General features: G+C 32.0%; 1 protein-coding gene and 1 pseudogene across 4 annotated transcripts; both read left to right on the top strand.

The window, feature by feature from the left end:
* The first annotated feature begins 13,556 nt into the window (after positions 1–13,556).
* On the top strand, positions 13,557–17,441 carry LOC128169671 (uncharacterized; annotated as a pseudogene).
* A 3,002-nt stretch (positions 17,442–20,443) lies between these two features.
* LOC128169675 (basement membrane-specific heparan sulfate proteoglycan core protein-like) lies at positions 20,444–44,160 on the top strand. Of its 4 annotated transcripts, none has more exons than XM_052835778.1 (15): positions 20,445–20,567; positions 23,133–23,474; positions 24,937–25,206; positions 25,557–25,826; positions 28,340–28,600; positions 30,109–30,396; positions 30,676–30,966; positions 31,979–32,101; positions 34,551–34,569; positions 35,483–35,535; positions 35,879–35,900; positions 36,240–36,304; positions 36,584–36,602; positions 36,747–36,826; positions 43,837–44,160. In XM_052835778.1, exons 1-15 carry the CDS (start codon positions 20,489–20,491, stop codon positions 43,902–43,904), a joined length of 2,250 nt encoding a protein of 749 aa, XP_052691738.1. In that variant the 5' UTR covers positions 20,445–20,488; the 3' UTR covers positions 43,905–44,160. The 4 variants fall into 4 exon arrangements, 3 of the variants coding, with proteins under 3 accessions (XP_052691739.1, XP_052691738.1, XP_052691737.1); XM_052835777.1 differs by having other exon boundaries at positions 36,747–36,832; XR_008241573.1 differs by lacking the exon at positions 43,837–44,160 and having other exon boundaries at positions 20,444–20,567; positions 35,879–35,913; positions 36,747–36,811.
* Positions 44,161–63,824: the final 19,664 nt, after the last annotated feature.

The raw sequence follows: 63,824 nt of genomic DNA, 5'->3' as shown, positions 1-63,824 counted from the left end.
TATTTAACATTTCTTGAAGCTCATGTGCAGTTTCGGAGAAACTTACCATGTCTTCATACATTAAAACAAAAAGATTTAACTCTTGAATTTGTATTGGTATGTTACCTTTGCACAAAAATTCCATTTCAAAATCATTCACATATAATGAAAACAATATTGGAGATAGCACTTCTCCCTGCAAAAGTCCTGTGTTAATTTTAAAAAACTCAGATAACTTTCCTGCTGAATTAACACATGATTTCATATTATTATACATACTACGAATAAAATTCAACAATTTTCCTCTAATACCAACGTTAGACAATTTTCCCCATAATTTCAATCTTTCAACAGTGTCAAATGCATTCTTAAAGTCAACAAAACAACAATACAATCTTTTTTTCTTTCTTATTGACATATTAACAATAATATTGAAAAGCTAAATATAGCCTCAGCTGTACCTCGTTTGGGTTGAAATCCAAACTGTGCATCAGTGATTACATCATTTGATTCAAAATAGATGTGAATAATTTACAAAAGCAACTGAAAAGACTAATGCCTCTATAATTATTGGGGTCTAATGCATCACCCTTTTAAAAACTGGTATTATAATACACTGTGCCCACATATTAGGGAAAAAACCAGAAGACAATATTCTATTGAATAATCTTAGTATAAATGGAACAAGATAATCTTTAAACTCAATGAAATATTCGTTAATTAACAAATCAGTTCCATGTGATTTTTCTTTTTTTAAACGTTTGATACCATCAACAATTTCTTTTTCTGTGATTGGACAGTCTAGTTCCTCAAAAACAGGATCAGCGTCTATACAATCTGTACTTTTTTCGGACGCGTTCATGGCGTGCGCGATATTTATAAAATGTTCATAAAATACATTTGGATTGATATTTGTCTGCTGCCTTTTTTCCCTCGGAAATTTCTGTAGAAGGCTTTCGGGTTACTTTTACGTAGGTAGTCCAGCATGTTTCCCTCCGCTTGTTGATACTGACGTTTGAGCTTTGCTGTCAGGACTTTGTATTCTAGATCTTTTTTCGATCGTCATAGACATTCAGGGGTTGCTTCTGTTTTGTTGCGATTGAAAAGAAACAGATCACGCCTGTATGTATTGTACTTTCTCTGAGCTTCGGTGGTCCACCAAGGCTTGTCAATGGAAGTCACGGTTGAGTAAGTAGTTTTACGATGCTTGTTTACAGGTTTGATTTTTATTTCGAAATATGGTTCAAAAGCTTTGGAGAGCTGTGAGGTAAATTGGTCGACGGCTGTATCGATAGTATTCTGACATTCCACGTCCACACTTTCCGAAGTAATATTCAAATTTTCCAAGCAAGAAAGAAGTACGCCTTTGGCTTTGTCATAATAATCCGGATTCTATCTAAATTTACGGGATGTATGTAGTTCATACTCTACTGTTGGTTGCTCGAATTCCACCATAGAGCACTGGAGCTCAACATGTAATGGTGCGTGATCTGAGAAAGTAGTAAAGCTAGACACAATAAATTTTTCTGTTATATCAAATATATCAGGCGTAGATATAAAATAATCAACAACACTTAGTCCTCTATCTCCACAGAAGGTATAATCTCTGTCTAGTGCATGTTTGTGTCTCCCATTCAAGATTCTTAAGCTGCTTGATTTGCACAAAGATAGGAGTTTGGATCCATAATCATTTACAACTTTATCCGGGTTAATACGGACAGGTAGTGGTTTATCAATTTCATACGTTAATAATTCAAAAACTTCACTCAGTATATCGCAGTTGATGAAGTCATTAAATATGAAATCGTCTCTGTTCAATGTCCTTGCGTTTATGTCCCCTAAAAGCATGACTTTACCTTTGGCCAGATATGTGGTTATCTGAGACTCCAGTTCATTGAATACATCACATTTATAAACACGGTGAAAAGATGAATTGTTAGGAGGGATATAAACACATCCTAGATATAAATCACTATTTAGACTGCATAAGGGACCCTGGATTTTCAGCCATATGATTGTGTCATATTGGTTATTCACAAAAGTAACAAATTTATGGAACTTCCTACGGACTAGGACTACGGTTCCTCCTCCTTGAATACTTTTACTTCTCTGCCTAGGAAAATAATAGCTGTCAAAGTCTTCTATATATTCATTGTACTTTTTTTCTAACCAACATTCGGTAAGTAGTATAATGTCGTAAGTTAAGATAAAATTTCGAAAACACTTATCTGTAATCTCGGATGAGAAACCACCATTAATGTTCCATGATATAAGTATCAAAGAATCAATCTGGGGATTCTCCGGTTTGTCCTATATTATGTACATTCTTGTGTCCTCTGTTTCTGCTGTGCCTGGGATATATTCAACTCCATCAATGTATAGTTTGTCTTTCACGAGTGTGGCCATTTTCCTATTTCGTCGGGCCTCTTTCATAATAGGAATTAATTGTTTCCTCTTTTCCTGTACTTTTTTGGGGAACTGTTCTTGTATTTTAAAGTGTGTTCCTGCTAAACGCCTTGTCTGTTCACGCACTTTTTCTCTCATTCTGTATGTACTGAACTTCACCACAATTGGACTGGGTTTTCACTTTGAATATTTCTTTTACCGAATCTATGGGCCCGTTCAATATGTTGTCCTACTTCTTTTATTCCCAGTTCTGCCTCGCAGAAATTATCTATTAAGTTAGAGCAGTTCTCCCTGTTTTCGCCTCTATATTCCGCTAAACCAAAGAAAAGTAGGTTATCCCTCATGCTTCTACATTGTAGGTCAGTTAGTTTGTCGTCCATATAGGATTGGACTCTTTGTATGTCATGGATTTGCCCTTTGACCTCTTCGGTTGTTTTTTTTAAGACCCTGATACTGTTACCAATGTTCCCCGAAGTTTTCTTCAGATTGTCTAGGTCCCCCTCTACAGAATTCACCCTGTGTTAGTGCTGCTACTGAAGCGCTAATTTGATTAAATTTTTCAATTTTTTGCTTAATATGTAGAAGTCTTGTGAATATTTCGTTGACCCAGTCTGGCCGATTAAGGGTGTTCGAATGGGCCGGAGGTGGCCTTAAAAAGATTCTGTTTCTATCACCTCATCGTTTAATGTTAATAGATGTCGAGACTCACCATCATTGATCACGCTTCGCTCACTACCCTATCTATTAACTTCGTTCACTAGTTCTCCGCCTCCGGTAGCCATCTTGGGTGGGTCTTTGTTTGGACTTTCGTATGCTTTGTATCTGGCGTTTTTTGTCGGGTTGCTGTTTTTCCTCTTTCGTTTAGTCCTATTACCATGGGACGAATGAGGCATAGTCTACCCATCAAACATACCCATACACGACACCAATCACTAGCTTTTACCCTAAACTTGATTCTCCGGTAGAATTGTGCGGCTGCCATGCACCCATACCACGTGACATCTCTGACATATTATGGTGTCACTGGAGCTGCATTTCGTCTTTGTAATTTCTTTCTGATAAACATAAATGATTTAAGCAAATCGTTAATACAAATGAAACCAATTAAACAAGAAATAAAGGAGAAAAAGAAAAGTAAATTAATAAAATGGTTTTTATTTTCATATTTTTAAAAATTCACTCTAGAAAGTTATATTATTCAACGTGTAAAAGAAAGGAATAAGGAATATTTTGTAGTTACGCCTGAATGCAGATGCGTAGCAAAGTGCCCAAATAAAATATTAAGAAGGTGTTGAACTTATGACTTCTTCGTAAAATTGAAAAAAGTCAAAGATCTTATTTTTAAAAAAATGAATTTAATAATTAAAAAAAAATCTGAAGCACGAACGAGTTTTACCTAAAGATAAGTTGAATACACGTAAATGCGATTACTTAGCTACATTTGTTATGAAATATCAGTGACAAAACATGTTGAATTATGAATCAAATTGATTTCAATTTTATCTAAGCATGTGATAGTATACTAAAATCTCTTGAATATTATTTCCTTAATGACATAAATAAATTGGATGTTTGCAAACTCAGGTACATCTCATAGTAGAAGTAAAAAAAAACTTTATTTATATAAAATAAGAGGTCCAATCATATAGTGACCGTCATTCCAAATACATATTTTAAACAATCTTGTTTAGTTGATTGTTTTAGAAAAACGTGTTAAAATCATTTTATTACCATAACGAAGTGAAAAGCTTGTTCAAGAATTTCTATGACCACATCTGTTTAGCTAATAACTAATCTACCAGGTGAAATTAAAGAGATCCTCCTTATAATTTTATATAACATCCGCGGGTAAGAATGTTTGATGTAACCCCCCCCCCCCCCTCCATAAGTGTTCTCGTTCGTGTACAATCGAACAGTGCCCAAACTTGAATATTGCACATTTTCTATTTCAAGTTAAAAGTCTTTATATTTCCGGAGGGACGAAGAAACAGTTCCGGTGTTGTATAGCAGTTTTTCCCCCATAGTAGCTTTTTCCCCCGGAAAACCTACTATATAGTAGCCTTTCCCCCCGGGGGGAAAAGCTACTATATAGTAGGTTTTCCCACATAGTAGGGTTTCTCCCTCACGTTTTTAGTTCAGATTTAATAAAAAATATTTATGGAAATCCAGTAGGGATTAAAATCAATGTTTCTACACTCCCAGGTTGCATACATGTATATCTGCATTCATCTATACAGGTTAAGTTTTGTTTTGCCGATTTATCATTTTTATAGACAATGCTGAAAGTTGAACATGTGTGTAATGGAATTACACATAGAACTTAATTAAGGTAATTTATTGAAAAAGGTTTTACAAGTTATACACTTATATGCATAATTATGTGTTCTAAATTGTATTAAACGAGAATGTTTTAAAAATTTCTTGATAAATTTATCAGACTGTTTGTCTGTTTGTGAAAATTTCATCAAGGCTAAACCTCTGTTTTAGAGAAATTTTGTTTCCGATGTTTCAGAGCCCGATTTTTAAAATCCTATTATAATAATTATTGTGCATATTCTGTTGGGTCCAATGTCTCATAAACTAGAGATGACCATATCACCATATATTTATATTTGGTTTACCACTTGAAGATGACTCTGAAAATTTCAGCCCTCAGGGTAGGGGCCCTTGATGTTTCAGGGCCCGATGTTTAAAGCCCCATTATAGTGATTGAATAGTGTTCTATAAGTGGGGACCCGAATCTCTAATTCTAGAGATGACCAATTAACCATATTTTCACAGTGATAGTGGTATACCACTAGTAGATGACACCGAAAATTTAAGCCCCCATGCAGGGTAGGAGCCTTTGTTGTTTTCGAGCCCCATGTTTGAAATCCAATTATAAAGAATATGTATTTTAGGGCCCCATAACTCAAAAACTATAGATGACCACATGAACATATTTTTACGGTCATTTAAAAGTAAAAACATCATTTAAAAATACACAATCACTCATATATTTCTTTATCAAAGTGATTGAAAATTACGTTTATTTCTGCTGATTTTTTTTTTTTTTTTTTTTTTTCTTTTTTTTTTTTTTTATAAATTTACGAACAGAATTTTTAAAAAAGATACGCGGGTAAAATTCATTATTCTTCAAAACATTTAATCAATTCATAAGATGACTAATGATATAATAAATAATTAGATTATTAAATCAATGAACTTTTATTCATAAAAGGAGAAAATGAAAATCAAAATTAAATAACCAACTTAAGTGCAAATACGACTTTTTTACTTGTTAGTTGATTAGAAGAACAAGCTTATATTTTTAAAAAAAGTCAGCTCATCACAATATATGTGTTGGTGGGTTTTTTTTATTACTCTCGTTTAATTGTTCGAAGAAATAATATGGTACAAAAGTAAATCTTTATTGCAAAAATATGAAACAAATAATATAATTTTTTTAGGTAATTGAATCGTATATCTTGATTTATATAGCATCGTTTTCAAAATTGTATATTTATAAATCACGTTGCAAACTTAAAAGTGAAAAAAAATTAGCAAATAGTGAGTGACAATATAAACATAAAGTTAGTTTGGGCTCCATTTCACATTTTCCAAAGTAACCAGCAAAGATACCGACTTGGTTCGGGTTGTGAAGACATTTCATTGTTTTTTTTAAATGTTTACATCATAATATCTCGCGTTTCGTAGAAATGTGCTTAAAAATATGAATATGCGTAACTTTAAAACGAAATGGTAAACACTAACTTTAGACATGATTTTAAAACATAATTAAAATACCCCTTAATTAACCATGATTTAGAACCCCGTCAATCAAAGTAAAACTAAAACATTTCAGTTTCTCATCATATCATTGCATCCTGTCTCCCGTTTGATATTTAGAAGAAGAAATATATAATTGTTTTTAAGATCGTCAATTCTAACGGTATTAATTTAAAATTGATAGCCTTTTGGACGAAAGGAGTAATACATTTCCACTTTTTATTCCCTTCCTCTACAAGATCTACAAGATTGGTCAGTTAGTTCCCTGGGAGAAGCTTATAAATTGATGGTAATACATTGGAAAATTAAATTTCCAAACCGGCGTATTTTCATTCAAATGTGTTCCCACGTGTTCATAGCGTCGAAGTCAAAACTGTAGATAAGCATCGATTAGATGAAAAAGATTCGAGGTATTCCGAAATCAATGTAAAAGGTGTTCAAAAAAGGGGTGAGAACAGGCAAAATAAACGATGATGACACATGCATGTTATGAAGGCGCATGCCTTAGTTCATATTTGGGGTTGAAAAACCTTGTATTTTATTCTATGCATTAATAAATGCCATAATTATCCTTTTTGTGAGAAATTAATATCAGATCAGTTATTGCAAATTATTGTCACGAATGGTCCGCAATAAACATGGCCGGAAAGTAAAAATGGGGGAAAATCCACTATATAGTCAGCTTTCCGTGGGGGTAATCTGGCTATAAAAAGGGGGAAAACCCACTATATAGTCAGCTTTCCGTGGGGGAAAAACTGCTATATAGCCATTTTTCCGGGGGGAAGAACTGCCATATAGCCATTTTTCCGGGGGAAAAGATAGCTAGGGGAAAAATGCACTATATAACACCGGTACTATGTTGCCATTTAAGAAAGATGCGTTCCATATTGCAATTGATGCATAGTGATTATGACAATGATCCGAACATGAGATTGTACATATTTTATATATAGAATAAAATAATTGTTTTTTGTTTTCAAACATAAAGGTTTCCATAGTTCCGGTGGTTTTTTCTTCGCTTAAACCAATATATGACCAAAAAAAAAAAAAAAAAAAAAAAAACCCGACGTTTTGAGTCAGGTAACACTGATAGCTTTGAATACATTAAATATTTTTATGTTTTATCAAATCCAAACTTAAATAGCAAATAAATAAAAAGAACATTGAGAATACAATCTCAGTACATCACTATGTCTCTGTTTCTACACGTCAACAATCTTTGTCCGATTGACTTTAGTCTTAATGTGTTTATTTTTGTATTTGCTATGATTTTGTTCGTTTATATATCTCAATGACTATTTCTCTTCCTCAGGGCTTATCACATTAACCTGTTTACCCCCAGTTTCCACCTATGGTCTGTCCAAAAATGACATCCCTGAGCTGACGGAATTCGTCAGAAGCTCTATGATAGAAACTCTGTGGAAAGAAACACTTTTAATCATGATCAATAGGAATCAGATTTTGTGTACAAATGGCGATTAAATGTCAACTTAAGGACCAATTTCAAATCTGTCAAAAGCTAATTTTGACTGAGGTCTGTTGTGAGAGTAAAAATTCTTACAAGATCCCGCCATAACCCGATGTGTTATGTTAAAATTGCTTTTTATTATTATCATCAACTCCACAGTATCAGAGAAATGAGAAATACAGTGATTTCTGTAAAACTGTAAACATTATAATCGAGTTTTTAATTTTAGATTAAAATTACATGTATCAATTCATTATATTTTTATTAATGCATGTAAGTCACGTTTTCATATCACCAGGAACAAATGAAAAATTGAAATCCAATGTCATTGCCTATATAACATTTTGGATTGAGTGTCTATCTAATTGTAAATTACATTTTTGTCATAAGATGTAAAATATAGATATTAAGTCCAAAGTTTAAGTGAGAGAAATCATGTGAATTAACTACTTTGTTGAATAAGTGTAGCAATTCTTAATCTGTTATTCAGGAAGAAGAATTTAAGGAGTTTTGCAAAACCTTGATAATTTTGAAGAGATGCTTTAGTAAACTTATTGTGACAGCTCCCCATCAGTGTATAGACAGACTATTTACAAAAATTATTTCAACAAGAAGAGGACTGTTAACAGGAGACTGATTCAAACTTTACTACAATATTTAAAACTTTAATAATAATAGTTTAATAATTGTTGCAATACTTCTGATCTATTGATCGACTATTCACAATAAACACTTAAAGCGGCTTTTCATGTTGACATATGATGAAACAACTGATTTAAATATAAGACAACTGAATCGAATTATGAATTTTTAAATCACTCTTCAAAGCTTTTTTTCGGAACAAAAAATGAAATCTATCAAACGAAGAATTTTTTCCCAACAGGATCTTATCTTTAAATAAACGTTTACTAGTAAAATTTAGAATTGATTTGTATAAGTGTATTGCCATTGCAATGTAAAACGATATTCTGTTCAAAGTTTATATGCAAAAGTTGCAATTGGATTATCAATAAGTGCAAACTTCCAATTTAATTATGTCATTAAGGAAATAATATTCAAGAGGTTTTAGTATACTGTCATATGCTTAGACAAAATTGAAATCAATTTGATTCATAATTCAACACTGTTTCTCACTATACCTAATACTTAATAGAAAAATATTGTACATATACGGTATGATTCCAAAATAACACTTTTCAACTTAGTCTGTTATATTGCATTTAAAAATGATTAAACGCTATCGTATTAATAAACATATTTTGGTTATAATATAATCAAGAAGTAATGCACCACAATGCACAAATTAAGAATTAAAACTTGATTATACGTCCATGGTAGTCAACTCCAGGAAAATGCAAGAATTACAAAACAATTTTTAAAACCAGTATATCATAATTGTTCACAAAGAACTGAGTTTGTATATTCAAAAGCTGTAAAGCAAATTTTTGTATGCTATTTGAGACTTGTTAATCGCGACTCCACACATTTTAAAACATTGATATAGCTCTTTAATATTACGTTTGGTATAATATGGCAATATACTTCAAATCTTAATTTATTTTTATTATATATATATATATATATATATATATATATATATATATATATATATATATATATATATATATATATATATATATATATATATATATATTATATATTCGCCCCTTGTCCCTTTTTAGCTCACCTGAGCTAAAAGCTCAAGTGGGCTTTTCTGATCACTTTTTGTCCAGCGTCCGTCCGTCCATCTGTCTGTATGTCCGTCCGTCTGTAAACGTTTTAAATTTTTTACCTCTTCTCCAAAACCACCTGGTCGATTTCAACCAAACTTGACACAAAGCATCTTTAATTAGGTAAAGGGAATTCAAGATTGTTAAAATGAAGGGACATGCCTTTTTTCAAAGAGAGATAATTAAGAATTATTAATAATTTGTTTGTGTCTCCTCTTCTTAAAAACCAATTGGCCGGAAAACATGTAATTTGTATGGAAGCATCTTCAAGTAATGTAGATTAAAGTTTGTTTAAGCTATGATTTCAGGGGGTCGAATTTTTACAAAGGAATATATAAATAACTAGATACGACCTCGTTACGAGTAACGAGTAGGTCTTCCGTCCGATTTGGTTTTTTATTTTAAATGATACCATGAAATATCGATACAATTTCAAAATTAACACCCCCCCCCCCAAAAAAAAAAATTTTTTTTTGAAGGCAATGAATACAAATCCCTAATTACGTCAAACATGGGCCTGACGATGACTTTTCAAACCGATAATGTAGTGTTCAACAACTTTGCTTCTATAGTGCATAACAAAATATTTATCGTTTTCAAGTTATTCGTAATAGATTTTACGAGTCTCTTGGTCCCTAATTAAAGGGGCCAGCCCCTTTTTCTTGATTTTATTGGAAGGAACTTTTGATTCTCTACCACTTTTGTTATATATTGTTTAACAAAATATCAACTGATAAAAAGATACAGATCAAAACGTATGGAAATTTTGAATGAAAATTTGTACTCATTTTTCGTGCCTAGGCGAGCCCACAGAAATGGCGCCACTGGTGTTAAACAATATAATAATGCACAACTTCAAACTATAGACTACCTATCTTGAAAATTTCGTATTCATATCTCTAATAGTTTCTGAGATCAGCTCTGCACAAAATAGGTCGTAAAAAATAGAAAATCCGTCGTAACTCGGTACCGGAAGTGACGATTTCAAAATTTCAAAAAACGTCTAGAATTATGACCTCTGGCAATCATCTGTGGAAAAAATGGTCAAAATTGGCCGAACAGTTTCTGAGAAATCGCGTGCACAAAATTTGTGGAAAAAAATAATAATTTCAGAATTACCCCCCCCCCCCCACACACACACATTTTCAGAAAATGTATACAAATCCCTAATTACGTAATAAATGGGTGTTGCAATGAGTTTTCCAGATAGATATTGCTACAATCAACAACTTTGCTTCTATAATGCATTACGAAATCTTAATCGTTTTTATGTAATTTGTAATAGACTTTACGAGTCTCTTGCCCCCCCCCCCCTCCCCCCAAAAAGGGGCCAGCCTTGTTTTTCTTTATTTCTTTGAAAAGGTCTTAAGAATACTAACATTTTTTGTTCTTACACCCATCTAAAATTGTTGATCATTTTTGAGATACAAATGTTTGAATATTTTAGGGGTCAGCGCTCTAGATCCTTAATGGGGACAGAAATTCGTGTTTTGATAAGTGGAATCGATTTAAATCATAAATTCAAACATTTTCTCTTCTATGATGTCTAACAAAATATGTCTCCTTCTCTAGTTATATTGCGTCAAAGTTTAAGTACTTTGGCCCCTAAAAATCCCTAATTACGTAAAAAATGGGGGTGGCAATGATTTTCTCTAATAGATATTGGTACGATCAACAACTTTGCTTTTATAATGCATTACAAAATCTTTATCGTTTTCAAGTTATTTGTAATAGAGTTTAAGAGTGCCCTTGCCCCTATATAAAGGGGCCAGCCCCTTTTTCTTGATTTTATTGGAAAGAACTTTTGATTCTCTACCACTTTTGTTATATATATTTTAACAAAATATCACCTGATAAAAAGATATAAATCAAAACGTGTGAAAATTTTGAATGAACATTCGGACCCACTTTTTGTGCATAGGCGAGCTCACAGAAATGGCGCCACTGGTGTTAAACAATATAATAGTGCACAACTTCAAACTATTGACTACCTATCCTGAAAATTTCGTATTCATATCTCTAATAGTTTCTGAGATCAGCTCTGCACAAAATAGGTCGTAAAAAAATAGAAAATCCGTCGTAACTCGGTACCGGAAGTGACGATTTCAAAATTTTAAAAAATGTCTAAAATTATGACCTCTGGCAATCATCTGTGAAAAAATGGTCAAAATCGGCCGAATAGTTTCTGAGAAATCGCGTGCACAAAATTTGTGGAAAAAAATAATAATAAGAAACAGTACGAAAACAATAAGGTCTTCCGTTGGAAACGGAAGACCTTAAAAATCTTAAAAATCTCCTTCTCAAAAACCAATCAGCCAGAAAATCTGTAACTTGTGTGGAAGCATCCTCAGGTAGTGTAGATTCAAGTTGTTTATTCAAATCATGATCATTGGGGGGGGGGGGGGGGGGGTACGGTGGGCGTCAATTGGGAATTGAATTTTTACATAGGAATGTAAAGAGAAATATCTTCTTCTTTTTTTTCGAAATTAACACATTAAGTAAAAATATTTCTTGATGGGAAGCATTCTAAGAAAATGTAATATTTCTAGGAAAAAATATTTGAATTTCAAATAAAAAATATAGTATTATGGAGGGGTGATCGAAGTTTAAAATATGAAATAAATTTGATTATTCTAAAAAGTATAAGTACATAGTATTACTTATAAGGAAGCATATTGACATTTGTTGATTTTCAGTTGTTTAGACTGCTGTGGCCCTGGATAAATTTCGGGCCATACAAATGGTTCAAAAGCTGATGTAGGTATACATTTATATGAAAAGGTATTTGGGGTCTTTTTGTAGAAAAATTGAAAATCTTTTATGGTGGTATGGGGCACTTCCATATTGTGACATATTGTTTATCGAAATAAACAATAAAACCAAGTGTAATTATATGAGTGGCTTCTTTCTCATTTTGTCACCTATCGGCGTAACGCATTGGTTTAGAGGGTTTACTACAAATCTGTAAGTCATGAGGTCGGATTCCGCTTGAAGGTTTAAATTTTTTTCTTTCCAAATATTTTTAAAAAATATTTTTGGTTGAATAGTTTAAAATTTGAAAATTCTAAACCGGTGAAAGTATTTCAATTATAATGTACTTTAATACACATTTATATCGACAGATGTCCCATGCCACTTTAAAACAGGATTTGTTTTACTTGTTCATTGTTCCGATATTTTGGAAATGACTTCATAAAGCTGATTTTATTATGTCTAATGTTGCTCAGGGGAGCAATGTGGCCCATGGACCTCTTTTTTACCTTTTAAAAATGATAAACTTAGCAGCGTATTTATACAAAACTTTAATGTGTTCACCCTGATAAATTTAATATTTGGAAAAGTTTAGGACAAAGTAATAAGAAATGTTCAACATGTCGTAAACAATATATCTTCTTATATATGTATATATATGTAAGGCATATAAAATAAAACAATGCTGATTGAAATCAATAACCCGTGACGAAATCTCAAAACAAAAACTAGATATTTGTGTTTTTCAGCACGTGCTTCATATTAATGGCAACTTTCGCGATTGGTATTCGTAATTAGTAATAGTCTTAAATGTAAAACACTAAAAATGTGCAGAATTACCATTGTGTAAAATACCATAGCTGTTGGAATGTTGGTGTTTGAATAGTGTTTACGCCAGGTTTTACTTGTAAAAATACTATTCATTTTGTCCTTGGTATTGTTTTTAGATATTTGTCAATCTGTATAAACGTTCTAAACATCTTGAATATTAGACGGAAATAAGCCACCCAAACGGAAAGACAAACTATTTCAAAATCTTATCAATACATCACACTGGATGAACACTTGGAACTTTGGTTCAGTGTATTAACACACTCAATATTCTTATTTTTGTGCGATGAACCTTATTCTTTTAAAAAACTTTACTAGTATTTTATATGTGTAACTGTTCTCGTTTTCCTCTACAGATTTTTCTTCTTATTTAAGTTGTACAGCATGTAGGAAAAACACTTTTTTCTTTAAAAAATCGTTAACGGCGTTAGAAATGTATTCCTCCATATTTAATGTTACGATGGAAATTTAACGAGAACTGAACGTCCTTATTGTTCTTATCTCTGAAATATTTCAATTAAACTTCGTCCAGATTGGAAAGTGGATACAAAGTATAAACTTTGATACAAAGCTTAACCTTATTATATCAACTGTCGATGCTTTAATGAAATTTCAATTCAGCCATGAACACCTTTGTTAGACTGTCTATTTTCATCAATTTAGGTATGTATTTGTAAACACAATGGTATCATAACTTACAGAAAATATTTTAGACATGTAATAAAGTTAAAAAAATCTCAGCATCATGTATGTGGATATAATTGCTTTTTTATGTCTTCTTCAGTGTCGTTGGTGAAGAATGTATCAACAGAATGCAACAATACCACTGGTAATTTACAAGTTTTATTATGTAATTCATAAAACATTTCTTAGATATCAGAATATTTCTATGTAACCATGCAATTTGTTATTCATTTTGAAACAACTGTGTAAGGAACCATTAAAAGCATAAAGCGCATACAGTGAACTGTTTTTGAGTGTTTCTATAAATTATATAGTAGGTACAAGTTTTTTTAAAAAAATAAGAATACATTAAATTTCTTAACATATCAAAATATATTTTTGTTTTTAAAGTTATGATAGAACAAAAGACGGTCGGCGATAGTCTATCAATGTCGTGTCCATCACAGAACAACAATATAAGATGGGAACACCACAGCAGAAATGATTTGTTGATAAAAATGTCCTTTTCATTTTCAAGACATATTAAAAAATGTTACAGGACCTCCCGTTGTTTTAAGAACAAAGAAGTACATCGGCATTGGCGAAACAAATATGATTTTAATTGCATCTGAATTAATAAGTTTTCCACCTCCAGACGAGAAAGTTACAATCAAAGTATGTGGAGCAGAAAACCAGAGAAAAATGAATGCTTTAGAATACCAGTCAGTATTGGTGAACGCAAGTCGAAATAATTCAGATTTTGAAATCACTGGATATCGTACCAATTAAACCATCGATCCTTCAACTTTAACTGGAGAAACCTTTATCTGTATCGAAGTATATATGTCAAACCGGATTGGAGAAACGATGTTTAGGTTGAACTTAACCATCGAATTTGATGATTCCGACGACAGAGGGTCATTTTGTGAGCATAATTATTGCTATTTTGTAGAAATATAATCAATTTTAATATGTATTTGTTACCTATCATATCGCGGGTTCTATGGTATCGCGGTTTTTCTGTTTATGTATAGTAGCAAGCGCTGAAATTGACATTTGACGTCGGGATATTTTTAGACATAGTAAACAGAGGCACGCTGAACATCACTGAGGTATATAATAGAGGAAAATCACAATAATATTAGTTTCTGGAAATATTTCCGTATTGATAGATTTTTCGACAAAATGATTTAACTACCGCGATATCATAGGACCGGCTTAGATATAGATATACATCTTTTTTTTTTTACAGTTAAATTTCTTCTGGAGAATACCTTTTTAGTGTCACTAAGTGGACTAGGACTGCTACTACTGATTATTCTGATTGTACTCATTACTTTGAAGTAAGTTTTTATATATTTTTTCTTTAACGTTTAATTTTAATTAGGTAAATTTTATAAAAGGATACTATTTCAATATAGCATGATAATATACAGCTTTCTTTAATCCTGGGATATCAACGCCAGATCTTTTGTACTGATTTTTGCAGAGTGTCCGAGTCGTATGATTCTATGAGAACTCACTCAGTCCGTTCATACAAGACAACAAATCATAATAACAGTGACACTTTGTGGAGCGACACAGTGCCAGGTCAAACAAGATTTGACCCTGACCAAACCTTGCAGTTAAGAGGTAAATGTATTCATTCGACAAGTTATTTAAACGTTTCATAAAAGTATATGTACTCTTAAGGATGACGTTTACTCAAAATGAAAAAAAAAATTCCACTGATGATAATGAAAAGACATCTATTGTATGTTATAGATCTTGTGTTATTTTTCTCTTTCAAAAAAGTAGGTCAATGACCTACTTTTTGAGTAAATGGCCATTGAATGTATTTTGAAAAATCAAGAAATATCCCATAAAATTTTACACTACGATTGAGGTTTTCTTAATTGTGTAAATATTACAAATATTTAAACACTTTAAAATATGAAATACAGTTTATAAATGGTTTTGGCACTAAACAGATACAAATCATTAAAATTTCAGCGACAATTTTTAAAAATATTCCAGTCCGAATTTTCTCTATCAGTTGTCAAATCCCTACCCATATTTGATCCAATTTTACACAAAATTGAATGATGATAAAGTACCCGCAACTTTATTTTTTACAAGATAAACGATAAGATAGGATTCACGCACGATAGGATAGCATTAACGCACGATAGAACAGTATACACGCACGATAGAATAGGATTAACGCACGATAGAACAGTATACACCACGGTAGGATATGATTGATACACGATAGGAAAGGATAAAGGATGTTCATGATAATCGCTTTAAACGATCTGCACAAATAAACTGATTATGACAGAATTTGAGCAAGAACACGTACGAATAAAGATTGACGCGGAATTTCTTTTTAGTAACAATTGTCGAAGCATTGTTTATAGAATGTATAAAAATGACCAGTTAATTTTTTTTTTACAAAAAGTATGAACTTAGATAATCAATAAATTTTCTGTATTGTTTACATTGTTTTCACTACCAAACATCCTAGCCGATCGCCGCAATATTTCAGCCCGAGATCAAATAACACGGGAAATAGCGGGTTCTATTATAAAAATCCAACTCTTGTTTACATAAATCTATCATAATTACATTTCTATTCTGTGTAAGAAAATTATGCATTAAAAACGAATTATATTACATACAAGTTATTTACGCAGATTCACATTTTGCGTACGATTGGTTAACATTGTTTTTATTACCAAACACTCTAGCCGATCGCCGAGAACATATCAGCCCAATTATAACTATCACACAAAAAAAATAACGGGTTTAATTTATAAACAACTCTGGTTTTAATTAAATATAAATTATATCATAAATACATTTGTTTCTGTAAAACATGTTGCATAAAACACAAATTATATTGCATAAAAGTTAATGTTTACGCAAGTATACACTCCGCGTACGATTTAATATATTCGATATACAGATACAAATGTTACCTTGTTCATAAGAACTTCGATAGTTTACATAAATTTTTAATTTTCAATGCTTTCGGATGTGATACATGTAATACAAAAACATTTATAGTATCAAACTACTAATCTTGACCTTATTCTGTTGGCATAAAATATTTATGAGGTCAATGATCAAAATTTTGAGATATGGTGTCTTTTATCGTTTTTCAGCATTTTTCAATATTTTTGTAATTCGTGTTATACGATTATTTTAATGAATAAGTGAAGTAAAACCAACAGAAAATATGCAAAACTATAAAGACTTAAATATAAAATTTAACTTATTATACTAGAGTACCGCCAAAAATGATTTAGCGGAAAACAAAATCTGCAAAAGTTAGTCCGAATTTCCTCTGTTTGGCTAAAAGTCTATTTTTGTTTGAGCCTAATTCAAAAATACAGTAGAAATATCGAATGTTATGTCAATAATAATTCAATTCAAAAATACTTTTTGTGTTTAGAACAAATTTTACTCATGACATTGAACTTTATAAGAATCTGAATTTGAGAACTTAAACCCTGAGTAAACACCACCTTAATTGCTTTAGTCTTGAAAATATTTCAAGTACAATAGATTTAAAACAAGGTTCAAAATAAAAAATCATAAATAAAATGATCAATTTGGCAAAGATTTTTTTGTTAATGCATTTTGTTTTATTTTTTGGGTTGCAAAGTTGCATTATATGAACAGAATGCTGGAAAATCGTTTGCTAGAACACAGAACCCAGGGTATGTTATCCTTTAATAAAAATGAGGGTGTTGTTCTATAAAGTTATTATTTACCTACAAAATTTAATTCTATTTTTCAGAGTGTATAGTTTTCAACAAAGCGAAAGACTTAGTGACGAAGAATATGATGATTTCCCATGAATGGGCTATGCCCTATGTGTTCATTTGCTTTTGCTGTGCTAATGTTAAATATATTTTTATTGTTGTAAATATAAAGGTGATTGTTGAAATATAAATAAAGCAACAAATAAACGACTTTTCTAGATTTCATTTCTACATACTGAGGGATCGTTTCTTAATTGAATATTTAGATTAAATGATAGAAAAAGACTTGTTTTTTTTGTTTTGTAACATTTCAAAATACATTTCACAAAAATAAAAATATGATTAGAATGTCCATTTAAAAAAACAACAACAAACTTTATCATAAATAAATAAATTTGCCCAAACAATGCATTGATGTGTGTGAAATTTGATGAAATGTGTAAATGCTTTTTGGTCCGCCAAATATGTATTTTATTCCATGTAGAAAGGAGACTCTTAATTTTATAAGTCCGAAAGTCGGAGAACAAAGGACTGTTATTGTAAATGGTTGACATTATTGTCACATGGTTTCACTCTACTGACAATTGATTTCAACGTAAGTGCCCTTGGTTTAGCGATCAAACACAGATGCCTGCCCGACTCCTTTTAAATAGAGAGCATAAATTGAATGTTCATATGACCGATGATTGCTAGTAACTGCACATTTATTTACTAATATTTACAGTTCCTATCTGTCCTACTCTGACAAATCTGATCATTAAAAAAAGAAACGACGAGGCAACACAATGTTTGTAAAACGGCTCTTTATGCACAGATCGCACCCTCGTCAAGCCATATAACAACTTTTACTTGGTTTTAAATTGATATTTAATTTCAAACTCACATGAGCTTAAAACAGAGCTTTTCTGATCAAATGTATCTAGGCCCCTCTGTCCATCATTAAGAAAACTTAAATTTTCATTTTTGACTTTTCTCAAGATCAATTTCTCAAGTTTTTACACAAAGCAGTTGTTAAAGCTCTTTTTAGTTTATACAAGTTAGTTAGATTTCAATAGAGGTGTTTTTGAAAGAGTAAAAATGTTGTTGCAAGTGTTAAAATGTTTTACTGAACAAACTTGTGGCAAGATATATAAACATGTTTTAGACAAGCTTTCTTTCAAATGTTGGATTCAAGAACGTGAATGACCCCTTGAATCAGAATGGGGTCATAGTTCAATCAAACATTTCTGTAGAAATACATAAACAATTTAAAGACCTCTATAACAGCTGCTTGTGCCGATTTTTTTAAGCTATTACAGTATCAAATGATTCTCCACAAAAACCATTTATCGTAAAAAGTTTAGACTTACACATATTTATACTACACCTGCGGAATCGGTTTCCTTTCAAAGATAGAAATTTTGGTTGTAAATAAAAATAATCTCATTACACAAAAATACTTGAAACAAACATTTTTCAAAAAATCAGACCCTCTCTATATAAAATACAAGAAGGTTGCATACTTCGACTTCAAGTAGAGAGGCACTGCCGATGAATAAAAAAATGACATTAACAAACTGTCAACCATCTCAAAAATTCATAAAACGAAATACAAATTCAAAGCAGAGCAACACGGACCTCTAAAAAGATAGAGGTAGGATCATGTGCCTAGGAGGAGTGAGCATCCTCTGCTGACCAGTCGCACCCGCCGAGTGCTCCTTTGATACGTACAATTGCCAGTAAACGCAAACTGTGATCATATCGTAGCCCGATAATTTTTTTTCATTGAATATTTGCAAGCCGTGCCCATTATTGAACCGTGCAAGCTATTACAGAAAACGCCTACTATATAATAAAGACATGTGACAACCCTACGTTAAGTGTTTTGTCTCTATTTAGTTTGGCAAATACGGTTAATGTAAATTTGAATGAGTGATGTGAAATACTTACCCCCCCCCCCCCTTTAATATTACCAAAAATACATTTGAAATGTATGTTTAATTTTGCATGTACTTAGCAATAATTATGTATGTAGTCTCAAAGAATCCCTTTTTATCCCAGATTAAACAACCACATGGAAGATATGCATCATTATTTATGGTAGTGGTAAACTGTTTACATTCAATTGCTGTAAAGTCCCGCCGCTGACATATGTTTAGGGATATCATCCTTTATTTTTTTCAATGCCCAAGAAGGTCCGTTGAATTGTGTTCTATCTATAATGAACATGTTTAAACCTTGTTTAATACTATAAATCCACATAATTTCATAATTGATAATCGCATTTGATTAGTTATATTTTGTAACTTGATATGTATCAGTATTGTGGATTTACTGAACAATATTTTGAACAATATTTTGATATTTCTATCGATATATTTGGGCACATTTAGCTTATATTTCATAGAAGTCAAGAAAAAATTAACTCCAATTTTTGCCTAAAGTTAACTTAATTCATGTCATATCTCAATTTTTTGAGATGTGACCCCTACGTTTTTACTTTTACATGAGACATTACATGTATGTTTATATGTATGCAAAGTTTTAGAAGGTTGGCATTACTAATATTTTTTTTATTTGCGTTATAATTTGATTTCTCCAAAATTTTGTTACAATCTTTACATTTGATGTTGTATTCACCATGTACTGGCATTTGAAGCCATCAGTAAAGCAAGGTTTTTGAAACTTTGAATTGGATATTATTTTTATAATCACTACATGTGTTCAACTCCATACTATATTTAATTCACAACTAAATAATAGTTCAAACTGTATATATCTGTTTGATTTCTTGCCAAAAAGCAATAATTTCAGGAAAATTATCATTTCTGTTTAAAACCCCATATTTCCAAAAAAATGGCATGTGACATAGGCCACAAATGAAATAAATGACTGTCTTAGGTCCCCATCTTTATATTCAAGATATTTTTGGATGATTGCATTACTGGTATTTCAGGTGCAAACCCCCTTAAGTTTTTTTTTTATCTAAATAAGGAGGCCAATACATATTCATATGTCATTTAAAAAAATAAAATTCTGTCGTGAAGTTAAGATTTGATTTTATAAAGCACAAAGAAAAACTTCCTTGTTGATTCAAGTGGTAAACAGATAAACCCAGTCAGAGAAGAAACTTGATAATTTAATGGTCTTTTACAACTTAAATCATGGTTTACCTTAGCATAGGCAGGAACACATATTTTAATTCTTTGTTGTGGCTTTTTTTCATTGTTTTGACTACAGAGGGTAAGTAAAACATTTCATATTTATCGTAACTAAAAAGTTTCTTCCTTCTTCATTTGAGACTTACGTACAAAACTAGGTCAAACGACATTAAAATACACAAATTGTGAATCAAACGCATTGAACTTTTGTTTCTATATAAGGAATAAGGAATCATTCTTTGAGTATTTTGAGGTGATAATTTCGGTCGGGGCTTGATCAAATCCAATAAAGCCCGAAGGGCTTTATGATAGATTTGATCACGCCCCGACCGAAATTATCACCTCATAATATTCAAAGAATGATTCCTTATTACAAATATTTATATAATTTAAAACCATCGTACGATTAAATATTTAAATATAAATAAGCAAACCCCGCTGGCGCCTCAATTTGGCTTTATGAGTTATATAGTACAAAATCGATACGTAGTGTTATCACAGGCAAAGACACTGGAAAATGTAATTATTTATATTTAGATTTTTGAAAGCAGTATAAGCAATGTTGGTTATGAAATTATGTTCAAGCTAGGTTTTAAATATATTATTCTTATGCATATTCATTTTTACAGGATGTTTAGGTTATACAGTATACTGTGAGGTAGGAGCTGGAGTCTGCCTTGACTTTTTCAAAAACAACTCTTTTGGCACGTACGCAATCAGAGTTCGAAATTTGCCTCTTTGTGCATCGTTTGATGGACAATCTACTCATATCTTTTCAAATAACTTTGGAAATGAATCAACATTTAACTGTAGCATCTCTAAAACAATAATGTCAGTGTGCATTGGAAATTTTCAATCAAAAGATGCTGGGATATATTCTTTACATGACAGTCTGACACTTAGCAGTAATATACTAAAAAGCATTACAGTGGTTAAAGCAAGTAAGACATCTTTAATACTTGATACAGTCTTATTGTAACCAATGAACAAGCATAATTTCGAATTTAAATGATAAATATTTAGGTGAGAAATTGATATCTGGTGATAATGAACTGATTTTTTTTATTTTTTATCTAAATAAATGCCATAAGAATGCCAAAATTACCAAAAAAACTCATATTGAATCCAATCATTAGCATGTGAATGTCAAAGACAGCATATAAATTATCTACTGAGGTCAATATAATTCCCAATCAATCTAAAAATCAACATGATATGTACCGGGATATAAGTCTAAAATTGTTTTTAATCTTCTTTAAAAATATTTGAACAATAACTATAAACCGCATATTTTGCCGATCACCATTAGTGAGGGTGAGGGTAAGTGAAGTCACATTTATTATTACAAGTATTTATGAACTGAAATCCATACAAATCAAACTTAAATTTAAACTTTAAACACAGCTACAATCTTAATTAATTTAAATCTTATTAATCTTAATCTTATTAATTTTGTCATCGTCTGAGGAAATATTTAATTGTTGGACATCCTCAACTATAGTATTGTAATATGATCTGTCTTTTGTAACAATTGAAAGCTTAATTTAAGTGTTTCCTAATCAAAATGATGCAATGAGAAATCAGATGTTGTATTTTCTTCTTTCACTGTTTATCTGTATAAATTCGTTTTCATTTCCATATAAATACTATGTTTTAGAAATATGGAATCTGATATATAATGTTGTAATAAATCATTGATTGTATTTCGTCGGTGCCATATAAAGGCAAAATTAAGAATTAATAATATCCGAACACATGTGATAGTTGCAAAAATTAACAACTTTCTCTAAATGAGATTTTAATATAACTTAATCTGAGAGACGATGGCTTTCTTTTTTTTCTACAAATTCCAAATTCCTTTAAATTCCAAATGAACTACAATTTTTGATAGTTAAATGTAAGACCTGATGTATCATCTATGATACCTGGTAAACTAAAATGAATACCTTAATGTATTATTATTTATAATTCATTCTGCGTAACAGACTGCGGTGAATCAAAGGTAGGGGCTGCCCCTCTATCAACGATTAATACAAAATATGACGACTCACGTTGAGCGAACCATGCACTGTCTGCCAAAAGTATACGAACATCATAAATTAAATGTATCAATATCGACAAAAATCATTAACAATAAAGAAAAATACAAATGCAACATATGTCTATACGACATTATGACTTTCAATAATTAGTGAAACAGTGTCAAAATATAAAAGCAAAGAAGTGACCGAATAAAGTGTTCCATTTCTCTAGTATCGTTAAAGTGCGAAGAAATATGCTAAATGCAGTATACAAAAAACAAAACAAAACAAAACACGAAAGCAAATCGCAGTAAAGTTTTTAGATAAGGGGATGGCGGGTGGGACGATATTATATTTTGCCGCATATAAAACTGAAATTTTGAACACCTTACAGCTAAAGGATTGTCCGAGAAAGGAAATTGTCGACTGCTTATTTATAAAATCAAACTATTTGGAGTTTAAAGTTGTGGAATGTCAACAGGCACAAATATTTACTTTCATATCCGTGACAAGCTCACAAATGCGATGATTTTTAATAAAAAATCCCTTACATTTTTATTAAAAATCATTAATAGGGGATTTAAAATTTCGATATATTTTGAGCAAACCATATTTTTCAAACTTAGGTCAACAATTCAACATGACGGGATCTTCAGAGTTTGCTTCCCTGAGAAAGGCTTATACTTGGACTTGTAGCATGTTTGTACCCCCTGAACAAACTACCAAAGGTGTAATATTTTACAGAAACAATGCTATATGTGCTGTTATCGGATATCTCAATAATGACTGTGTTAATCAGAGTGCAAACCCTAGATACACATACGCATGTCTGTCAGATTATGTGTACACTCTGACTATACCAGCAGAAAACATGACAGAATATGAACAGGGATCGTTGTGGAGATGTGAATATGTGTTTCATTCTGTAAATGGTTACAGAAGTTCTGACGTCATCATTAAAATAGCAAGTAAGATTTACTTATATATATATATATATATATATATATATATATATATATATATATATATATATATATATATATATATATATATATATATATATACTTTCATGCGATTTGGTTTAATAGTGATTTAATCAATACGTACATATCTCTATGTACAAACGAGCTTATAATTATTAACTTAATTTTTTTCAAGTGATCCAACTGGAGAATAATGATTCACAAAGCCTTGTAAAGTTTAATAAGGTTATCTTGGAGGGGTGTGTTTGGTCTACATAACTTTCCTACTCGTGACTTTGAGACTTATTGTATGTTACGATGATTTATTCCTGTGAAATAATACATAACACAAATTCCTCAAATGACAGACATCTTATAAATAATGAATGGATTGTAATATAAACATATACATAACCAGTGTAAATATGTTTTGATTTTTAACTTCTTGTTCTGATGATATATAGTAATTAATGAATTAGTTGAACGAGTCAATATGACATCATTAACTTATGTTTAAAGATAATCATAAGTCGATGTTTTTGTAGGAATCAAATTAAATTGATCATCGTACGCAGATTTAAATATATCAATTGCGTCTAAAGACTAAAATAAGTAATCAATTTATGTACTACATTTGTATTTCAATATCATATTAAAAATTGGTTTATTTTTTTCTGCGCAAGTAAGGGTACTTCGGAACTATTAGTCATTTTTCATTCATAAACAGATCAGTTTAGTTTTACGAGCTCTTTTTTAGGGTTTCGTCTACTGTAATGTTGTTTTAAAAGTAATTTTTAAGCGGTATGTAATATAAGGTATAAGATAAGGACACAAATATGCAAAATGCGCGTATTCTTGGCCATGATTGTTTATACTTGTTATAATTTTATTTTCTTGAAGAAACACGAAAATATTGAAAATAACTATTCATGGTGAATAACAAATACAATATGATATATTTTTTTTTACAGTAATGCAAAAATGTGCATGCCTACGAAGGTCTATTTAGAAAGAAACGTTTGTTTCTAACTATACTAGCTAAGGTTATTATTTTCTGATGACTTGTTTTCTATTGCACGAGACTTATAATTTCGTGCCCACGCAATATCCCGTGCATAGGTAAAACACTTGACCTATATTTTTTTTTCGATTGGAAAACATAAAACAATATAAGCCCTATTTATCAAATTTTATTTTATTTCATAAATCATCTATCCTGATATTTCTGCCTGAAACTTCAACAAATATGAATTATAAAATTAAAATCAATCATTAAATTATCATTTTAGAAAATACAAGTACTGTTAATGAACAACGAACATTCATTTCAACTAAAATGTCCAATTTTCATAGGAAAAATAGATACCATTGTGTCAAAAGAAAGACAATCAATTTAATATTCACGTTAAAAGGAAAATGTTTCATAATAACGTACTCTCCATTGATATCAGTACTGTTTTAATAACAGGCCCACCCACAGTGCATATGTTATCTCAGCAAGACATATTAGAAGGAAGAAACTTGTCTGTCACCTGTACAGCCACCCCTGGAAATCCTAGCTCGACAACATTTTACTGGACCAAGGTAGACAACCCAGGATTTAGACATAATGGTTCAACTCTACATCTACCTAACATACAGCGAACCAGTTCTGGTACATACAGATGTACAGCAGAGAACAACTACAATAATGAAGAGAAGGGAACAGACAGTCAGCCAATGGACGTCAATGTTCTTTGTAGGTCACTGATTATGATGTTCAGAACAAATTTATAAAATAATTTGTGTTTGTATTTCATAGGTTTAATGAGTTTATCTAGGTGCATCAGGTTGGTTTGTGTTCTTCTGTGATAAGCTTTCTATAATATTACGTAAGTTTTGTTTAGTGTATAGAAATAGCTAATTAGATTGAATTCTGGATAGTATACTTGCCAATTCATTGAACAAAACAAATATGTCTTAAATACCATTCACTAGAAAGGGCATTGTTTTACTATTAACTAACATGCACGAAATTGAAAAGTCTTGATATTGTAATTAATATATTTTTGAAATATCCATTGATCACGTTACATGTTTTGTATACAGACCCACCAACAATAAAGACGCTATCTCAACAAGACATAGTAGAAGGAAGAGCCTTATTAGTCACCTGTCAGGCCGTCTCTGGTTATCCTAATTCCACCACATTCTATTGGACCAAGGAAAACAACCCAGGATTTAGACAGAACGGGTCCATTCTACATATACCTAACATACAGCGAACCAGTTCTGGAACCTACAGATGTACAGCAGAGAACAACTACAGTATTGGAGAGAAGGGGACACACAGTCAGTCCATGGACGTCAATGTTCTTTGTGAGATTTTTTTTATCATTTTGGAACGCCGAGGCTGCTTAAAGATAGGGAACATCATAACACTTTATTTTCAAGTAATGTGGAAGCGTGGTCGCGAGCTCGTCAATTTTATACGGAGTCGCGTGACCCCGTCTATTGGTTTACTGTCAGCCGAAGTCTCAAATCGGAAGGGACGCGTAGAACACTTGAAATGAGTTTACGCATAAGAAAATAGTGCAGAAAGTTTTCTAGCATTTCAGTAAATATGTATTATAAAAACACGCATTAAATCTTTTTAAGTCCTCTGTGTATAAACAAAATTCTATTTAGAAAAAAACAAACTTTTATTGATCAAAATATTCTTGTTCGTGTTTTCCGGCTTAGTTTGAATCAGGCTTGGGTTGAATTACATTGTAAAATAATGCATTACATTATCAATGCTTCATGAATTAGGGCATTAAATTACCATAACCATTACTTAATTTTCTTGAAGTTACATTACACGAGTAAAGAAATGCATTACCATTACTTTGTGAAATGTCAATAAGTTTTAAAAAAGTAATTTAAAAACAAAATAAAGAGTTTTTGTCAATATTTCATAAATAAAACATGCTTAAAATATTTACAGGTCCATGTTCATGTTCACTATCAGGTTCAAATTTAATGACTTATACAAGATTGATGTTGCACTTGTAGTTCTCAAAGTAAGGTTGGTCCCGTAACATTTACACGCGGAGTTGACAATCTGTTATTTATGTCTCTGATTTTCCGAGTATGATTTTTAATGAAAGGAACGGCTGTATCGTAATACGTGTATGTGATGCACGAGTTTACACAAAAAAGTAGTAAGTGGCGAACGGGTTTATTTTTACCTATTTATTTTGCATGAATCGCAAATGAAGAAAATCGTGTCAGATAAGTCGGTCTTAAAATCAAAATGGCGACCGTGACAAATCTTTTTATTGTCAAAGTTCTTTGAATCTTATTGTAAAGAATATTTCTAACGTCAGGTGCCTGTGTTTGTTATCGGTTGCAAATGTTCACTTTGTTTGTTAATTCAGCAGTTTTAGAGTTTTCGGGGTTTTCATAATACTTTTATTATGGATACCGTCCGACTTGTGGATTTTCCCTTGGATCACAAAATTAAATAAATCTAATGATTAAAATTGTCTACTTTGATATAGTTGTTTGATTTTCCCGGTTAGTAGTAATTTGTAAAATTTTTCCTTGGGGTCTAAATCACATAATATACCGTTGTGTCAATTTTCTACAATTATGAAGGCCGGGATTGAGTAAAATTTAGAAAAGTATCAGACAATTGCAAAAAAGCCGAATTAACATAGATAGTAACAACTTATTCAAACTCATAAATTTTGGAAGCATATTCGAGGAAATCCATGACAATTACAAATTCAAACTTTAAAGACCCCGTCTTTCAGTACTCTCAGTACCTTGATTTATTTCATTTCAGACTTCAAAATGATGATGTGTTTGAGCTAACTAGTATCTTCATAGACTTATGAAGAAAACTTATTGTTTAATAATCTAGTTTGGTCACCGTTTTATCAAAATGGCGGTTTGTATATCAAATATTTCGATTAGTTTATTAAATGAACATCTCTTATTTTAGGCTGATAGTTAAAGGCTGATAATAAATAGCCGTTAACACATTCTTAAACATGAGTCGACCATATGATTTAATACTTTAGGGAATGTGTGAAAGAGATTCCAAATCTTAGATAAAAGTTTTACAATATATCGTTAGTTTTTTGTACTTTTTGGTATAAAAAAAATCAATCAACATTATATGAAAACGGTTATCCAAAACAGACTTAACCTTTCATCTTATTATAAGGGAAAGTGAGCTTTTTACAGAGTGAAACAACTTTTTTTTTCCTGTGTTAACCACACCTTGTATTGTGGACTACCTTATCTTACTGCAGCTGGGGCGTTTATATAACACATTACAGTAATTGAAAATAAGACTGTATCTGGTTTTGCATATGCACATTGAATTAAGGAGACATTTTTGTCGCTCTTTCGCAAAATTAAAGATTAAATACTACTTTACCATCTACTGTAGAATCATTAATATTCGTGGTAGCTCAATTTTCGTGGTATTCGTGGGTAGTCCTCTCCCACAATTTTAAATCCTCAATGAAAACAATTTTAGGAAGAGCTATCTTTGTTACTGACACAGTAACCGACGCATCCACGAAATTACATCCCCGTGAATGAACAAAAAAGTCACAATCCACGAAAATTGGCCCCCACGAATTTAAATGATTCCACAGAAATTATACAAATATCCAATACAAATTATTTCTTGAAATTGTAACAAATAAAAAAATTAACCATTTCATGGGGAAAAAAAATGACAATCCTTAATTCTCTAAATTAAATCCTTACGCTCGTGTAGATATATACATATCAAAGACAATCCTTTCACATTTTACACTGTAGGCATGCTGGTCAAAGAATATAATCTTATCAAGCTTAAAAGTTGCTATTGTAATTGGTTATTCTATTTCTAGACCAACCCACAATAGAGAGGAGATCACTACAAGTAGTAAATGAGAGTGAGAAATTCACAATAACTCGATATATAGTAAGCAATCCTTTGTCAGATGCGTCTTGGTATAATGGAACACAACTTTTGAAAACCCAGACCTCAGTGAAAACTGCTTCATACACCATCGAAAACACCACGTGTACAGATACCAAGAACTATACCCTTGTGACCAGTAATGGAATCGGGAATACAGTGACAGCAAGGGTGGAATTAATTGTAAACTGTAAGATTCTTATTAGCTTAAAACAGTTCGTGATGCATTACAGTATCAACAATAATGTATTCATATTCAACCTAAACTTAAGTAAATATCTATTGTAAAATTTTATATCATGGATATGTAGACATAAATAAGGGTTTTACGTGCAACATAGTAGATAAATAATTGAAAGTAATGAAATAGATCGTGTAAAAAATAAGCAATTAACACAAATAAAACTCGCGTTTGAAAATGTCATGAAATTTTATCATAATTAAGTACTCTCTTGAAGATTTTACTTTCTAATAAGCTAAAGCCGTCCATGTTTTTTATTCAAACTCGGATTTTATTCCCATTCACTGCCCAGCAACTTTCTTTTTTTTACCTTTGCGAGTAAGCTATATCGGTTATTGTGTTTTAAAAAGTTGTTTGTTTCCCTAGTGTTATTATGAACAAGTTGAATAAAGACATTATAGTGTGGCATGCGTTACATACACTCTAACAAAGAATGTGTATTCAAGGATATGTATAAAAACAAATTGAAGAAAATAAAAATAACGATAAGTACTTAATCTTTTTTTGTTAACTGTAATGTGCAATATTAATATATGGCTGGGTGTAAACGTGTTTACTGGATATGTCCGAGATATGTCTTTTACTACTTTGCCAATATCTAATTCTTTGCTCGTTTTATTTGAACAATGAATATATGATATTATATGACTTTTATACAACGAGTTTTGAGAATTTCATTTTTTTATTCTATTTTGTATCATGTGTTTGAAATTTCAAGATTGAAGTTATCCCTATTACCGTTTATGATTATCGTACTTTATTGTTACCAAAAAAATGAACTTGGCAATGAATTTGACAATTTTACACAAGAAAACACAATCCTGTTTAATATTTCATTTTCAAAAAAGTAATTGTCTATGTTCATGCTACACTGAATAGACACAAACATGTGTAGATTTTTTCTTACGTACAAACCCTAACATTTGAACTTTATTGATTGCATGAGTCGGAATAAAGCAATCGAATTTATGATTACATAATTCTGAAGACTGTGCTTTCCCACATATATTTAAACTATATGGTAAAATTTATTTAAATTTCACTGACCGATATAAGAGCTCACAATGATACCAAGTATATAAATTATTACAATATCAATCAATTTACTCGCAATTTAGTAATCGAATAACAAGCTCGCATACATGTAAACATGCATAATACATGTAATTGTGAACGGTATTTGAGGAAAACACTCGAAAAGAAACATATCTGATACATACTAAAAAATGATACATATTGATAATTTATGTATAACGGAAATGTAGTGAATAATAAAGTTGTGAGTTGCCTTCGCTATACAGGTTATTTATCAATCAGTAATGAATTGTACATTTTTATCGGGAAAAAAATCCTTCCATATTTGTATAAATAAATATTTTGTATGTAGAAAATTTTTGACCAAAGTGGAAACACAATGAAGAGTTGAAGGTATGATCATATATTTTGCTTTTTCATAGGTAAACCAACGCCAGATATCACAAATATAACACTTGCAGTTAGTTGCACCACCGGCATTAAGTTCTCAACCATAATAATTGCATATCCAGAGCCTCAATACGAGTTACAGTATGAAAACGGAACAAGGAACGATCAGATGATAACCACCATCACAGAGAATAAAGTGAATAACTTCACAGTTCGAATAAGACAACATGCTGTTGAGAAAAGTAGTTTTGGGGTTTATTATTTAAGAGCGAGCAACATGTTTGGAGAAAAAACCGTAACTGTTAATGTAATTAAGCAAAGTAAGTATAGAGACATGTAACTTACTTTTATTCAATTTTTAAAAAGGGAACAAATCTTGTTTTGGACATAATATTTTAGTTTAACTAAATTTGCTAAACGGATATTGATTAAAATTGTTTTGTATGTGGAACAAGTTCTAAAAGTAATTGACATTTTTAAAAGTCTTTTGAGAATTTCAAACAGTGTCTTATTCATGTGCAAGAAGCATCTTTAAAGCATACATATATGTATTTCATACCATATTACCATGGCATTACTGGTTTCTTGTGTATATAAAGGAAAACCAGACCTTCCCAGAAATATAAAAGTAACATGTAAAGTAACAGAAGCCATAGTTCAATGGATATCGTCATTCAATGGCGGAGACACTCAGAATTTTACTGTGATTACTCTGAGTGGCCATGATGGAACTAATCTCTACAATGGTCTAAACGACAAGGGTGAAAATGAAATTCATGTTACTTACGTTAGCAGTCTTCAACCGTCAGTGACGTACTGGTTTTCTGTGTCGGCAAAGAACAGTCATGGATCTAGTTTCTCAAAAGCCATCAGCTGCACCACCGCAAAAGGTTATATTGAATTATTTGTCAACTGATCCTGTGTAATTTGAATTCTTATACATCAGAATTTTCAGTTTTCAAATAGCTAGAATGAATCATGCAACAAATTACTTTCTAAGTAATATTCATTTATTTCTCATAATGTTTATCTATTTATCCAACCGACACTAAAACGTTGAAAGATAACCAGAAAAAGAATAAGTATTAAAGGGAAATTTACATTAATCAAGTATAATTCTAAAAATATCACAAACGTTAATCATACTTTGCATTAAAAATCTTAATACAAACCCGTACTCAGCACGCAATGCCAATTTACATGTATATCATTTTTCCTTTTTTTAAAAATACCATTTGTTTTTGAAAATGTGTTTTGAATGCATAAGACCCATCAATTAGATGTACTGTATTCATATATTCAACGTTTTAATTGTTTTTTAAATTACATGTTCAAAATTAAACTTCATGAGCTTTCTGTAAGAGCACAGCCTTGAATTGATAGAGAAGCCTGGTAAACGAGTTGGTTAGCTCTACAGACATGCATAGCTACTTCAAATTTTGATATCATACGATCGTTCGCCCTTTTAAAACCGGTAGTATTAATGATTGAAAATTATGAGAATTCATAAAGATTATGTATTCATATTTTCTTTACTTTTTCAGATAGAACATTCAAATATCAATATTAAATTCAGTTAATGTCGTGTTTTCAACATTGTAACAACATTGATACAACAGTTTAAATGATAAAAAAAATAAATTAAACAAAACACCACCTCCAAAAAAACCCCACTAAAACAAAAAAGAAAAAGAAGATAAATAATGGTTATTGGTATTGCCACACGATATTTCTGTTGAATTGCCGTAAAAACAAAGTTGCGTTCATGTTTGTTATATATTTGTGTGATCAGGTATTTCAACTTTCATAATTGAATGAGTTGCGTTGATTTTATGGAAAAAATAACCCCGCTCCATTTTACTATGAGAAGTAATTAATGGAATCATGAATGCTTTTTTACAGAAACAGCAAGCTCTCTGACAGCGGTAGTTGCTGGAAGTGTTGGAGGGTCGCTGGTGTTGGTTACGATTATACTGATTGTTGTGTTTTTTGTTCACAGACGATACACATGTATCTTTAAAATAGGTAATATATTTATATTCTTTACCACAAATCAAGTTGTCCACGGACGGTTATACCGGACTTATGCTGACTTGACAAAATTTATTTTTTTTCACATCCACAATTAAGGCTAATTTGATACAATTCTCCAACAGCATATTTATGAAAAATCATATCAATTATATTTTGAAATACATTACACTAAAATCACTTAGAAATTCACTGTCCAAAGACTATTAAACCGCTGCTTGATTTGTAAAACGATCAGTAGTAAAGCTCAGTTCGATCGGATACCTAGAAGTGAGTTATCAAAGCTCGTAAAAAATATTAAACGTCAAAATAAGATTTCACAACATTGTTTTTATTAGGTAACCTGAGAAAACTCAGGTGACCTATTGCTATCTGTTTTCGTCCGTCGTCGTGCGTCGTCCGTCGTGCGTCAACAATTTTACATTTTTAACTCCTTCTAAAAAACTACAAGGCTGATTGTTACCATTTTTTGTGTGAGGCATCTCTATGGCAAGAGAAATATTAATTGTAAAATTCATGCCTCTACCATCCCGGCGCGCTACAGGTAAGGCCGAATATGAAAAAAAGCCAAATTTTAAAAAATCTTCTTCTCTACTTCCACACGTTTGGAAAAACTGATTGCTAGTTGTGATGTTCATGAAGCCTTCTACCAAAAATGTGAAATTCATGGCCCCCGGGTCAGGGGTTTTGGTTCTAGGGTGGGCCAATATGGCCATATAGTTAAAATGTTTTAAATCTTAGAAAATCTTCTTCTCTACTCCCATTTATATTGTTAAAAACTAAACGCATGATTATGATGTTCATGAGGCCCTCTACAAAAATTGTGAAATTCATGACCCCTGTGTCAGGGTTTCAGGCTATAGGGTGGGGCCAATATGGCCTTATAGTTAAAATGTACTAAATCTTAGAAAATCCTCTTGTCTACTCCACACATGTTGGCAAAAAACTGTTTACCTGGTTGTAATGTCCACTAACTCCTCTACCAAAAATTGTGAAATTCATGGCCCCTGGGTCAGGGGCTCAGGATATGGGGGGGGGGGCAATATTGCAATATAGTGTTGACGTAATATTTTTTAAAATCTTCTTCTCTACACGTCTGTATGAAAAACTGACTTAAAATTATTTTTACCACGAAGTCCTCTACTAAAACTTTAAATTTCATGTTCCCTGGAGTATGGGTTTTGACTCTAGGGTAGAGCCAAAATGAAAGCATTGGTGTTAATGCATATAATGTTTAAAAATTATCTTCTTAATTCTCATACACCTGAAAGAAAAATTGAATTCATGCTTTTGTAGACCAGATCTCTAAGTTTTTCGCCAAATTTATAGGTTTTACATTTCTTTTTGAAAGATTTCAGGCAGAGAGGTGGTCGTCATTACAAATTTATAATTTTCCACTCCACAATGAAACCTAATTATATACAAACATGAGACTCCTCGACAAGTTTGTGAATGGGTTATATGCTACTCAGGTGACCGTTAAGGCCTACTGGCCTCTTGTTTGTTTTTTAATATATTGTTTGCAACTATAATATATTTAAATACTTAAATCCGGAAACTCGTCAAAAATTTATTAACGTTTAATTCAGTTTTATAGATTTATTGCATTGTTTTCAAAATTAAGATCATTACAATTTCATTTGTTATGCGCGTTTAGACGAAAGAGTCAGCACATAGCATCTGAAAACTTACAATTAAAAGTGCGTCTGAATATAGCTAAAACAATAAGCCGCTATTTTGGCAAAATTTCAGTTTTAAAATGATTTTGATCGGTGTCAGTTTTTTCAATCAGAACTGGTTCAATATTTTAAAGGTTTTGCATTTTCGTTTAAAAAATTTTTGGTTGCAGTCAATACATTTTTTTTCCAAATCTAACTAAAAATATACAAAAAAAAAAAATAAAAATAACTAAAAGCCAATATCGGTCTCTATTTTGTGAAATCATATTTGAAAAAAGATTCTTTATTGAAACATCAAATAAAATATTGATGTTTTGTGAAACCCTAATTACAATTGGGTTCGCTTCAAATTTAGATTGACATATTTTTCTTGAATTTCACAATTTCGTTTCAGTTTTTTTTCTTAAAATATGATTTTATGGCAATAGTGTAATGCGATTGACAGTTCCTTTGTAGACTTTATCCATTGGTTTAATAAATAGCCTCAATTAATCTTTTTCATTTTCATCAATATTTGATTTATCAAAAATGTAATAGAGTTTATTTTATAGATGATTGTATAATGCACCGAGAGCAAATCATTAGTTCTAAAATATATTGTATGAAGTAAAAACGAGTTTTCCGGTTTCTATTAAAAAATACAAAAATTATAAAATAATTATTGTGAGTGAAATCTCATTTAATAAAAAATAAAATAATATATTGGTGTGTCTAGCAACCTTAACCTTAAAAAGAAAATGATTATTAATATTGATTCATTGTAGCGTTGGAAAAAAGAAATACGTAAGGTTTTTTTATACAATCTCTACCTAAATCTTAACTGCAGAACTGTAGCTCTATGAAAAATTTGGGTTGACGGACTGTAAAGTTCCACCTATACAAACAAACTGTATAGATATATTGCTCACGGTTTAGCCTTATTAAAACTAAATTAGGAATGTTTTATGTAATATTTCTAACCATAAATTGATGAGCCATTTTGCTACTGATTCACAACTTAAATTGCCAAAAACGTTTTCTCTAAACTACCCAAACGACTTCGAAAAGTGAAGCATGTTAAATTTAAGTCGGGATCAAGAGTCGCCGTTTTTCCATGTCAACAAACCCGACAATTTTTACGGAACTGGTGAGGAGGGTTAAAATTATTTAGAGGCAAGTATAGTAATGCCAATTATTGTAAAATGTCTCAGGTGTTTAGTATGAAAATGTTTACAGAATATATTCCAATTTAAATTAGTTTATAATAAGTCTAAAACCGTGCGCAACGTTTTGTGTGCAATAAATATACAGTTTTGTATGAGTGGACCTGTAGCTCTACGGTTTGTCGACCCGAAAATTTCGTATAACTACATTTAAACAGCTAACCAAATTTTTGTATATGCTTTTGTGCAAAAAAAAAGAAATAATTTATGTAAATGATTCTATTTGACGTTTAAGTTTTCCTTGATTTTTAATCTAAGTTGCAGCTCATTTTATAAAGTTCTTCTGTTTTGGACAAAAAAATCTTACATGATATATGAGCTTGAAACTTTACACTGCTAGGATGAAATATAATTTCTTTGAAGTTCTAGGTATGAGATATTAATAACAAATTGTTCAGTTACGTAACTCAGAGTATTTTGAAACAATTATATATTGTATTGGTACACATTTGTAATTATATAATATCTAATTAAGTGATATCTATTTAAATTAGAGATATAAAAGTTGACCCAAACAAAGAAACATCGAACTATACAACCATAAAAGGTAAAGACTTAATTTGAAAATACAATTTTAATTAATCTCTCTCTTTTTTTTAAATTATCTGAATCTATTCCACTGCAGTCATTCGATAACTTTATAAAATATGAATAGGGATTGAAACTATCTTATAAAAAAATCTAATTGGTTGTCTAAAACTCAAAACAAAAACCAAAGTATGTAAATTTGTCAAATTCCTTCGAAGAACAACCATTATTTGATACAAAATACTTACTAAGCCTAATTTTTCTATATATATAGTTTTGTATAAATGCATATATGTTTAAAAAATACAAATTTAAATGATATTTTCAACAAATTGTTAAAAAATCTAATTGTTCCATTTCAGAACAACAGGAACATACTGAAAGGTGTGTGAGTTTGGTATGAATGCTGAATTTGTTATTGTATGGCTAAATTGTTTACAATTATTCTTTTGAATATATTTATTCAATACAAATATAAACACATTTATGTCACATTGTTATATGTAAATTCATATGATTCATCATTTTATTACATTTGATATGTACAACAATCGTATGCAGTAAGTATTCTGTTGAAAAATAAGTAATTATGTAAATATTTCATTTTTTAAGAACCACACTGCGAGTTCAATTATTCAAAGAAAAAAATTATAGGTTTAGTCCAATTTTATTAATTATGATTTTATTTTTTTCAATTTAAGATTTTTGATGCGTTTTTTGCAGGAACATGTATGACGAATTAGCACCAAACGAAAACGCCAGTCAATACGAGGATATTTTGAAGAAAGGTATAAAAAATCGTTCTTATTTAGATTAAATTATACATTTTTTTCTTGTTTATGAATCAAAAGGATGTTTTTAAAAAGTATAATTTTTTATGATCCTTTTTCATAATAATTCATTTGATCCTAGATGAAAAAATATTTCATGACTTCTCATAGAGGGTTCAACCATATTCATTTAGGGAAAAATTGTAAAGAAAATTCGTATTTCAATCGTTCTGTTTAAAATAATGTCTTTGTAAAAATTTGCATCAACACTATTTAAAAATTATTTTTATATTACAGATAATCATGGAAAAAACGAGTATCTATCTATCTATCTATCTATCTATCTATCTATCTATCTATCTATCTATCTATCTATCTATCTATCTATCTATCTATCTATCTATCTGCTTAATTCATATATGTCAGAAAGAGTCTTAAACATTTGTTATTTTGATTGTAGAAAATTATATGAAAAACTGCAAAAAAGTGTTGATAATGATGGAGAAGGAAAGGCCATCGAGAAAATGATTCCACTGAAAAGTAAAGGTGCAATTTAATATTTGACAACAATTGTTTTATTAATTTCAGCTGTTGCAAAACAAATGTATGTTGTCATAAAACATTAACTTATCTGCCATTCTAATTAAAAACAGTTAAGATGTAGTTCCAATTTTATTCCGATGTAAAGAAGTCTAAAGACCGACGTAGAATAGAACGGCAGTTCTTCTCATTGATCAATAAATAAATTTTCAAATTTATACAGAGTAGCATTCAAATAATAAATAATGATTAAAAGCAAGAGAAGAAATAGAATTAATTTTTTTTCACGCTATTGCATCTTTTTGGTAAACGCTGCTATTTTTTTTTTGACATATGCACCTAAAGTATTCAATTAATCATATGCTGCGCTAGCACCAATGGTCGCACCGGAAATCATTATAACGGTATCATAACAGTATCAAACTATGATTCTATTGATTATTATTTGAAGATATCAGAATAGATTGTGCAGTAGCATATTAGTTTATCAATTAATTTATTGATTTTATATCACCTGCATGAAATACAACTATAAAATATTAGCAGGATCTTTGTCTACAAAAAAAAACTAGATGCTGTCATTAGACAGTAATACCCGCACCATGTGTTTGCCCCTAAATAACACTGTTTTGTACCAGTTTAATTAAAAATGAAGGCTATATGCAAGCTCCGGTAATACAATTAAAATTTATAATTTTCATAACTGAAGGATGAGATCCCTTCCCATATGATAATACACATCGTGACATGAGCAGTACTTTATGTGCAATTTGGGGTAGAACTTTTTGCATTGAATTTTCAGTTAATCAATAATCTTAACATTTTATGTCATAGAAAGTATAATGGTCTATATAATTATTACAAACAAAATTAAAAATTAAATTATGCCCCCTCCCCGTGGCGGTTGCCAGTTTTAGATTTGCTTCTGTGTGCCTACATGAACATCATCGTGTGCACAGATTTAGAGAAGGGGTGGGAGTGAGGGGTCCAGACACCCCCCCTCCCCATGAAAATTCATTTATATCAATTGTAAAAGTACCAAAAATACACCTTGGACCCCAATGCTCTTACAGACATGTAAACGCTCAAACCCATTGCGCTTCAATGTTAGGTAACATTATTTGGGGGGTAAATATTTAATCAATATTTGCTATACTTTATTGTTTATCTAAATAGAAAGTATACATGTACATCACAATATGCAGGTGTCCTGCACCACCTTAAAGCTGTTATTTACCTAATAAAATAGTGCAAGTGGATTTGAAGAATAGGTCATAAAAATACATGCATGTTACAAATGAATGATCTTTGTCTGAAGTTACGTACACAACACAGGTCTGCATGTCTCATTAGCGGGTACTAGTTTTACCCAGCTCTTCGATTAGATGGGTTCACGTGTATACATACATGGGTGTTGCTAAAACGCGGAACGGAAAACGGAACGGAAGGGAAAACGGAAAATCTTATCTAATGTTATTTACCTTATAGATTTGTTAATCATGCTAAAACGATATACTTTATCTACCTTTTTATTTTTTTTTTGAAAGATTAGCAATATTAGATTATTTATTCAAGACTATTTATTTCCTCAAAATTAACAGCACATGCATTGACCACTATATTCTGTCCCAAAATATCCACGATTAACTTTTTGCTGTATATTTATATGTACCTCAGGGTTCAAGCGATTCTCTTTTAGAAGCATTACACATTCTCATTATTCTTTCTTTAAAACGTCCTCTCTAGCTTATCAGCTGGTATAAATACACGGCTAAAAAACAAAGAAGTCTACGGGGTTTTGCATTTCAACAGACCCGGATTATAGTGTTGAAAAATTGTGCAAGGTCTTCTGAGTGACTTCCAAATGGAGAAAAGATGTCAACATTTTCCATTATAAATCGTCCAAATGTGCTGCATGAATATTTTGGGATCGACGTACTATAGTCCCAATATATAATCGTAAAATCAAATTAGGCAACGTCTAGAGCTCTCTATTCGGATCATATGTATATAGCTGCTGGAATAAACAACTGCTTAGTAATGCAAACGTAAACAAAATTGCATTGCTAAAAATACTAGTTTCACAAATTACTAGTTTCACAAATTACCGGGTATATTTTAATGTTTTCTGTATTTTTATTTTCAATGTCGTCAGTCCTACGGTTTTTTTTCTTCCATCTCAATGATACTGTATCGTTTGTATGATAAAAGATCGTCTAGAACACCGACAATTCAATTTTGATGTAAGTATATACATGTACATCATCATATTTGAAATATAAAAATACTCAAAACACGCATAAAACGCTTTCACTAACTGCGTACGTTACGCTGATATGCCAGCAATACCATATAAGTAAAATAAGTAAAAAGTTATAGCTAATTTACTCGTTTAATCATGTAAATGTTTCATAATTCGTATACATTTGATTTTTCCGTTTCGTACTCAACTAAAGCCGAATGAATACAATGCTATAATTGATAGACATTCATATGAATATTAATAAGATAACAACATGTTGATAATCATTCATTAGATATAAATAAAAGATACAAAGTAAATCGTTTCTGGCCAGTCTATACCCTTTTTAAGCGATAAAAGTGGTGCTATTTTCCATTCCGTTCCGCTTTCCGTTCCGTTTTTCGTTCCGCGTTTTAGCAACACCCATACATACATGTCTGTGTTTTCCGTATGCAGAAAAGGATTAGGCCCCTAGTTAAGATCAGCTAAAGGAATTCATTATTGTGTTTTAATTTGATTATCATTATGATGTTGACCAATTTAGGTAAGCATAATACATGTAGTAGCAGTAGCGCAATATAATGAGATGCCAGCATGCATATATAAGTTCTACTTTCACTTTCTAAATGTGATCTCCCTGTGACAGCATACTGTATCATCATCTTTTAATATTTAAATAAGCTTATCATCGTTACCTATCCTATCGCATTTGTAAAGTTTCTGTCATTTTAGTTGCAAAAGTTATTTTTTTCATTTGTCAGACTGCATGATCATGCTCTATTGAGTTGACCCCATATTGACCCTGTATAAACAATTTCTTATTAAATTTGTGTATTACATGTAAGTAGGTGTAGACACTTATCATTTTCATATGAGTTATAATAGGAAGGAAGGAGTATTTCTTTCCTAATGTATTATAATGCATTAAATACAATGTAGGTCATGACCTTATGGGACTGTTCTGACCCCACGAAACATATAGAAAATGTCTGAATTTTTTTAAGCCAAATTTTGCAATAATTTTACCTTTGAAGCCATGTATCTAAAATTTGAAATCACTGACCCCCATGTTTTATTATGTCAAAATGATACTGAATACATATGTAGGCAAACTGGATTAATCTTCTAAAATTCTTGATATTCAAAATGTTTTTATTTCAAATCAAATTGTAACTATTATAAAAATTGTCTATTTTAAGTGCAAAAAGGTCATACAAACATTTATGCAGCTTCATGCAATTTTTTTTGCATAATCCCTCTATTCAGTGTGACCATTGTACATAATTAAAAACAACATTTTAAGAAAAAAAGTTTGCTTAATCAAAAATTCTGACAACAAATCCTAATCAGGCTGAAATCGCATTTTAGGTTCAAAAAGGTCAAATTTAATTGACCATAACTCAGAGGGATGAACACTGACCTCCCATTATCTTTGTATTATTTAAGTGTGTTTTGTCTACAGATTTCAATAGAATACTTCTCAAGAAATTCTTGATACAAGAACATTGAGGAGTGGGATACCTTAAGCAATTTCCAAAATGTTAATTACAAGAGAAAATTTTTTGCAATCAAGAAATGATTTAAAATGTGCTACTGTACAGATGTAAGAATTCCCTTACCGAAAAAATGGGCTTGCTGCGAATACTTGCCGCAAGCTTGCGGCAAACATTGCTGCAATTTTGCAGCAAACATTGCTGTAAGCTTGCTGCAGACATAAGCAAAACTTAAAATTTTATTCCATGAGAGAAAGGCATTGCTGCAAGCATGCAGCAAACTTGCCGCAAGCTTGCAGCAAACATTTTACCATGCAAATGAGGTCTGCGGCAAGCTTGCAGCAAACATTCCTATGCCAATTTAAGAACAGCTTCCTGCGAACGTTTGCTGCAAACTTGCCGCAATTGTTGCTGCAGACTTGCCGCAAACATTCCTGCGAACAAGATAAGAACATTGCTGCAAGCTTGTGGCAAACATTTAACCATGCAAATAAGTTTGCTGCAAGCCTGCAGCAAACATTCACTTGTCCATAAATTGTAATAACTTTCGTCAATCATTGCTGCATACAATTTTTTTAAAGACAGATTTGCTAGTTTGCTAGTATTAATTGATAACTTTAAATGAAAACTGTCTGTCCTTACTGTGTACATTAAAATTTTTTTAATACAAATTCAAATTCAGTATACACAAGAGAAGTTAAAAAATTCAAATCTCGCAATTTATTTTCAAAAATAAATCATCCTCTAAATGCGTTTCCTTTACACAGAAGGGAAAAATTTAATTACAAAATTTGAATTTAAAAACATTTAAGGAAAAAATAGCACCATAAATGGAATATCTTTAGCATAACTGACTAGAAAATGTAGCAACATAAAAAAAAAGATTAAAAAATAAAATAAAATAGAGAATGATGATTGATCTATATCTGTGTTCTTAAATTGATCGATCATATATCATGTACATATTATATTATTGTTTCTTTGTTCAAGGCATTTAAGATGGTATGTAGGTCATGATCCCAAGTGCTCTTCCTGAAATTATTCAATATCATAAAAACCATCCCCACCTTAATCCAAAGATATTATTCCTCCTTAGGTCATGCAGGCGCATCAGATCATTATGGCATGTAAGTCATGATCCTAAGGGGTCATCCTGACCCCCTTAGAATCAGAAATTGTCAATTATCTTTAAATTATTGATGTTTGATGATCCTATCTCTATTTAATCTTTATTATTAAGTCTCCCGAGTGAAATTTGAAGACTTATTGTTTTTGTACGGTTCTTAATACATGTTCTGAACTTGTTTCTTAGAGATGGCTGAACAGAATTGTACAAAACTCTAGGATATGATAGGCCTGCATATCTAGTTGTGCACCCTGGTTTGATTTTTCTCATTTTGGGTTAGACAACCACTTTTCGGGGGAGGGGGGGGGGTGTCAAAAGGGTGTGGGGTCTAACATTGAACCTTGTAGGAAGAATCGTAGACTCTATTGTAAATGGTAACTTGAAAACGGACAAAGATAATAATATAGGGTTTTCATAATCATATATTGGCTGTTACTGGCAATATATAGGGTTTATTAGATCTGACCCCTGGGGTCATCCCACCCCCAGGAATTTGAAATTACTATATATCTCAGAAACTGTTATAATCATGACCCCTTAACCATATATATTCATGTTTCTGATGTCAAGGGGCATCAAATGTTATGTAGGTCATGGGCCCTGTGGGTGGTCCTGACCCCCTCAAACAGCAAGTCCCTTAATATCTTCAAAACAGTTGAGATCCCCACCCTTAAACCATATATATTCTTGTTTCTTGTGTCAAGGGGCATCAAACGGTATGTAGGTCATGGGCCCTGGGGGTGGTCATGACCCCCCTTGAACAGGAAGTGCACGAATATCTCGAAAACGGTTGAGATCCCCACCCCTAAACCATATATATTCTTGATCCTTAAAGGGCATCAAAAGGTATGTACCGGTAGGTAATGGGCCTCAGGGTTAAATTTAATTTTTCAAAACCGTAATGCACATTTATGGAACAGTTCCTATCATATCCCAAGATATGATGTGTCTATCCATTAAATCATAAAAGGATTTCTAGGATCTATGTTTTTTTGAAGTGATAAACGTCAATTTTATGCTACTTTTTGACTCCCTGGATGAAATTTAAATTTTTAAAACCTTACTGCACATCTATATAACAGTCCCTATCATATCCCAAGATATGATTGTCTATCCATTAAATCATAAGAGGAGCTCTTTGATCAATGTTTTGTTTTTTAGTAATAAACGTCAATTTTCTGCTACTATTTGACTCCCTGGATGAAATTAAAATTTTTAAAACCTTATTGCACATCTATAGGACAGCCCCAATTATATCCCAAGAGATGACGTAGCTACTCCAAAAGTTGTAAGAGGAGTTCTGGGAACCATATTTTTTTGGCCAAAAAACGTCATTTTTTGTTGCCCACTGATCCCCTTAATAAAAAAAAAATTCTGGAACCTGATCACGCCTCAATATGACACCCCCAATCATATTCTAGAAGATAATTTGGCTACTGCCAAAAAAAGTGACGTTTTTGAAACCAGTTTTTTTGTAAAAAAAAAACGTCATTTTTCAGCCATTAAATGACCCCCAGGACAAAATTGAAAATTCCGAAACCTTATTGCGCATCTATAGGATACCCTAAAATATATTCCAAAAGATGATTTGTCTACTGTTGAAAATGTAGGAGGAGTTCGAGGAAGAAGGTTTTTTGTGAAAAAACGTCATTTTTTACCAATTATTTGACCCCCAGGATTAACAGAAAATTTTTGAAACCTTTTTACAAAACAACATGATACCCCAAATCAAACTCCAAGAGTTCAGTTTGCTGGTTTATAAGATGTAAGAGCAGTTTGAGGAAGTAAAACGTGACAGACGGACGGACGGACGGACGGACAGACGGACGGACGGAACATGGTAACAACAATATACCCGAACTTTCTTTAGAAAGTGCGGGTATAAAAAGAATTAAAGAATTTTGAAGACTGTATCTTGCTCATCACAACAGCCAACATCCAAACCGGGTTCCACTTTCAAAATACCTTTATAAACAATTATTTACGCATTATATACAAGAAACAACAAATTTTAGCTCAAATCGTGACAATGTTCCTTCAAAGCACGTAAATCTCGTAAATATAAATGATGTATATTTAGATTCATCCATTTGATATTTAGTTCATATCATAGTGTCAACTTTTGTTGAATTATTGGAATTTTTTGTAGAATCAAGTGATGACAAATCCATGACCCAAAAAGCTGAAGAATATGCTAACACATCATTTATGAAGTAAACCACTACAACCGGAATTTGTCTGAATCATTCTTTGAAGTATTGCAAAAGGTGTCCTTGTCTTCTGATAGACCATGTTATGATTATTAGACTTACAGACATGAATATTACATGAATGTACAGTAGTGACTTTATGTCGAATAAATGTTTATGAGTCTTCGAAGTTCAAACTTGAAATACTTTTATTGTTTTATATAATTAATTTTTATCCCATTTATTGCATTTTACCTGTATGAATTTCACTCAGCTGTAGCCTATCAACATGATCAGATATTAAATGAATTATTAGGTTTTCAATATTATTATTGAGTTGTCAATACAAATATTTTACACTAAAGATTTATTCCACAATTTGTGATTTAGTCTGTTTTCAAAACCCCTAATGACTTATTTCTGGGACGTTCTAATGTTGTTAAAGCTTACGCAATTTATATAAGTAAAAAACAGGATAAAAAGTCTTTTCACTGAATTTTTTTTATCAAAATATTTTTCTCTATATTTTAATATACTCCCTCTATTTTGAGGTCAGGTTGTGTTAAACTTCTTAAGGACCAAGCCTTAAATAAAACTCAGGACTTACCTCATTGATTTTGGAAACAAATGATGATAGTGTATGAAGTCGTGATAAATTTGTTTAATAGCATGAGAAATAATTTTAAAGGCCAAAAGTAACGCCTGTAATAATACCTTGTATTATCATAAAACGGAAGATTAAATTTATAATCCTAGATTTACAAGTGAAAAAATAACAAACAATAACAAACCGTTAACCATCTCAAAAATCCATAAAACGAAACACAAATTCAAAGCAGATCAACACGGACCTCCAAAAAGACAGAGGTGGGATCAGGTACTTAGGAGGAGAGAGCCCCCTCTGCTGACCAGTCACACCCGCCGTGTGCTCTTTGTTGTAATCGGGAAAAAACGGAAAAGTCCGTAGACAATTAGGTGATTAATTATGGTCTAACAATTAGTATGAAAAACGTCAGTCAGCATGCGACCCATGCCAGTTGAAGATTGTACTGACAAAGTCGTTGTATCGACCACAGAACTTAGGAATAGATGACTTCAAACGAATCTGCTTCATAAGAATACAAAAATAGGTCTGCTAACAATGGGGCACAATTGGTACCCATAAGAATTCCAACAGATTGTTACAGTGTCTGCGTCATTTGTTTCATATTTAATATATTTTACTGGAAATGAACACTGATGGTAACCTAACAACAAAACGCAGTGACTTCAATTTTTCTTAAGTCAACTTTCCTTACTTTTGTAGCAATATACCTTCATCACCTGAATATTGTGTTTATTCGATACACAAGTATATAACAAGACTACTATAGGCTTTGAGTTTTTAAGGCTTGTACAACTATAATCTTAAAGAGTCACAGAAAGTCCATAATGATTTGAGATGGGGGAAAGGTAGTTGGATATTACTTTGATATCTTTCAGAAAACATTTTTTTAAAAGAAACCTAAAAAGAAGAATCGGGGAAACAATAATTTGTTTAAAATAAGTTTAAATCAAGATATTGTAAATGTCATTTGAAAATCTAAATTGCTGAAACTTTATTTAACGTGTTAGCGAAAGAAAACTGATATATAAATGAAATAAAGGACTATATTTGGTATGGTTTAATTTCTGCCCCCAATTTTAACCAATTTTTAAATAGTGTCGTATAAAAATCAAATCTCCATAAAACAGTGTACAGAGGATGCCTATCACTTTTATTTTAATTCTAGTCATCATTACTCATTCGTTAATTATCTATGACGCCACCTAAATGACTGAATTTCCACAATTTTGCAAAATCATGAAAATATTGTCAATATTTTGCAAGCGGAAGTATTGAGCGCAGGTCTGCTCAAGTACGATTTTAACATATGTGTTTCTTACTAATAATACACATCATACTAAAAAATGGTACTTGAGCAAGCCTGCGCTCAATGTTTTCCAGTCGAAAAACCATCGGAAAACACCCATAGTTTGCCACAAAATCTCATTTTATCAAAATAATACAATTATCATGACGTCATCTCTACATTATGACGTCAATAAAGTGATAACCTTTTACACACTTATTTTCAATATGATTTCAACTATCTGCCACCTTATTTTTACAACTCTTCAGAAAACTTCAATTTTGGGGACAAAAAATGCGTAATACCGCATATAGTCCTTTCTAAATTATTGTATTAGAAAAATCTAAATTTTAAAAAGTAATTGTTTAACTCAATACAATGGTTTTTAAGCTCTCTTTTGCTAAAAGCTGAACTAAGCTTTCCTATATAATTTGTCGTCAGTCTCTCAGTCGCTCAGTTTGTAAAAAATAACATTTTTTACTTTTCCCGGATCTCACGACCAATTTCAACCAAACTTGGAACAGGGCATCCATATGGAAGGAAAATCTTAATAGTTAAAAGAGCATAACGTTTTTCATAGGGAAAACAAGTATGAAGCTGTAAAAAAGTATTTCACTTAAGGAAGGAGTCTTCTCGTTATCAAACATACTTATTATAATAAGAAATTCATGAAATTTTCAAACAGTCAAACGGATCATATTTCCAAATGATTCTATCAGTTTAATCAAATTTGACCTTTTTGTATTCGCATAAAGGTCAGGTCAAGGTCACTTCCTTTTTCCTTAACGTAAAGGATGATAAAAATAAGTGTAGCTCTATGTAGTTCTGTAGACATTTATTTAAGATTTGAAGATTCTATTTTTCAATGAAATGATAGAATATCAGAATGTCTATCAGTCTATACTACTATAAAATTGGAATAAATATTTATACTAAAATTGATATTGCTTAGCCCGCATTTCCTCTAATTTTCGAAGAAATTTTGATTATTTTTTTTATGCTTCCAAAAAAAAATATTTCTGATTTTTATGTATTATGAAGACTTTGTATGAAGATATAAAGTGACAGAAAAGCTAATATATCGACCATTTAATAAGAGAAAAATCTGATTTTAGTGATTTTTCACAAAAATCAATGTATATAATGGGCGGTTTAAAAAGCTTATAAAATGTAAATTGATAGGCAAATCATATTTTAAAAACATATTCTGAAACCCAAGTATCATATTTTTAGTTCACATTAGTAAAAAAATCCAACATTAATGTTATTGTTTTTAAAATGCTTAAGCAGACTCAGTAATCTGCAGCAATTCTGATTACGCCAAAAATACAAAATGTATAGTCCTTGTAAGAATCTAAACATTGATTACTTTTTCTATGCCAAGTTGTATGATAGTAGAAAAGAAAGAAAAATATACTATTTTAATTTCCTTTTATCTTGATTTAATAAACAGTTAACCATATGTACGTTTGACAAGTCGAAAACTAGAAAAGACTCCTTTCTTGATATCTTCTTTTCAAGAACAAAAATTGCTATTATTTTCAACAAAGCTTTTTTAAAACGCATCATGAAAGAACTAAGCGCTTTAAAAAAAAAATTTCAAAATAACTAGAGCAAAGCTCGTTGCAAAGAAACGAGTGGATTTTACGTTAATGTGGAGAGTAAAGCTAGATGTTCCGGCAGAGTTCTTCAGCCAATAACATGGGTAACTTACCCCCCCCCCCCCCCCGAAAACAAATTTTTTGGTACGACTTAACAAAATCCGAATGATTCTGAGTACAAATTAACAAAATCCTATAGGATTTCAAGAACGGCTTAACAAGAAAATCCGAATGTGTAAAAGTAAGACTTAACAAAAATCGAATTATTTTTGGTATGAGTTAATTTCACTTTGAACTTTAGGCTATTTTTTAATCCTAGAACCCGGAAACACAATTTCCGGAAAAATTGATATTTAATCCCCAATATCTCTGCAATTCATCGTCCGATTTTAAAACAAATTTCAGATTTGAATTCACCATGGCAAATTCTATAACACTGTAGTATTGTCTTAATTTGTTCAAAAAATGAAAATTTCCAAAAATTAGAACTACTTCCGGTTTTGAGCCAAATTGATGAATAAAATTTTAAACCCCCCCCCCACCCCCTACATCATAGAATTGATACCCCTATCATCAGTAAAAATTTCAAAGCGATATCTTTAAAGTTTATGGAGATTTCCTCCGGATAAAATCACTTTTTGAAAAATTAAAAAAGGCCGTTAAATGTGATGGGAAATGACGTAAATGCTGAAACTTTAACATCGTTGAAGCACGGTAAGTTTACAAAAGCTCTGAAAATGTCATTGAAATCGGATGAATTTTTTTTTAGATATAAAACCGAGAAGGAGTCAAAATAAAATAAAATAAAAAGAAACAGAGGAAAAACAAGAAGGTCTTCCGTTGGGAAATAAAGACCCTAATAATAAATTTTTTTTTTTTTTTATAATTTATTTATTTTTTGAAATACAAGCATACACACAATTACACCCTCAAAAACCACACACAAACACACCAACTCACACACTCGCCATCATATTTTAAAAAATAAACTTTTTTTAATTGCGCTAAGCAGTGGTTACTTGCTTGAAAAAAAAAAGTAATAACAAATAACAACAAAAAACAAAAAAGTCAGGAAAAGAAAAAAATTGTTGTAAAGTTCATAATACACAAGAAAGAAAAAACAAAACATAAAACGAATAAGAGACAAAGAGAAAAGTTATTAGTCAAATATTTCTTTCCAACTATCCCGCTGTTTTTCAAATTTATGCACTTTAGAACTTTGAATTGCAGCATATCTTTCAACATTATATTTTATCTTTAAATGACCAAGAAAACCAATTAGTGTTGGCACCTTGTTCAACATCAGACAAGAAAATAAGTATTGTTTCATAGATAGAATAATGTAATTAATAACTTTGTTATGACATGTTAATGGAGCTTCACCGAACATGATATTTAATACATTAAACCCAATCCTTTCAGAAGTCTTTCTGTAAATATGAAGACTCAGTTCACTCCACAGAGTATGTATAATATCACAAGAAAAAAAAACATGGACTATGGTTTCTACATTTTTCTTACAAAATCCACAGCTGTCTAAAGACTTGATATTAATTTTTTTAAGGTAATACCCAACTGGAAGAATTCTGTGTAAAATTCTAAACTGTAACCACTGAACAGAAGAATCATGAGTTGTTTTAAAACAAATCTTAAAAGCATCATTAACTGAAATATCATCAACACCATATGGAGTTAGTTCTGTCCTCCATTTATTTATAGCAGTTGGTACATCATCTTTTTCATTCAAATAGTTGTAAATAATTTTGGTACATTTTTCTGATATTAAAACAGGTTGCAAAAAAACTGGCATACATGGATCAGGAATTCTTTTTACAGAACTCCTGTCAATAGATAATAGTTTCAAATATTTAAAAATTGATGTTGTAATGCTATTATATTGCATAATACATATGTCATTGAGGTTATATATGCGTTTAAATACATCAAAAGCTAAAACATTACAATCCTCATCAAGAAAATCTTGCACTACCTTTACCCCACTTTTATACCAGGATTTATAAAAGATTGTTTTGTTGGCTACTTTTATATTGGAATTATACCATACTGGAATATTTAAAATGTTGTCTTTAATGGTTGGGTGGTTATTAATAGTTTTTATATAACATGACCAAGAATAGAGAACATCTTTCCAAAAAGCATTGTTTTCTTTATGTAGACATTCCAATACAAAAGTGTCTCCAAAATCATATAATTTCTGTAAAAAATCATGTCCATTGATGGTGTAAAAAATATCCATCCAAGGTTTATATGATTTTGTTAACCTTTTTATCCATGAACATTTAAAGGCTGTAATAAAGTTGTTTATATCCACCATTTTTATACCCCCTGAAAAATAGTCTTGTGTTATAATTGATCTCTTAACTTTATCTACCTTAGATTTCCACAAAAATTCAAAGATACATTTATATAGGTATAAAATTGTCTCCCTTTTTGGAGTAGGCAGTGAAATAAATAAATGGTTTAATTTTGGGATAAGCAAACTTTTAATAACAGTAACTCTGCCAATAGGAGTAAGAATTCTTCTTTTCCACTGTTCAATGAGTGCAGAAATTTTTGGGATTTGAAGCCCAAAATTAATATCTATAATTTCTTTAAGATCAACTGAAAACTGAATACCTAAAAGATTAAAGGTTGTAGATCCCCAATCCAATTTCCATCTTGTATGATGATAGACTTGATCAGAGAATTTTTTGGAACCAATCCAAATTATTTTTGTCTTACAAGTATTTATCTTCAAGCCAGAAAAACTGGAATAAAAATCAATTGTATCTAAAGCTGCAAAAAGAGATTTAGGTGAACCATCAAGGACTAGTGAAGTGTCATCTGCATATTGTGATATTTTGTGTTCTTTGTTATTTATACAAATACCCTTTATGTCCTTGTTTTGCTTAATCAGCATTGCAAGGATCTTAGCACATAGGATAAATAAATATGGAGCAACAGGGTCTCCTTGTCTACAACCCCTCTGTATATCAAATTGTTTTGATAAAAAGCCACTCTGTAATATAGTGGCCGTAAAATTGGTGTTTAAAATCTTTATCCACTGTATAATATTGTCTCCAAAACCAAAAAACTCTAGAACTTTATATATAAAAGACCAAGACATTGAGTCAAAGGCTTTTTCAAAATCTATAAGAACTAAAAGACCTGGAATATTTTTAAATTCAGTATAAGACATTATATCATAGATAAATCTAGTGTTTTCCCCTATGTATCTACCCTTTAGAAAGCCAGACTGTGTATCTGATATCAGCGAGTCTAGGACTTTTTTTATTCTCAAGCTTATACATCCTGAGATAATTGTATACAATACATTTAAAAGAGTAATTGGTCGCCAATTTTTTAAAAATTGTCTAGGCTTATCACCTTTTGGTAAGCATGAAATAACACCAAGTCTTTGTGAGATGGGGAGCTCCTTTTTGAAGAAAATACAATTAATTGCTCTTACAACATAATGTTTTAAATCTTTCCAAAAAATTTTTAAAAATTCAGCAGTATATCCATCGCTTCCAGGAGATTTGTTGTTTTTCATATGTTTTATTACAGTAAGTACCTCTGCTTCCACAATGTCTTTATCTAAACTTTTGGCCACCTGCTTTTCTAACTTAGGTGAGTTGTAGTTATAGATAATATTCTCCAAATCTACATTGACTAAATTTGCATCATTGCATGAATATAGATTTTCATAATAATTTTTTACATTGTCTAATATTTCTGATTGGTCATATACCATTCCTGTACCATCCACTTCAATTTTTTTTTATAGTTTTGTTTAAAATTACGGGATTCTAAATTACAAAAATATTTCGAAGGTTTTTCACCTTCTTCTAACCAAAGAGCACGTGATCTTATCATATGACCTTGTAATTTTTCTTTGCGAAGAGTTTCTAAAGCATTTTTTTTTTCATCCAACAATTCAATGTCAATAGAATTATTTAACTCCAGAGCCTCAATTTCCTGTAGCAATAATTTTTCTCTATTGTCTTTTTCCTTTTTCTTATATGCCGAATAAGATATAGTAACCCCCCTTTTTTCCATCATTAATACTTCCAAATATAAACTTTCATTAATACCATTTTTACACTGAAAATCGCAACTTCCTATGTTTTCTAAATATTGACTACTTACAGAATGAATAGTTTCTTTGACCTTTGACACATACTCTTTATCAGTCAAAAGACTATTATTAAATTTCCAAAGACCACGTCCTCTCTTAAAGGGATTAAATTTAATTTCAAGTAAAACAATAGAATGGTCTGACCTGTACCCTGGCTTTATTACACAGTTCTCAACTAAATTGGACAAGCTATTAGAAATCAAAAAATAATCAAGACAGCCTTGCTTTAATGGATTTTTTTTACGCCAAGTATAAGCTTTTTTATCTGGATGCAAAACTCTATAGTAATCAAGGAGTTGTAAATCCTCCATGACTTCTAAAACTTTACAACGAGCCTTAGGGTTATTTATATTACAATAATTATGGGAATCCTGTAAAGGATTTAACACTAAATTAAAATCACCACATAATATATAGTATTCGTTGTCGAATTCTAAAAATATATCTCTAATATTTTCATAAAATTGAGGGTTATCTGAATTTGGGCCATATATGTTTATGAGGGTTACCCTGTTATCTTCAACGGACAAATCTAAAGCAAGTAAATTACCCCCACTGTCCACTGTAATAAAGTTTTAGTTTTGGGGCAAGTTAACTAATGTACTTAAAAACTTTTCTTCAAAGCGCGTTGATAATGTTGATATTAATGCATTTTCATAAACATTAAGCAGAATTCACTTGATATTCTTAGGACTTTTATATATGATAAATTATTAGTATAACCAAGTTTAGCTCGATGGGATATTCATGAAAGAAATTCTTTTCTTTTCAGTGTAATTGTAAACTTTTAAAATAATGTTATGTACAGATTTATGTTTTTCAAAATCATATAAGCTGCGGAGATTTATGGTGTACGTTTATATTTCATGTTGTTGCATGTAAATTGTTTGAGCTGAATGCATAAATGTTATTTTCATATCTGAAATAAAGTATTGCATATTCTGGAGATGACATATTTTCTAAACGGTACACAGTTTTAGTCATTGCCGCGTTTGCAATCAGTGTACTGTTTATGGATACGGTATTAAATTCGATGTGTTGTTATAAAATCCAGGTTTTTATTATTGCTTTAAATAACTAATCAAAATAGCTGATCCAGAGGAAAGAAATGATATTTGTTTGACTGAATATTGTCGTCGCTTTCATGAAACGTATTTGTTTCCTTAATTTTTATTTTCAAGTCTTTTTTTTAATGATGTTGCACTATGTCCTCAACTTCTTTGAATTCGATGTTTATTTTACCCCTATGCTTGCATTGAAAATCTGTGACGTTAAATTTTCTATTACACACGTCAAATCTGATTATGGCATATGAGCACACGTAAACGTCATCATGCGTTTTGAATAGATTTCCTATTGTAAGATTATATGAAACCTTCAAACGTACATAACCACTTTGATATGTACTGTTAAAAAATAATCGTTTAATGAAGAGCTCTCCCGGCAAAGTTTCTAGCACTAAGATTTTTGCAGCGAAAGCGCATTAAATAATATGATTAATGCCTGTTTAATCAATCATTCGTTTCCCTGCGTATATAATTGCATTTATCACCATATTGTGACACATGGTTTTAATTCCTGTGCAAACGCGACAACTCTGCATCATTGTTCATTTCAAACATCATTGAGACTATGATTTTGGCATATACACATTGTTTCATACGACTAAGCCTCTAGATACTGATTTATCAGACGACAAGTACAAGGCAGACGGGCAGCTTGAAAATTTCATTAAAATTTAAACTGATCGACATCAAGCCAAACGCCTCTCAAAACGTACGGGAAAACCCGGCGAAACGAATTAGAACGCCGAGCCGAAGGATTATCGAGGCTACATCGGCTGCGAGCGAGACTAGTGATGCACCATGCGCTCCTGCATCAAACAGGTCATTCCACTGCCGTCATCGGACCGCCAAAGCGCCGGCAGACAGTCTCGCCCTCAGGGTCAGTTACCAACAGACCAAAGTCTGCAACACAGTGTAGGCACCGCAGCAACAGGTACAACCATTAACATTAGTCCTGATGTATTGTCTGTTTAAAATTCTGCATTTAATCAGTCGAGAGCAGGCTTTGTCGGGAAGAATCAGTGTATTGGCGTTCTCATTACTGGGGAACAGGTCTGCTGCTAAGATGAGCATTGGCGACCCCATAGGAAGTCACTGCCCATAGCCATCCGCGAAAAGATATGGGCTGTGGCCTACATTGACTTACCATTATTGTCAAAAACAGGCCCGTGACTTATGGACGGACCCTCACATTACAGGGGAACTCGTGATTAAAAATGGTCAACTTGTCATCGAAAAACAACACCTCATGTCTATCAACAACATTAACACCTGGACAACTGCATTCACAATTTTTATGTCCATTTATCTTGAAAAGTTCCAAGGTAAAGCCCAATATATGCTTAAATACATGCATACCATCCGATTGGCAGCTGGTAGGCAGGGTCATATGGGGTGGTCTAAGTATGATGAGCAGTTTAGATTAAAAATGGAACGCCATCCGACATCATCATGGGCGGTTGTAGATGTCGAGTTGTGGGTCATGCTAATCCCACCTGGGAAATTACAACAGTCACCTACACTCTCATCTGACAGAGACTCGTTGGGAAGTAATAATGGGCCTAGTTACCCCTTTCGCAATGCCACAGGGATCCAAACCCAAGCCCGGTATCCGGGGTCCAACTCTTACAGGGCTAGGGCAGGATCCACGTCAAAATACCAGTAAGCCACCTAGGTCCATCGGCAACTGCTATAGCCTTTAATAGGGGGTCCTGCTCATTCACCACCTGCAGGTTAAGACACAGATGTAAACATTACGGAGGACCCCACCCTCAAGCCACTTGCCCGAGGCAAAACTAAGTCTGTCAGGTACATCCCCCTGTATAGTCTGTGTTCAAGACCCATTGTTTATAATCAGCTATATGTTGAGTTAGATTCAAACCCCTCTCAGAATGACAGACTCCAATTGATAAAAGGTTTCAAATTTGGTTTTCCATTACAGTATGCTGGACTAAGAATATATTATGAAGCAAAAAACCTTAAATCAACCAGGGATGCTTCTCAAATAGTGCAGCAAAAGTTAAATAAGGAGGTTAATTTGGGTAGGATGGCTGGTTTTTCTGATGAAATTCCTTTCACCACGTTTAGAGTTTCACCTGTTGGCCTTGTACCTAAAAAGGATGGAGATTTTCGTCTAATTTATCACCTATCCTACCAAGATTTTAACTCGGTTAAATATTTTATTGACCCAGATATTTGCAAGGTTAAATATAGTAACATAGATGAAGCTGTGCTGATGATCCAGTTACTGGGGCAGGGTAGTTTGTTGGCCAAAACTGACATTAAGAGTGCATGTCGTTTATTACCTATCTATCCAAGCGACTTTGATCTTTTAAGTATTAAGTTAAGTGATAAATATTATTTTGACAAATGCGTCCAGTTTGGCTCAAATCTTTCATGGGCGTTATTTAACAAGTTTAGTACATTTTTACATTGGCTAACAGCCATGTAATCAAAACATCATACATTACTTACACGATTTTTTTATTTGCAGGGAGGTCAGATGACTTCATATGTAAACATACTTTACACATTTTCCACTTCATTTGTGCTAAACTTGGTGTTCCGATTGCTGATGACAAGACAGTTGAACCTACTTCATGTTTAACTTTTTAAGGGATTGAACTGCACACTGTAGCTATGCAAATGGGCGTACTTACCTGTAAGCAAACAAGACGAACTGAGGACCAAAATTCAAACCACCTTACTCACACACACCAACAATCACCTTACAAGATTTGCAGTCTACCATAGGGCTTTTAATTTTTGCATGTCAGGTTTTTGCAGCCGGTAGGGCCTTCATACGTAGACTGATTGATGCTACAGTGGGTGTAAAACAGGCTAAATCGAAGATAACAGTTACTTTCTGGATGAAAATAGACCTAGAAATGTGGGTAGACTTTCTGAATCAGTACAATGGTATTACTCTCTTTCCTAGTTGACTCTGGGTTTCAAATGATACGATTCAGCTTTTTACAGATAGTGCAGGTGGTAGGTCGGGGGCTTTGTATTTTTTTTTTCACAACAAATGGGCTTTTGGAAGGTGGCCGCATCAATGGGTAAAATTAGGTAGGCTGCAGGACATGACTTATTTAGAGCTCTTCCAATTGTAGTTGCATGACATGTTTGGGGTCCTATTTTCGCCGACCGGAAGATATTATTTCATATTGATAACCAGGCAGTTATGTTTATAGAAAACAAACAAACATCTTAATCTATTTAGGTCATGTCATGTCAGGAAATTGGTGGTGTATACCCTCAAGTTCAACATTACATTTAAGGCTGAGTACATATACCCTAAATACAATGCATATTGCAGACTCTATTTCTCGTTGTCAGTGGCCACGTTTTCGGGCTTTGGCTCCATATGCAGACCAAACACCGACACAACTACCCCCAGAGATTTGGCAGTTTTGACGGAGGAAACCAATAGACTTTTAAGGGCTTATATGGCAGAGAGTACATAGCAAACATATAAACAGCGTCTGATAGTTTCAATCGTGTCAGGTACTTGTATGGGTTACCTCTTTCATGGTCAGCTCCTCTCGACCATATCATTGAATTAATAGCGTCTATGTCTGCAGAAGGGACAGCCTCTGGACCTATTAGAACTTATATATCCGGCTTGTCATATATGTACAAAATTCTTGGTCTCACGGACATTTCCAAGTCACTATATTGTTAGAAGGGGTAGCCCAACAAAACCCAACACACGACACCCGAGCCCCGATAACTTTTAATATCCTGATTACACTGCTCCAGGCTTAAGAAAAAGTCTGTATTAATAGTTATGAATTTGTTTTTTAAGGCAGCTTGAGACATTTGCAGTTTGGTGACATTGCCATTGTTAATACTTATGGATGTAAACATGTAAAAGTCACAATAAAACAATCAAAGACTGATCTATTAGCCCATTCCTCTACCCTATTTTTGTCAAAAACTAGAGGTCAGGCATGCTCTGTTATCGCAGTGGTAAATTATTTATAGGTTCGAGCTCAGGGTTTAGGTCAAGGTCAATGCTTACTTCATTTTGATGGCAAATCCCTGACAAGTTATCAGTTTTCAGCCATACTTGCCAAATCATTGCAATTCTGTGAGGGTAAGATTGGACGATTTAAGTCTCATTCAGGGCTGCAACAGAGTCAGCAATGAGGGGTATCCCTGATCAAGTTATCAAACAATGGGGGCGCTGGAAGTTAGTTCAAGCATATCTCTTTTACAACATACACCATAGCATAGCATTAAAATCTCATGGCATAGCATTGGAAGCTCTTACCATAGCATACAATCTCATACAATCGCATTCGTCATATCATACCATAGCATAGCACACAACATTATTTTAACTCGGTTTTAAATGTTTTTATTTGAAAAAATAAATGTTCACATAATAGAGTTGTGGTAAACTTTGGCTTCTAATTAATTTACTTCAAAATGTGTGAAACTCTTCTGTGTATGGAGGCGTTTTTGTTCAAATCTCATTGCATAGCATAGCATACCATATCATTAAGCTCTTTATTTCAATTTCTCTTGGCATCTATACTTATAAATTAAGGCATTTTGAAAATAAGCTACGAAATGCATGCACCAGAGTAACTGCTTACACCTCTGGTATTTCAACACGAGTGAGATGATGTCCGTACGCTATAATAGAATTTTAAATGAGAAGTAATTATTGTGAAATTAATCAAAAACCTACTTTCATTTTCGATAAACAAGCCCAAAATAGCAAAAATGAGAGTAAGGTGGTGGACACGCTTTGGCGGATCTAAGTCACTCGGAGTTTTTAACAAAATAGATACTTGCAATGATATAATAATAAATAATCGTGTGAAGAGTGAATACATTTAACGGAAATTTATTTTGAGCAAATATAAAAATAAGGATTCGACAAATGTTGAAAAAATAAAATGCGCCGATCCGTTTCTTGAATCCGCAATTTTAGTTTTTATGGAAAGAACGTTCCAGACGATGGTCAAAACGAGATTATAAAATGGTGGAACACCACCATGACCATGTGCGTCGAGCATCTCAGTCATCTGCTGCATTATCTGCATCTGCTGCTGAAACCCAACAAGTGTGTGTAAGTATTCAAAGATATAGTTTTAATATTTGTAAGAATATTATTGTATTTATAAATAACGCCTGTTTATCGTATTATGTATAAAGCTATAGCCAAGAATATTTTGACGATTTATCCACTGAAGAAATTTCCGAATATCCTATGCTTACACCAGATCCAGTACAATCTATTTAACTACACATAGCTTTAACATGTTAAAAATCAGACACGTAGCATCAGCATCGTTTTGAAAAAGTGGGGGAAGAATCATCCATAGAATCTTTACAAAGAAAAAGAAAAAAACCCTAAAACAAGCGTAGTATTTAGCATCAGCATCGTTTTGTAGCGTGGTATGCCTTCAACTTCACTTTTAATTACCTTATTTTCATTTCAATTTTTTCCATGCTCCCAAAAATGTGGGGGTGGAGGTCAACTCCATGTTAATTCAATTTTTTATATGTAGATTTAAGAAAAAATGTTTGCTGCAAGAAAGTATGTGGGGGGGGGGGGGGGCTCCCCATGATGCTTCATGCCTGGAAGCCGGCCTTCAGTGAGTGCAGCGTTAGTTTCAATTAAATTTGAAGTGCTTGGTAAACAATGCATGCGCGGATCTAGAGGGGGGGTCGGGGGGGGGGGTCCCGACCCCCCCTGGAAAATGAAAATTTATTTAATTTACATAGTAAAATTATCGCGAAAATATGCCTCGGACCCCCCCCCCCCTGGCAAACACAATCATCCTTCGGACCCCCCCTGGAAAAATTTTCTGGATCCGCGCATGCAATGCATGTAGAGATAACAAAGTTTAAAAGGTTTAGGGCAATTCTGTTCATGACCACACAGTTACTTATGAAAGGAGGCAAATAATGGTAAACAAGAAATGTATAGCATAATTGATTGGTAATTATAATTGCCTTTTGAACAATCCCTGTTGCAAATTTGAGTGTTTTGCCAATTTTTAAAAATTATTCTCATGAATTTTTTTGTAAAAGATGCATTAATATACAAACCTTTATTAATAAGTATTCTGTACTGGTGTGTGACCAGTTCTTGCCAAGTACCATTTCTTCCAAGTGCATTGTTACATCATTTTTTGTAAACAATTTTATATGTTCTTAAAATGACATAAAAAAGAACTGGTAAGAAATTGTCCTTGGTGAGAATATCGATCATTTGCCAGTATACCTTAATAAAGTAAAATAACTTATTCAAGAGCTAATAAAGATTTTAATGCAGAGATCGCACTGAACCTGTACAATGCTACAATGACTGTAACTGATAGTACCTATACACAATGACATTGACTTGAATTGTCAAGATGACATATATACACACCGCCATTTACAGTGATGCATTACATGCATACATTTTACAACTGTATGCTATACAATGGTATGCAATTCATTGATATACGCTATGAGATTTTAATGCAATGATATGAGATTTAAATGCTATGCTATGAGAAAATGAAATAAAAGGCCAAATGATATACATGTACTATGAATTCCTAATTAAACGTGAGGAATTAATATCTGCGTAAATTCGTGAGAAACCTGTCTCGCGAATTTTAAAATCTCACTTTTAATTTTCAAACATGTAAACTACATGAAACTATGATAATATTTCAGCATTTGCGATTTTATGTTCTCGCAATTTGATGGAAAACCGTTGAATCACAGAATTAAGTACTCCCGTAAAAAAAGGAATTTACAGTAGTACGTATGCTATGCTTTGCTATGACATAATTAAACAAACCCACTTCCACAATCCACACCTACAGGAGAGTTGCAAACATATAAAATATTAAAAAAACAAAGTTGACCAACAATCTGAATTTAAACATTTTGTTCTTAAAATATCAGTAAAAAAATCCGAGATGAAATGTTGTATGCTATGTTATGGTAATAATGGTATGCTATGAGCCTCTGACGAATGAGAATCTAATGATATATGCTGTAAGATTCCGATCCTATGGTATCATATTTCAATGCTTTCCAATGCTTTCGTACGAGACTTGAATTCTATGCTTAGCTATGCTGTATATTGTCAAAAATATGGTTGAACTGACTGTACATGTATAGTTGTCATTTTTATTGTTATGCCTATATCGCTACCAGTGATATATCTACAGCCAATTTAGGTCTGAATTTTGTCCCTTGAAGTTTCCCCTTGCAAGATATCACTTTATTATTTTTTCCCAAATTAACCTAAACTTCTTATAATTTTTTGTCCACTTCCCCCAGAATTGCCTGTTTATTATTTTGAAAGGTAAAAGAAAAGAACACTAAGATACAATTTGCATTTGTAACAAATCATTTAATTTACTTCACATTTTAATTTCTGATTCAATTTCCCATTTGACCGGCACTTCGATTATTTTTTTTTTCCAATTTGAAATTAAGCCACGTTCCTCTATTAGAAAATCACTGGCTACACATCAAGAAACACTATTTATTCTTCATTGCATTGCATTGAGATATTCTATTTCACCTGAACACGTTAAACTGGATGGAAGATTTGTAGTCAAGCGTATGTGTTAAAGAAAATATGACAACCACTGCACTGGTACGGAATATCTAATAAAATGCTAAATAAAACAGTCTGAAATCCAAGCACAAATGTTTCAAAAATCAATGATCATTGTAGAAAGTTTCTCTGTGTCCTACTGTTATATATATTACTGCACATGCGCAAACAATATATATACCCAGGAGTTGATCATGTGGTGATAGCTCTGTTAAGAAAACAGACTGTTTATTTGTAGAATTGAAAGTGATTAAAATGACAACACATGGTTAACTTTCTTGCAATAATTGCTTATTTACTTCTGGATGTAATGTTGGAGGCTACAACTTGATGCATACCTTAATTCATGCACTCAATATGAGTTGAATTTATATTTTAAGGTTACTTTTCAGTACAACTACCAAGGATTCAACATCTCAGAAAAATTTTCTTTGTTTGATAAAATATTATATATGTTTTTACTGGCTATGAGGCATTCAGAGTTTAAAAACAAGGGAAATCGAATGCCGCTGATGAATAATCTCGATGACTATACACCATGGGCAGATAGCATGGAAACCATTTCATGGTTAGATAAAAAAAATTATGGAACCAGTTCTACTCCCAACTTTCTGAAGACTTACGAACAAGTAAAGAAAATATCAACCACTCTGATGAAGGTACACTGTACAAAACATTGCTTCTGATTGATGATCAGTTAAAGGCGCACGGAAAGACATTACAAAGTTTTCCTGAGATGGCAGAATTGTTTGCTACAGTCACTACCAACATACATATACCAGTACCAAATATTAAAGAAGAAGAATTATCTTACTGTGCACAGGACTTATGCAACATATTTTTGGAACATGAAAAAAAAAATGAATAAGGATCAGTTTAAAGTTTACAATACAGTAATTGAAGCTGTTTTTTCACCCACACCCAAAGCCACGCTTTTCTTTCTGGATGGTCCAGGAGGTACTGGAAAGACATTTGTTTACAACACAATTTTAGCAAAAATACGATCTATTGGTAATATTGCTTTAGCAGTAGCATCATCGGGAATTGCAGCAGAGCTATTGGAAGGTGATAAATATAAATACCAATACCAATACTTGAAACAAGTACATGCAATATATCAATACAGAGTTCTTTAGCAGAATTAATTCGGAATGCTTCAATCATAATTTGGGATGAGGCCCCAATGATGCACAGATACGTGTTCGAATGTGTTCATAGAACATTTTCTGACATAATGAAAAATGAAAATCCATTTGGAGGAAAAATTGTTCTACTTGGAGGTGACTTCAGACAAGTTTTACCGGTTATCCGCCATGGTTCACAAGCAGATGTGATGTTCAGCAGCCTTCAACATTCATTTCTATGGAGCCATGTGTGTAAATTACATTTGACAATAAAAATGCGAGTACACACATTAAACACCGCTGAAGGTGTATCAAATGCCGATACTCTTTTCGAAAATTTCCTCCTTAACATTGGAAATGGCATAGAGGAATATCACACAAAGCTTGGGATTTCAAAAATCAAACTCCCTACTGAGATTTGTATCACACCTGATGAAACCGGTTTAGAGAATTTGATAAAGCATGTTTACACACATTTGTGTAAAAAATCCTTTGATCAACAAATATGCAACAGAGCTATTTTGGCAGCAACCAATGAAAGAGTAGACTTTATCAACCAAAAAATTATGGAGGACTTTAAATCAGACAGCTGTGAAATTTATTTAAGTGCAGACAGTGTTCAAGACCTTTCACAAACATCCATATATCCAACAGAATTTCTGAATTCCTTGACTCCCTCTGGTTTGCCCCCCCCCCCCCCATTCTTTGTTCTTAAAAAAGTATTCACCTATAATACTCATACGGAATTTAAATCCAAAAGAAGGACTTCTAAATGGAACCAAACTAGCTGTTATTAATCTTGGCCGTCGTATCATAGAGGCAAAAATTATGACTGGAAAACATTCAGGAAAACTTGTGTTCTTGCCACGAATTACCTTAACACCATCAGATTCAGGTCTTCCCTTTCATCTTCAACGTAGACAGTTTCCAGTTAGACCAGCATTTGCAATGACAATCAATAAGTGTCAGGGCCAGACTTTAGAATACGTGGGAATAGACTTGACGCAACCAATTTTTACTCATGGACAACTTTACGTAGCTTTATCTCGAGTGAAATCTTTTGACTCAGTTTCTGTACTGCCTGGTCTACAATATCTCAATAGTTATTACACAGACAATGTTGTATACAAAGATGTTCTTATTTAGGTCTTTATTATGTTCCCCATGCAACAAATTGGTATAATCTTTTTGTGTTTTTGACCCGTCCGTCCGTTAGTCTGTCGGTCAATCAATCTGTCAGTACTGTTTTTATTTAAGGTCAACTTCTTTAAAATTGCTGCATGGTATTTAGAAACTTTGTAGGTACATATATTTAGTACACAATGTCTAGATATGAATACTACCAGAAAATTCAGATTCCTTTATTTTCATGAAAGTTTACACCCTTTTTAGCTTAAAAGTTTAGCTATATATTGAATATTGTAATAAACATTTCATAAGTGTAACGCCTCACTACTGTATGGAATTTTGTTAAACTTTGTAGGTATTTAAGACACATTGTGTAGATGTGCGTAAAACCACAAAATTCCAAATCGGTTATTTTTCTCGGAATTTTGGTTCTTTCTAGCTTAGAATTATTACCATATAAACAATACAATAATAAACAGTCATTTCAACTCCTCTTAAATTGCTGAATGAAATTCGATAAATCTTTGCACATTTTTAGAACGTAATCTGTAAATATTCATATTAAAAGAAAATTTTGATTCTTTTATTTTTATCATAATTTTGGCACTTTTTCACTATTTTGTTGAAGACAAAAGTATAGATGTGCAGGAATTTCTGATGTTATTAATAGGAAGTTATGCCCCTTATAAAATACAATTGTTGTCAGTGGATCTAATGCATTAATTAAGTGTAGCATAATCAGGTAATGCGGGAGCCTTGGATATTTAAGTGTGCTCTTCATTTCATTTATTTGTAAAATAAATGTTTTCATTCGTTTATTGAAATGAGATGTTGCAACTATTTCTTTAAAGTTGTTTTCAGCAGACTGGATGGTCAACAAACTAACCATCAGATCAACCTTAGAATTTCATATATGATATTTTTGGCCAAAACAATAATTTAGTAAGGAAGAATTGAAATATTTTTACTTCCAATTTTTAGATTTCTCTTTATACTGACCTCTTCATTTTAAGAAGGTTAATATAGTCTTTAAATGGCCATGACCATCCAGCCCTTTTAATGTTAAAGATATTGATCAGCCAAATTATTACATTGTTGATATCACCTATTCAAACTGAATGTAAAATAATAACTGTTCCCACAAATAATGCAATTTTCACACTTTTATGTATGTCCCATGAGGAGCTGTGTTTGTTATTTACTGTAACTAAGACTAAAGTTATAAAGTGAACTCATCTTTTTAAAAAAGTGATATCACTTATTCAGCTTTTGATCTAGATATACCTAAATTCCCAAATCAAATCAAAATGTAACTTCATACATTTGAACAGGTGATATCCCCTATTCATTTTTTTAAAGAGTAAATTATAATAATACACTTCACAAAAAGTTATGGGGATGATAGAAATCGGTAGA

This window comes from Crassostrea angulata, unplaced genomic scaffold (assembly GCF_025612915.1).
Source record: "Crassostrea angulata isolate pt1a10 unplaced genomic scaffold, ASM2561291v2 HiC_scaffold_169, whole genome shotgun sequence".
Classification (NCBI taxonomy): domain Eukaryota; kingdom Metazoa; phylum Mollusca; class Bivalvia; order Ostreida; family Ostreidae; genus Magallana; species Magallana angulata.
This window is presented reverse-complemented; position numbering and strand designations above follow the sequence as displayed.

What these genes read in the sequence shown, in the direction of transcription:
- LOC128169675 (XM_052835777.1), top strand. Translation starts at nt 20,489, where the DNA reads ATGGTTTACCTTAGCATAGGCAGGAACACATATTTTAATTCTTTGTTG. An exon ending in CATTGTTTTGACTACAGAGG is followed by an intron (nt 20,568 to 23,132) that starts GTAAGTAAAACA and finishes TTTCAAACTTAG; the next exon opens with GTCAACAATTCAACATGACG. An exon ending in CAGCTGCACCACCGCAAAAG is followed by an intron (nt 30,967 to 31,978) that starts GTTATATTGAAT and finishes GCTTTTTTACAG; the next exon opens with AAACAGCAAGCTCTCTGACA.